Source organism: Dryobates pubescens, chromosome 10 (genome assembly GCF_014839835.1).
Source record: "Dryobates pubescens isolate bDryPub1 chromosome 10, bDryPub1.pri, whole genome shotgun sequence".
Classification (NCBI taxonomy): domain Eukaryota; kingdom Metazoa; phylum Chordata; class Aves; order Piciformes; family Picidae; genus Dryobates; species Dryobates pubescens.
Window position 1 is genome coordinate 33,485,918 of NC_071621.1, and position 61,426 is coordinate 33,547,343.

A 61,426-nucleotide genomic window follows, 5' to 3' on the forward strand; every position below is an offset into this window, starting at 1 on the left:
AGAGAAAGAAACCACAGCTAAACTCAGTTGGAGAAGCAAGCTATATTTACAAGCATATATATAATGCAGGTTATATATAACACATTTTTTACAGTATTTACAAAATATATACAGAAATATACAGCAAAGAAAAATAACACAACAAAATTCCCTCCCCAAGGAGGGTTTCACTCCCTGTAACCCCCTCTCTCCCCCCCTACCTCCCTTTTTCCCCAAAAAGGGGTTAGAGAGAGAAAGAAAGGCAGTTATTAAGGAAAAGAGATGTTATTAGGCTTCAAAAGCACATGCAGGCATTAGTTTTGCTTATCTCAAGGTCAGCTCTGCTTAGTTTGCTGAGAAGCAGACAGGCTGAGAAGCAGAACAGGCTGGAATGGCAGAACAGGCTGAAACCCCGAAAAATTCCAACTGCCCTAAAACTTAAAGTTGCATTCTGCCCATCTACCAATGAAATTCGTTTAGAATATCATGTTTTCATTTTGATACAAAAACATTCAGCCAGAGTGTTCCCAACACTGTCTCTTAAAGGCACAGCCTCAAATGGTCACAATAGGTGAGGAGTTTCCTTTTCAGTGTCTTGTTTGTTTCCTAGACAGCACCGGCCTGGAAGTAATGCACGTCAGCTCTTGTTTGCCTCATTTCTGCCATGATATCACAGTCAGCTGCTCTGCACTGGTAAGGTTTTATCAAGCAGTTTTATTCACTCTGACTTGGGAAAAACTCCACAGATGTCATTGGGAAGTACAACATGGTGAAGGTTCATAGTATCATAGTATCAGGCAGGGTTGGAAGGGACCACAAGGTTCGTCTAGTTCCAGCCCTCCTGCCATGGGCAGGGACACCTCACACTAGATCAGCCTGGCCAGAGCCTCATCCAGCCTGGCCTTAAACACCTTCAGGGATGGGGCCTCAACCACCTCCCTGGACAACCCATTCCAGGGCTTCACCACTCTCATGGGGAAGAACTTCCTCCTCACATCCAGCCTGAATCTCCCCACCTCCAGCTTCATTCCATTCCCCCTAGTCCTATCCCTACCTGAGATCCTGAGAAGTCCCTCCCCAGCCTTCTTGTAGGCCTCCTTCAGATACTGGAAGGCCACAACAAGGTCACCTCAGAGCCTTCTCTTTTCCAGACTGAACAGCCCCAACTCTCTCAGTCTATCCTCACAGGAGAGGTGCTCCAGCCCTCTGATCATCCTCGTGGCCCTTCTCTGGATGCCTTCCAGCACCTCCATATCCCTCTTGCAATAGGGGCTCCAGAACTGGATGCAGTACTCCAGGTGGGGTCTCACCAGAGCTGAGTAGAGGGGGAGAATCACCTCCCTTGACCTGCTGGCCACACTTCCCTTGATGCAGCCCAAACATTGGTTACCATCCTTTCCCTGTTGATGAGAACAGGATTACCAGGTATCTGCAGACTGTCCAAGAGAAACATACCTAGTTTTGTCTGCTTTGGAGGTAAAGGATCCCAGGAGATAGCTCCTTGAAGAGCACACAGACTTCTCAGTACTGTACACACAAATCAGGCAGCAACTGTGGTTTAACTGCTCTGTGGAAACTACAGTGAACTCCAGTGTTGCTGATAGTCAGGCATTTTAAATGCTGGACACTAGTAATGAAGCTGTTGCAAAATAAAACAGCATTTTGCTTATTTGGAGGTCAAAAGTTTGCTGTTTCTAGCAGCAGTAACTGTTTTCTCCTAGAGCTTCCCAGATGGCTTCCTCTCCTACTCTAACTTACTCAGTTTTGTCTCACTTGAGAAGTATTTCAGCCTAGAAAAGTCTTTGAAGGTATTTGTCAACCATCTTGCAAACACAGTATGAAAGGTACAGCAAGATGTGGTTGTGCTTTCAGTCACAGCTATTAAGCCAGACATGCTTTTAACCAGAGAAACCCTGTGGAGTTTTCTATTCTAGGAAAATGTGACCAGCTTCAAAGAGTAGCAGAATGCTATCTGGTACCAAACTGACACTAGGAATGACTTTGAAATGTCTTCTTCATAAATAGTCCATGGTTTCAGGTGAAAGTTTTTTCCCCAAGTAACAACTTAAATCCTGTAGGAAAAAGTGATAAAAGTTCTATATAAATTGCATACTGTATTTTAGTGTCAAGTTTAAATGCCTGCAATTTGATTACCTGCTCTTTCATGGTCAGGATAATGAGATTTCTGCTTGGAAGTTTGAAACTCTGAAATATGAGGAGAGAAAAAAGATTCAGCTGAAAGTTGATGCATGCCTTGCTGGATGAACAGCTTCTGGACAGACAAGCCCACGTTACTGCACATGCAGCAAATGTGATGTTAAAATATTCTGCCTGGGTACAGCTTGCTTGTGACTGTGAGCAGGGTTGGATTAATACTATGTAAAGTTGACATTTCCAGGTCAGGGCACAGGCATGAACAAATGTGCTGTGCACACTGTGGTTGGAGGATCATGGCCCAGAACACTCTTCAGCCTTCCACTGCAGCACACATCTTTGTTCATCACCAGTATAGAAGAGAGGCCAAATCAGAGCAGAGAATTTTCCTACCAAAACCACATGATCCTCAAGTACTGTGACATGTGTGTGTGTACCAACAAACCTGACTTTGTCTTTGTAGTTATTTGTTATCATCCTTGACTTTTGGAGCACTGGACAGCATCTTAAACAGCAACAGTAGCAGGTGCTGTGAAGTGTACCCAGTTCTGATGCTCTCCTTTTATCCCATGAGCATTCCCCAGGCCAGAGGTCAAGGGTTTGTGGTAAAGCTTTTTTCTTCAACCATCTTTGAACCTCAAGTATGGAGGTGACATTTCAATCCAGGAGACAAGACTAGCTCTAGATTAAAGTGCAGTAGTCATGCTTCACAAGCTCCTTATTGCGCCTGGCAGTATTGTTGGTGTCCACGTGGGAAAGGCAGCACTGAGCAGAAGTCCCTCAGTAAACTTCCCCAGATAGCAGGCTGAGACAGCAAATGAGAGCTTCCATCTCCCACAGCAGAAGGTCTCCAAATTGCTCCTTTCATGGTTCAGGCTCAGCCAGCTCATGTGCTTTCCTGGAGAGTTTTCAGCCCCTCATCTGCTATGAGAGCACTGAAGCTATTCTGTAGCTGCAAATGTCACTGCTGTCTCTGGTACCTCCTTCACTCATCCCTGAAGTTTCAAAGCTATCTTTTGTTGCAGTGTTGTGCTAGAAGGATCATCATCTGTTTCCTAAGTGGTATGATAATATAAAACAAACAACAATTTGGTATTACCTCATTGTAATGATGGTCATTGGAGGGTGTTTTGTGACAGACTATTTCAGGTTCCGGGCTGCCTATGTGCTTCTTTGCGGCTATGATAGCTGTCACATGGAGAGAGAGGCTTATTTATGTTAAACATCTATAAAATCAGGCTAGACATCAAATCACACACTCTTGGCTTATGATTTCAGTTTAATGAGTGGACTCAGTGTAAGGCACTTTAAGGCATCTCTTCAATTACAATCTTCTGCTGGAACTTAGAATCACTTTGCAACAGAGAAATCTATGGAAATGTCAAGTTTCACAGCAGCACGTTTTTGTCAGCAAGAACATTTTGTTATCTTCAGGTTGGCTTATCTTCAGCACTGGCTGAAATACAGATCACATTTGGCTACTGCAACATCTGATCAAATAAAACAAAACAAAACAAAAAGACAAAACAGTACCAGGAAGTGACTAAAACAACCACAAAAGAAATAGCTCCCTATCCAAGCAGAACTTTCTTCAGAATCTTAGAGATACCAATCTAAACTCCTAAAGGCATTCTGATGTTTGATTTGACACAAGAGTCTCAGGTCTTCACATCACTACAGTTCAGCAATCTGTAAAGAAACAAGATGCACTGTTAAGGAGAGAGGAGATACCACATAGTGAGTTCACCAAACTACTAGTCACTTTTAGGGAAGGGCAGTAAGTGAAAGAAGAAAAACTAAATGCATTAACTTCATCAAATTCAGCAACATGTGTGGGTTTGGGGTCCTTTTTTGTCTCTTGTACTTATTTTTATCATTCATTTCTTTCACTTTGTATCCCTGCATTGCTGAACTGTGTTCTGCTCTCTCCAGTTCACCTCAGGAGTTCTCAGCCTTCTTTCTGGTCTGTCTCCCCTCTTTAATTCTCCTTGTCTCTGCTTTTCCTTTTCCTTTCCGTGGTGCCCTTCTTTCTGGCACTAAACACAATAGGCTCATTTTCTCTCTTAAAACTCTTTATTTCATCTATTTTATAACCTGTACCTTTTCCACCTCAGTATATTACCATTTCTTCCCCAGATCCTTACAAAGATGTGTGAAGGGAAATGGTTTGGTGAGTTACAGGGGTTGAAGTCAGAGTGCTTCCAGGTTTTCTGCTGTTCTCTATCTTTTCTGCCACTCCTTCTCTTATGACAGCTGCCTGTTCAGCTGCAAAACAGGCAGTACAGCTAGTGAGGAGAGCACCACTTGTCTCTAGCAGCAGTCCCTGGGAATGAAAGCATGACTAAATCCCCCAAAGAAAACCACCAGACACTGTACACTTAAACCCCTAAATCAATTTTACTGAACTGCTTTGTGTTAAAGCTGTTCTTCCCTCGTGGATCTTAACAGGAAACAGAGGAGATTGGATCATTAGAAGCTCCAGGTACATGCCTTTTAAAATTACACCAACATTTCCAAACCCTGAGGCATTATGTGGTTGTATTTTCTATGGTGTGGCTAAAAGTTTCTTGGTTGACTTACCAGAAGTGACCGCACTTAATTTCTGTCAAAATGTTCCTACAAGCAGAGCAAAGGCAGCCCAGCAGAAGGCTGCACTGGTTAAATGCTTCTTGTACTAGAACTAAAACATAATTCATGCTGCTGTTGTAACTAAGATGCCACTGCCTCCAGAGCACACAAGACCAAGGTAGGAAGAAAAAGGTGCTGGTCAGGCAGCAAGCTGTGTTTTTATATCATTAGCCCTTGAGAACATGGGAAGTGGCTTCATTTATATAGAATCACAGAATCAATAAGGTTGGAAGATACCTCAGAGATCAAGTCCAACCTGTTACCCAAGACCTCATGACTAACTAAACCATGGCTTCAAGTGCCATGTCCAATCCCTTTCTGAACACCTCCAGGAAGGTGACTCCACCACCTCCCTGGGCAGCACATTCCAATGGCCAATCAGTCTTCCTGTGAAGAACTTTCTCCTCACCTGAAGCCTAAACTTCACCTGGCACAGCTTGAGAAACAAAACAAACTATTACATAATGTATTTTGACTTTTTTTTTTTCACTGTGATATTATTAGATAAAATGTAATGGCAAAATATGCCAAGTTCAGATATTCTGCAAGCTTATGACACTAACAATATTCCTCTTACAAAGCTAACAAACTCAGGGTTGTAAGCTTTCACCTTGCACTACAAAGCTGATATCTTGCACTAAAAGAGAGGTGGGCACATGGAGAAGCTCATGCTAAAATCCACCAGATCATAAGGAATGGGTCTGATCCACAAAAGCCACACTACTCTGACTGTTAAGAAAGAGATACCTGCCCCAGAGCACCAGCTGACCATTGCAGGCAAATGCTAAAGTGCCTGAAATGATACCTACATCAGGCTCTTTTCATGAGGTGGATTGGAAGGAGGGCTTTCCAAACACTTGGAACTGGTTAAGGCTGGATGTTAAGAAAGGCAAGTATGGTTCATTACATACACAAAACCAACACTCACCACTCATCAGTAGGAAACAAGTGATTAGTCTATGCATTTGCAAAAGCTTTCAGAACACAAGACAAGATGACTCAACATGGCAGTCCTTAACAGGTTCCTTAGGCAAAGATTTCAGGTCTGTTGGCTACTTACTAAAGGAAGAAGTGGGTTAGCACTGCAAAAAGATGCCCAGTGGTGATTACTGTAAGACCATACAGGTAATCTGGTGAAAAGATGACACTGAACAAAATGTATCTGCAGTCCTGTGAGGTGTATGAATTATAGAATATAAACACATAAAATGATAGTGGAAGTTTGTTGTTATCAACTCTTACTTTTCATTCTTGCATGCCTTGAGTAGAACTGAGGTTGTAAAAGCAAACCATTTCGGTTTGGCGGCGCAGGTTTCAGGCTTCCAATGGAGAGATTTTTTCTCACACTCCAAATTCCTTCCAGAGCCACTGTTAATAATTAGTCAAAACAGTATTGTTACAACTCAGCACTTCAGCTTGTTCTAGAATTAATGTAACTTTTAAGGGGGTCCATACGTGAATTAGAAGTAGTTAAGCAGAACACTATAATCTTCCTCCACAGTTAAGTGAAAAGGGACTGGCATCTTCAGAGAGCAATTCAGATTGCTGAAGGTATACAGCGCTCTCTACTGTCAGCTGAACAGCTTCGAGGCTCCTAACTCAAGCGGCGTGCAGCTATCTATGATGTGTAACAGCAGTAATACCACTGATGCATCCAACACGATTTATTGGTCATGCTGGGATGCCCACATAAAGGATAGAAGAACAGAAAAAACGAAACACACAAAAAGAAAACCTACACACACAAAACCAAACCAAACACAACCAACCCCCCCCACCCAACCCCAATGACAACAACGAAACCAAACCAAACCAACTCCACATGAACAAAAATCCCACCCACAGTCACACCACCAAAACGAAAAAGCTAATCTGTTTTGTGGGAAGGTTACAATTTACTAACCATCTCATTTAAGCAGGATGATAAACTTGCTAATCACCGAAACTGCATCATTAGTAACCACCCAACCTGGCAACTGTTGTTTGTCAGAGCCCAGGCCACTTAGGGAGCATCCCTAATTCTCCAGGTACATACAACAGATGAAAAAGAAACGAGGTACTTGCTGAATACACCAATATCTATTTGAAACTCATGCATAGCATTGTTATGCCATGACATAACCTATTATGCTACACCTGCTATTTATACATTGAGCTTGTTATACATCCACATGACACACTCCTTTAGCGGATATTTGTGTCACATTTCTGTATTATCTTTAGTGCTTTAAGTACTTCTCAGGAACAGTGAGAAGTATTATCTTCAGTACTTTAAGTACTTCTCAGGAACAGTGAGAACACACATGGTAGCATCCATATATACAACCAAACTGCAATATTCTAGAGAATTTTGATCCATTGACAGATGGATGCAGTGAAATATGGGTTGTGTTCAGCTCTTAGTAACGTTGGACACAGGAGTAGCTTGAGCCAAACTCAAATACTCAATTCTTCTCTGGAAGAAAGTCCTGGGTACTCAAAAAGGCACTGCTATATATATCTCTAAGAAAAGCAAGGAGCTTAATCTTGCAAATCCAAATTATTAATCAGGCTTTCTCCCCCCCCATCTTTTCTTTTTAAATACACCAACCACTAGGAAAAAGATAATGAGGGAAGCTGTGGAATAACCAGCTTTACTTAGTGGGCTCTACAGACAAGTAGCTAAAGAAATGTAACAGCTTGGCTGATAAGACAAAGAAGATATTGTGGTCAGTCTGACACCTTAAGCATTAAAACTTCTGAACCTGAATTCTCTACAATTAGATGAATAGATCCTATGGCAGCAGGAGACCACCACCACGATGCAAGTTTTGTTTTATATGGGTCACATGGCTTTGGGCTCATTTCTGCACCAAGACTAGCAAATGAGCTTGGACCAGGGCTAAGAGTTGAAGGGCAAAATAGTTAAAGTGGGCATTAAAAATGGTGAAGTGCAAAATAGTCAAAGTGTGCATTTAAAATGGTGAATCCAGGTGATCTTCCTTAAACTGCCCTAGCATTAAATTCTATTTCTGTTAAAAACCACAAATTACTTGTACTCTGATCTTACTTCATTTTTACCTCCAGTTCTCAGCACTTCTAATGGTTTAGCTCATTTGCCTGCTGCCTAGAGACTGATTTTCTAATTGCTTTTGCTGTTTTCCTGTCTTTTACTTACATTTATCATTCTTAACTCTTTTTTTTTCCCAACATCACCTTCGGTTTGGAAGATCAGAAAGAAACAAAACATTCTAATGACTACAACACTTCTCTCAAAGAAAAAAGGTAACACCCACACCCCCCCCCCCCTTACTCCTTAGCATTTGTTTTTGTTCTATGAGACTGGTAAATTATACAGAACTATCCAAGTTATTTATGGTCATACAATTTCAAACTAAAAAGGAAAAAAAAAAAGGTAATAAGAGCTATATAAAATTATTCTATTCCCCTAAGCTATTACATGAATCATTTAGGTTGGAAAAGACCTTTAAAATCATTGAGTCCAGATGAAGGTCTTTTCCAACCTGGTCTATTCTATTCTATTCTATCCTATGCTATTCTATTATATTCTATTCTATCCTATCCCATTCTATTCTATTCTATTCTATTCTATTCTATTCTATTCTATTCTATTCTATTCTATTCTATTCTATTCTATTCCTATCCCATTCTATTATATTCTATTATTCTATTCTATTCTATTCTATTCTATTCTATTCTATTCTATTCTATTCTATTCTATTCTATTCTATCCCATTCTATTCTATTCTATTCTATCCTATGCTATTCTATTCTATTCTATCCTATCCCATGCTATTCTATTCTATTCTATTCTATCCCATTCTATTCTATTCTATTCTATTCTATTCTATTCTAATTCTATTCTATTCTATTCTATTCTATTTCTATCCCATTCCATTATATTCTATTATTCTATTCTATTCTATTCTATTCTATTCTATTCTATTCTATTCTATTCTATTCTATTCTATTCTATCCTATCCCATTCTATTCTATTCTATTCTATTCTATTCTATTCTATTCTATTCTATTCTATTCTATTCTATTCTATTCTATCCCATTCCCATTCCCATTCCATTTCTATTCTATTCTATTCTATTCTAACATTGACAGCGCTATCATTCTGGGCTGTTCTTTCAAACAATAATTTTGCCACGGTTCCTCAAAACAGTTTCTATCTCATTTGCCCTGACAGACACTTGGTATTTGCTGCTGAGGATTACCTGCTGCTGGATGTTTAAGGTGGCACGCTTCTGTCCGAAAATTGAACTCTTCTTCAAGTATTTCTTTAACTCTCCTAGATGGCTCAACATACACAGATTTCTTCCCTGACAGCAAAACATGTTACAAAAGAATCAGTTATTTTCAGCTCCCTGGATGTTGGTAAGTTTTGCCAAATGTAATGTGGAGTCATAGAATCGTGGAATGGTTTGGGTTGGAAGGGACCTTAAACATCCTCTAGTTCCAATCCCCCTGCCATGGGTCAGGGACACCTTCCACTAGGTCAGGTTGCTCAAAGCTCCATCCGTCCTGGCCTTGAACACTGCCAGGCATGGGACATGCACAGCTTTTCTAGGCAACCTGTTCCAGTGCCTCACCTCTTCATAGTGAAGAATTTCTTCCTTACAGCTAATCTAAATTTGCACTCATTCAGTTTAAAATCATTACCCCTTGTTCTGTCTGTACATGCCCTTGTAAAAATTCCTCTCTCCAGCTTTCCTGTAGGCTCCTTCTACATCATTTTATGTTCATGGAATCATAGAATCAACAATGTTGGAAAAGACCTCAAGGATCAAGTCCAGCCTGTTACCCAAGACCTCATGACTAACTAAACCATGTCACCAAGTGCCACGTCCAATCCCTTTTTGAACACCTCCAGGGATGGTGACTCCACCACCTCCCTGGGCAGCACATTCCCATGGCCAATCACTCTTTCTGGGAAGAATTTCTTCCTAACACCCAGCCTAAACGTGCCCTGGTGCAGCTTGAGACTGTGTCTTCTTGTTCTGGTGCTGGTTGCCTGGGAGAAGAGACCAACCCCCACCTGGCTCCAACTTCCTTTCAGGTAGCTGTAGAGAGCAATAAGGTCTCCCCTGAGCCTCCTCTTATCCAGGCTAAACAACCCCAGCTCCCTCAGCCTCTCCTAATAGGGCTTGTTCTTGAGACCTTTCCCCAGCCTTGCAGCCCTTCTCTGGACACGTTCAAGAGTCTCAATGCTGCTCTACTTGTGTCTTTAGAACACTAAGGCAAATCATTTACAAATACATGATGGTGTTCAGCTAGGCCCAGCTCCCCATTGGATGATTCCTGACAGTAGGACCACTCAGCATAGATCTGAAAGGAGGGTGCTGGTGCGGTGGGTCTCCCATGCAGGAGCCAAGGCCACCCCAGGGCACTGGAGGAGACACGGTCACTGTGTCTTTCGATGTCGAACAGCTCAAGGCAGGGCCACAAATGGAGAAGGTCTCCAGGATGTCTTTGCTAAAGGCGATCTCCAAGGTGCTGAAGAGGGATTAGGGCATCCTGAGGTGGCAGAAGAGTCCCTGCCTGACAAGGCCCTACCCACCCCGCCGCGGTGGGGTGCACGGGAACGGGTGAAGCAACGTGCCACCGAGTCTAGTGGCCGCGGAGGATCGGTGGGGAGGTGCAAGGGGCAAGGCTCAGCTACCCGGAGGGCACACGTCGGGTGAGAGGCCGGGTTGGGGAGAGGGAACGAAAGCCACAGCTGGCGGGGAGAGGGGATGGACGTGAGGCGAGCCCCGCCGCCGGACCGGCGTACCGCTGTGCTCACACGGCTGCCCGCTGCCCGCCTCCTCGGCCGCCACCGCCGGTTGCTCCCCGCTCGCTGCCCTCACAGCCGCCGCCGTCACGCCCGGGCAGGTAAGAGCAGAGCGAGCCCGTCCCCACAGCAGCGGAGGCGGGCGGGGGCGGTCCGGCTCTGCCATGCCGCCGACAGGAGGAAGCCCGACGCCGGCGGCCGCGCCGCGCCGGGCTGCGCGGAGGCCCGGCGCCCCGGGCACCCCGGGCACCCCAGCACCGCCCTCCGCCATGTTGGAGCTGCGCCTCGGCGCGGGAGCGAGGTGCTGCGGAGGGCACCCGACTGCCCCCGCGCCCTGTCCCCAGGGCACAGCCAGGGTCCGCCCCTGCCAGCCGCAGCTGCGGGCTCTTACCCCGTCCACTGGCCAGGGGCACGTAACAGAGGGGGCACAGCCACGGCGCCATCCCCAGGGGACTGCGGGGGACCCATTCGGAGCACGGGGTAGGTGCCAGTTCTAGGTATCATTAACGGGTCCTTGTTTGCGTCAGGCACCCTTACTGTGCTCAGCAGCGCACCACAAGCGTTTTGTGTCCCTGTGGGGTGTCAGCACTGGCTGGCATTAGGAAAGGATGCCTTGTCATCCTCACCTGAGACAGTAACAGGTTCATGGAAAGAAAAAGTCCAGTTTGACTGGATGGGTGATGTACATCTACTAATACACAAAAATACTAACTTGGTTTTAATAACACTTTTCATAAAATGAGGCATCTTGAGATGCTGTTCATAGGAGGGATGGAGGTAGACTTGACTTTGTTTTGCCACTGTTCAAGTTTTGAGAAAGAAGAGCAACTGGCAGTCACAGTAGTCAATGGCTAACGCTGTTGGCAGGTACAGGGTCCTGCTCACCTGGCTTCTAGAAAGGTGGTGACAGAGACATCCTCCACAGCTGCTTGAACCAAGCACCATTTGGGCCCCTCAATTTAAGAAGGACATTGAGACACTCGAACATGTCCAGAGAAGGGCAATGAGGCTGGGGAGAGGTCTTGAGCACAGCCCTGTGAGGAGAGGCTGAGGGAGCTGGGGTTGCTTAGCCTGGAGAAGAGGAGGCTCAGGGGAGACCTTCTTGCTCTCTACAACTACCTGAAGGGAGGTGATAGCCAGGTGGGGGTTGGCCAGTACCAGGACAAGAGGACACAGTCTCAGGCTGCACCAGGGAGGTTCAGGCTAGATGTTAGGAAGAAGTTCTATACAGAAAGAGTGATTGCCCATTGGAATGGGCTGCCTGGGGAGGTGGTGGGGTCGCCATCATTGGAGGTTTTCAGGAGAAGACTTGATGGGGTGTTTGGTGCCATGGGTTAGATGTTTGGGCGGTGTTGGATTGGTTGATGGGTTGGATGTGATGATCTTGAAGGTCTTTTCCAACCTGGTTTATTCTATGTATGTATTCTGTGTATGTCTCTTCTGCCAGGCAACCAGCACCAGAACATGAGGACACAGTCTCAACCTGCACCAGGGGAAGTTTAGGCCCAAGGTGAGGAGAAAGTTCTTCCCAGAAAGAGTAATTGGCCACTGGATGCGCTGCCCAGGGAGGTGGTGGAGTCACCGTCCCTGGAGGTATTCAAAAAAGGATTGGACATGGCTCTTGAAGCCATGGTTTAGTTAGTCATGAGGTGTTGGGTGATAGGTTGGACGTGATGATCTCTGAGGTCTTTTCCAACCTTATTGATTCTGTGGTTCTATGAAATGTGGGCCAACATACCCCAACACTGCTGCTGCTGTTACAAATGTGCTTCAGCTCTATCTGGAACGAGTTTGGGATTACTAAATAAGGCATCTTCATGGGACAACAAAGGGTTTTGTTAACAGCTCTCACACCAAATAACAGTACTTCAGGTCTTACATTCAATTTTCAGTTCAATTTGATTAATGCAGAAGAGCAGGTTTCTCCACTCCTGAGTTATTGATGACACAGGTGACACTCAGAATCATGCAGTATGCCATGACTGTGGGAAAATGCTTAGTGTACTACCTCCCATGCAAAACAAATCATCTGCTGGGATTACAGTATTGCTGAAAAATTTTACCAGTATCCTTCTATTGATCTATTGGCCTGCATCAGGAACAGTGTGGCCAGCAGGAGCAGGGAGGTCATTCTGCCCCTGTACACTGCACTGGTTAGGCCGCACCTTGAGTACTGTGTCCAGTTCTGGGCTCCTTAGTTTAGGAAGGAGGTTGACTTGCTAGAACATGTCCAGAGAAGAGCAACAAAGTTGGTGAGGGGCTTGGAACATAAGCCCTAGGGGGAGAGGCTGAGGGAGCTGGGGTTGCTTAGCCTTGTGAAGAGGAGACTCAGGGGTGACCTTATTGCTGTCTACAACTACCTGAAGGGAGGTTGTAGCCAGGAGGGGGTTGGTCTCTTCTCCCAGGCAGCCAGTACCAGAACAAGAGAACACAGTCTGAGGCTGCACCAGGGGAGGTTTAGGCTGGAGGTTAGGAGGAAGCTTTACACAGAGAGTGAGTGCCCATTGGAATGTGCTGCCCGGGGAGGTGGTGGAGTCACCATCACTGGAGGTGTTCAGGAAGAGACTCGACAGGGTGCTTGGTGCCATGGTTTAGTTGATTAGGTGGTGTTGGATGATAGGTTGGACACGATGATCTTGAAGGTCTCTTCCAACCTGGTTTATTCTATTCTATCCAAAAAGATTTGTCTGCTCAGAGTAATTGCTTTGAGATGTAGTGATTTTTGTCTGAATCTTACACCTGAACCAAGGTGAAAGCAAGCAAAGGGGAAAAAAAAAATGCAGGAAGTACACATAAATCTGACCTCTCACAAATAATGCAGAGATGTGGATTTGCCAAAAGAAGTTGAAAGAATGATAGACTGATACAGCTGATGTGAGCAGTAACACAGATAAACTCACAACTCTACAATCATAATTTACTTGCTAGCCCCAAGGTTGAACTGACAAGCAGAATTATGATGTCATCTGAAAATGGATTGCACTGATTAACATTTTTCTGCTAAGTTAAACCAAACAGTGCTAAGACCTGGTAAGAACACTTCAGATGAAAGGTCTCTTCACTGCAAACCAGTGAGATTCTAGCTGCTGTGACTGCTGAAAGCTTGTGCTCGAGGCTTTGAAATGCTAACAAACCAACCAACCTGCCCCCCGCTGCTTTGAGTCAGGTTTGATGACAGCAGCCAATCCAACTCAGATGTGAATGCCTGGAATTACTACAAAGCTGTCCCAAATTAGAAAGGTGTCAAATATAAACAGATGATCTGGAAGTTAAGGGGGTTTGGAGGAAAAATACCAGTGATGTTCTTAGACTACGTTGGCATCCTCATACTCAAGTTGGAATGAGGAATTCCCTTGGGGGATTCAGAAGTGGGAAAGAAACAACTCTTGAGTGTGTTCTGTGGTAAATTACCTGTAATTCAAGGAGACACAGCAGTCTGGTGGCTGTTTATACTTACACAGTTGAACTTCACTAACTAATGCAGTATCCATGACATTTAAAAACTTGATTTGAAAGGGAAAAATAAACAGGAGCTTCACAGAAAATAATGTCTTGGAGAAGCACTAAGGGGGGAAAAAAAGCCAGCAAAACAATTTTATGGTCCTATGAATAATGCTTTAGAGTCATGAACAGGCAAGTGCATTGGTAATTGAAATATGACACAAACCCAGTTAGGGTCAAGTATTTTATTTTATAGTTTAAGTCTTACACTGAGATCACTAAGCATTTTTTTTTGTATCACCCAAATAAGTTACATTCATTCTGAGCTTTCATGCAGTTTCAAAAAGTTAGATTGGTGGGGGGGAGGGATAAAATTCAAGTGAGCTGTAAAACTCTGCATAACCAAGCCAGAATTCTTTTGCATCAAGTAAATGTTTCCATCTTCCCCTCCTGCTTTGACGGTCCAAACCAATTTCCAAAGCCCCCTCCACCAAATCTGCAGCAATTAACTGGAGACTCACTGAAATTACTGAGACTTTGTGAACACCTTGAGTAAAAGTAGCGAGGCTTCAAATTATGAGCCAGGGCTTCAAATTACAAGTTGCCAGAAGTGACATTTTGCCTGAGGAGAACACTAAATGTCTTAGATGAAAACCTCCTTGCAAAGGGCCAGACCACCACCGATGAGCATGCAGAACAGAAACAAGAGGCAGCAAGCCTCACGTTCACGACCTTCAGCACAGCTTTTAAGGGGAGACGGCATTGATGCAGTCCTCTACGATTTCAAAAAGGTAGTGATAGATATCAGTCCTCCTGGCAATGTCCAGGGCTGTTTCATCCAAGTTGTTTCTCAGGTCGGGTTTCACATAGCGATTCATCAGCAAGAGCTCAAGGGTCTCTCGACTGTTCTTGTTCCCCGCAGCGATATGCAGTGGCGTCAGCAAGCCGTTCGTCTGCGCGTTGATGTCGGCGCCCTGCTGCAGTAAGAAGGCGGCCACCTTTGTGTTGTTCCACTTACAGGCGCTGTGCAGAGGCGTCCAGCCGTCCACCGTCTGCGCGTGAATGTCCGCCCCTTGGGCCACCAACTCGTGGGCAATGTCCAAGTGCCCGCTGTAGGCAGCTCGATGGAGAGGAGTGTACTGATCTTCATCGCGAGCGTTAACCGGGGCCAGCTTTTCGGAAAGGAGCCTCTTCACGGTACTCAGCTGTTTAAAAGGAAGCAGGTAATTGAACAGCAGACTCTGCAAGCAAGATGTGTGGAATGGAATGGCATAGAATAGGATAGAATAGAATATAGCCCTATGAGGAGAGGCTGAGGGAGCTGGGGTTGCTTAGCCTGGAGAAGAGGAGGCTCAGAGGAGCCCTTGTTGCTGTCTGCAACTCCCTGAAGGGAGGGTGTAGCCAGGTGGGGGTTGGTCTCTTCTCCCAGGCAACCAGCACCAGAACAAGAGGACACAGTCTCAGGCTGCACCAGGGGAGGTTTAGACTGGAGGTGAGGAAGAAATTCTTCCCAGAAAGAGAGATTGGCCATTGGAATGTGCTGCCCAGGGAGGTGGTGGAGTCACCATCACTGGAAGTGTTCAGGAGGCAAATGGACGTGGCACTTGAAGCCATGGCTTAGTTAGCCATGAGGTGTTGGGTATTAGGTAATAGGTTGGACTTGATGATCTCTGAGGTCTTTTCCAACCTTATTGATTCTATGATTCACTGTGAAAGATATATCCCCAGGACTGTAGATGGAGCTTGTGTATTTAAGAAAGGCAACTACTGAAAACAAAGGTACATGAGAAAGTAATAAGGTATGTCATAGGAATGTTGTCATCTATTCCTCACTTCCAAGAATACAAAGGGTGCTCTTTTTTTCCCCCCCCATAAAAATACAGGAAAATAGTGACTGTTTACCTATATTTTTAGGGGGGGGAAAAGCCCACAGTTAAAAGGCTTACTTGCCATGAAAAGCTGGGCACGCTTTCAAGCTTTTAGACATTTAGAAGACTGTTAACTTTAACTTTGAACTACACTCAAAGCTTTTGTTTTGAAAGCTAATGGATCTAGAGACACTCTGGTGTGTGTGCAAGCCACTGGATGTGGCTTGCAAAACCAGATCACAGTAGTTCAGAAAGATCAAGGAAACTGCAGATAAATTTTGTTTATGGCTTAAACCGTAGATATCTGCCAAGAATAACATTCTTGTCAGTAATACATAGGAGGGAATAAATGCCTTACCCGATTGTTTTCAGCTGCCCAGAGTAGCAACTTCTCTGGATGTTTCTCCATTTTTTTTTCTTGCATTTCATACCATTCCTCACTTCTTTCTTGTTCATCATCATCATCGTCAGACTGTCCTGACCAACAGCTCTGAGTTCCCACAGGAATCAAATGCCTGTGCGTCTCCAGCAGTTCAAGTTGGTTAAAGTTCTCCATAAAGTCTTCGAACTGCTCGCTGTCGTCATCATCTTCATCGATTTGTTTGTCTTTATTCATTTTCAGTTAGCATCTAGGTGCAGCAAATGTACAACGGTATTTGTAATACCCTGTTAACCACTAATTGCCAATAAAAACCCACGATTCAGACATCAGCAACACCATGACGACCAAAACTCAAGAGCAAAAGCGGCTTTCCTCCACAAAATCGGTCTCTGTCAGGATCCCGTGCTAATATCCCTGCAAAAAAGACACCGTACCATCCCAGTCTGGAAACGGCCGTCCCTGCACACACACACAGCGGAGGCCGAGGGGTGTTCTGCGGAGCTCGCTAGAACACCACGCGTCTTATAAACAAAACATGAGAGAAGCCTTCGGTTCAAAGCAGCGTTTCTGCTCCTCCCCGCGGAGCAGCCCCGCCCAGCGCTCCGCGCTGCCCTCCTCTTTCCCATACGTCCCGAGCAAGGCTAGGCCGGGCCTGGGAGCGCCGGCCATTCTCCTCTCCTGGGATCTCACATAGCCCCGGGAGTCCCTCAGTGCCCATTCTGCTGCCGCGGGCGCCCACTGGAAGCCCGCCCCCGGACCCCGCTTCCCCGTCTCTCTCTGCCTGCAGGCTGCCGGGCTTACTGCCAGCGGCCGACTCCAGCACACAACATTATTCCGGCATCCCGTACACGCTCGCACCCTCTGGACCCCGCTTAGCTTCGGTCGCAACCTGCCTCACCAGCGAACGCACCTGCAGCCGCCGGAGCGCTCGGGGGGCGGGGCCGGGCTCGGGGGGCGGGGCCACCCGCCTAAGGACGCACGCCCACGGCGGCCGGAGGAGCTTTTCCGGCGCGCCCGCGCGCGCCAGCGGATGTGACGCTGGGCTGCCGGGACCGGCTCTGAGCTGACCAACCGTGGCGGCGCCGCGGGAGAAGCGGTGAGTGAGCGCGCGCTTTGAGTGGGGCGGCTCTCGCGAGAGCGGCGCATGGACCGCGGTGGCGGGCCCCGCCCATCCCGGCGGCATGGCAACGGCCCGGGGCGGCGTGTGAGAGCGCCGGGCCACGGGGCGAGGGACCGACACCTTCCCGGTGATGGCTTCTGCTTGCCGTAGGCCACTGGAGCACCATTGCGGCCTCCCCCGTCACCCCCCGTTCTGAGCAGGACAGCGCTCCGGTGAGCTTCGTGCGCTGGCTGCTGCCTTGCACTCCTGAGGGGGAGCGGGCTAGTTGCCGCTGCCGTTACCTTGCGCCGACGCTGAACTCGATGGCGGTGCGACTTGTCCCGGGCACACAGTGCCGCCATGCCCATCTGCCGTGCCTCCTGCCCTGGCACGTGTTGCGGCCGCTTCCGTGAAGTTGCCCCTTCCTTGCACGGCTCCGGGATCCTTGCTCGGGAGGGCTGGCGGTGTCCCGCAAGGTGTCCACGCGTCTTCTGTAATAGCAAATGGTTGAACTGAGCACGGACCTTACCGTGTCTTGAGGTTGTTTGCAAGCAATTAATTTCTAGCAGAAGAAGGGTTAACCGGCTGTGCTGCTCACCGTGCCCTTCGTTCTAATTTCGGTTTTGATTTTGTCTCCTAGACTTTGTGTAGCATCTGTGAGAACAGAAACTGATTATCTGCCGTGTCCAGAGCCTTGTTGTGAGGAGTCGCGGCACGAAGATGAGTGCTATCAATTCACAGTAAGCTCCTGCTGTCTGTAGCTCTCTGCAGTTCTGTCCTACGAGATAGCAGGACTTCTGTATGTTTGGAATGAGTCAAGAGGAGCTTGGAGCATAGAATCACAGAATAGTGATTTCCAGATGAAACCTTCCACTGGGTCTCGCTGCTCAGAGCCCCATCCAGATTGGTGTTGGAATGCTTCTAGGGATGAGGCATTCACACCTTCTCTGGGCAACCTGTCCCAGTGTCTCACCAGCCTCATAGGGAAGAACTTCTTCCTTACATCTGCTCTAAATCTGCCCTCTTTCAGTTTAAAGCTGGTTTAAAGATAATTTGTGTTTTCCCCTCAAGCTGTACTTCCTTTTGTATATATGTAGATATATCAGTGCAAAGAGAGAAATTAAATGGTTGCTCACCAGGTCTTTTCAAAGGCAGAAAACGTGCAAAGGATTGTTTAGTTTTTCATCAGAGAGCTGGTAGCAGTCCTTTTGTTAGAGTAGGCTCATTGGGGTAAGAAAATCTCATGTATATTTAGTGGCTGTGTTGAAATTCTGAAGTGTGTTGCTCTCTAACACAAATTTCCTTGTATTTTTCAGGGATGATGAAGACACTTTCAAAATACTTATTGCTACTGATATTCATCTTGGCTATATGGAGAAGGATCCAGTGCGTGGAAATGATACATTTGTGACTTTTAATGAAATTTTGGAGCAGGCTCAAAAAAATGAGGTAAGTGCTGTGTTTTAGAAAGAGAAGGAGTGAGACTGTGGAAAAGAGGGAAAATCAGGAATAGTGTGGCCAGCAGGAGCAGGGAAGTCGTTCTGCCCCTGTACTCAGCACTGCTTAGACCACACCTTGAGGACTGTGTCCAGTTCTGGGTCCCTCAATTTAAGAAGGACATTGAGACACTTGAACGTGTCCAGAGAAGGACAACAAGGCTGGGGAGAGGCCTTGAGCACAAGCCCTGTGAGGAGAGGCTGAGGGAGCTGGGGTTGCTTAGCCTGGAGAAGAGGAGGCTCAGGGGAAACCTTATTGCTGTCTACAACTACCTGAAGGGAGGTTGTAGCCAGGTGGGGGTTCGTCTCTTCTCCCAGGCAGCCACCACCAAAACAAGAGGACATAGTCTCAAGCTGTGCCAGGGGAGGTTTAGGCTGGAGGTGAGGAGGAAGTTTTTCACGGAAAGAGTTGTTAGCCTTTGGAATGTGCTGCCTGGGGAGGTGGTTGAGTCACCATCCCTGGAGGTGTTCAAGAGGGGATTGGACGTGGCATTTGGTGCCATAGTTTAGTGGTCATGAGGTCTTGGATGACAGGTTGGACTTGATGATCTCTGAGGTCTTTTCCAACCTTACTGATTCTATGATTCCAAGCAATACAGTGCAAGACACAAGATTTCTCTGTGATCCTAATATGTACTAACCTGTCAGCAGCTCTAAAGCTTAATCCTGGACCAATCTTCAGTAATATCAGATTAAATGACTATAAACCATTTAATGCAACCAATTGCATTTCTGTTTCAGTAAAATACCTATTCTTTTGTGAGAACACTCTTAGTGTATTATTACCATGGTTGTATTAGTGGTATTTAGAGGCTTTGTCACTGCAAGAAGGCCAAATAATTGGGGAGAGTGAAGGTAATGATACAAACTCCTCAGACAGCTAAGAAAGCAGGAAAAATAAAAGGTTTTTCAAGTGCTGTTCCTGTTTTTACAGATTGATGGTTTCTGAGTCAAATTATTTGTAATTTTCATGGAGATGATTTTTTTTTTCTTCCTAATGCTTTTGCAAAAGCCAAATATGTGCAGAACTTGCACTTAGTAGTGTGGCAACAGCTGCTGATCTCTTCCCACTAGATACCAGAGCAATGAAAAGATGATGTATCTCCTCATGCCTGGCAAAGAAAATGTTCAGCAGCCACCCTGGGGACCCTTTATTAAAACACTTGGCTGGTAGTGTTTTTTCAGTGCTATCAGTTGTTTTCTCCTGCAACTCTTCATCAGTGGATCTTTTGGGGTTAGGATTTGTTTCAATGAATAATTTAGTTAAACTTTCTTTTACGAGGCAATTAAATACCGCGCCTGCAACTGCCAGCTTGTTTTATGTAGAAGTGCAGATGTGAGAAGTTATGTGGAAGAAATCAATTAATCAGTTTGCTTAGAAGTCTTTCATGGAGATAGAAACAGATCTTTTTGTTACATGCAGGTGGACTTTATTTTGTTAGGTGGAGACCTTTTCCATGATAACAAACCTTCCAGGAAAACGATGCACTGTTGTGTGGAGTCGCTGAGAAGATACTGCATGGGGGATCGTCCTGTTCAGTTTGAGATTCTGAGTGACCAGGCAGTTAATTTTCAGCACAGCAAGTAAGTATGTTCCTAGAAACTGTGGTGTAAGGTTTGGTTTGGGTATTGGGTGAATGTGGGCCCCTCAGTTCAAGAAGGACATCGAGACACTTGAACGTGTCCAGAGAAGGGCAACAAGGCTGGGGAGAGGCCTTGAGCACAGCCCTGTGAGGAGAGGCTGAGGGAGCTGGGATTGTTCAGCCTGGAGAACAGAAGGATCAGGGGTGACCTCATTGCCCTCTACAACTACCTGAAAGGTGGTTGTAGACAGGAAGGGGTTGGTCTCTTCTCCCAGGCAACCAGCACCAGAACAAGAGGACACAGTCTCAAGCTGTGCCAGGGGAGGTTTAGACTCGAAGTGAGGAGAAAGTTCTTCACTGAGAGAGTCGTTCGTCATTGGGATGTGCTGCCCAGGGAGGTGGTGGAGTCGCCGTCCCTGGAGGTGTTCAAGGGGAGATTGGACGTGGCACTTGGTGCCATGGTCTAGTCATGAGGTCTGTTGGGACAGGTTGGACTTGATGATCCTTGGGGTCTCTTCCAACCTTGGTGATACTGTGATTCTCTGACTTGTATCCTTTGTGACTGGAACCTTGAAGTTTGGGACTTGTTTGTATCACTAAGGTTGGAAGAGACCTCAAAGATCATAGAGTCCAGCCTGTCACCACAGACCTCATGACTAGGCCATGGCACCAAGTGCCACATCCAATCCCCTCTTGAACACCTCCAGGGACGGTGACTCCACCACCTCCCTGGGCAGCACATCCCAATGACAAATGACTCTCGTCTTTGTGTGGGACGGTTTATAGGATGACCTCCCCTGTCATCGTTTATAAGTCTGTAAAGGAATTCACCCAATTCTTTGAGACACTTCTGAGTGTCTTCTGACATTTATGTAATGTATCTTTGCTGTCCTGCAAGTGAACCCATTTGCATCAGTTGCTGTGTTAAAATCATCTGAGTTCTTTGTGTGTAAACAAAGGCTACACAGCCCAGTCTGCTTCTGTTGCAGGTACCACACCACATGTTGTACAATGCTACACCATTCCCAGTGGGAATAGAATACAATAGAATTAACCAGGTTAGGAAAGACATTTGAGATCATTGAGACAAACCTCTAATCCAACACTATCTAATCAACTAAACCATGGCCCCAAGCACCCCATCCAGTCTCTTCCTGAACACCTCCAGTGATGGTGACTCCACCACCTCCCTGGGCAGCACATTCATATGGCCAATCTCTCTTTCTATGAAGAACTTCTTCTTAACATCTAGCCTAAACCAGCTTGAGACTGTGTCCTCTTGTTCTGGTGCTGGTTGCCTGGGAGAAGAGACCAATCCCCTCCTGGCTACAACTTCCTTTCAGGTAGTTGTACACAGCAAGAAGGTCTGCCCTGAGCCTCCTCTTCTCCAGGCTAAGCAAGTGCCATTCCAGACCAGGAGTAAGAATCTTGTTGCACTGTGCAGCTTAAGCTTATTCATGGCCACTTAGCACTCTTAATGGTTGGACTCCATGATCTCAAAGGTTTTTTTTCTAACCAAAACAATTCTGTGAGTCTATGCTACCATCATGATGTATTTGTGATGATGTGAAGAGTTTCAAATATTGTCTTTAATAACTTTGCAGATAGATTTTTTCTTTTAAAACTTTTTTATTTCCTCTTCTTTTCCAGGTTTCCATTGGTGAATTATCAGGATCCAAATCTAAACATTTCTATTCCAGTTTTTAGTATTCATGGCAATCATGATGATCCCACAGGGGTAATTATTGTAATAATTGTACTGTTCTGTTACAGAAATACTACTGTTCAAATAGAGATTTATATAGAAGCAGAGCTCGTGAGGAGCAGGCTGATTTTAGTTAGAATAGAGTAGAATAAAGCAGGTTGGAAGAGACCTTCAAGATCATCACGTCCAACCTATCATCCAACACCACCTAATCAACTAAACCATGGCACCAAGCACCCCATCAAGGCTCCTCCTGAACACCTCCAGTGATGGTGACTCCACCACCTCCCTGGGCAGCACATTCCAATGGCCAATCACTTCTTCCTAATTTCCAGCCTAAACCTCCCCTGGTGCAGCCTGAGACTATGTCCTCTTGTTCTGGTGCTGGTTGCCTGGGAGAAAAGACCAACCTCTGCCTGTCTACAGCCTCCCTTAAGGTAGTTGTAGAGAGCAGTAAGGTCACCCCTGAGTCTCCTCCAGGCTAAGCAACCCCAGCTCCCTCAGTCTCTCCTCACAGGGCTGTGTTCCAAGCCCCTCACCAAAATCGTTGCCCTTCTCTGGACACGCTCCAGCAAGTCAACCTCCTTCCTAAACTGAGGAGCCCAAAACTGGACACAGGACTCAAGGTGTGGCCTAACCAGTGCAGTGTACAGGGGCAGAATGACCTCCCTGTTCCTGCTGGCCATACTGTTCCTGATGCAGGCCAGGATGCCATTGGCCCTCCTGGCCACCTGGGAACACTGCAGACTCATCTTCAGCCTGCCGTCAGCTAGCACCCCCAGGTCCCTCTCTGCCTGGCTGCTCTCCAGCCACTCTGACCCCAGCCTGTAGCTCTGCATGGGGTTGTTGTGGCCAATGTGCAGAACCCAGCACTTGGATGTGTTCAATCTCATGCCGTTGCTCCACTCTTCACCTAAATATTTTTGTTTATCTGAAGGAATTCTTTCAATCAGTGGCAACAAGTTAGCTGTCCCATTAAAAAAAGAATGGAAAGAAGTTAGAGAGATCCATGTAAACTATGGCTAAATTCTAAGTGTATATAGATTTCACTGAGAACACAATCCTTTGTCATTCCAAGAAATGGTAGCCTTTCAGGAAGTCTCTAGAATAAGTTCCTTCTGCAGAGACTGAAAACATTTTTCCTAAGGGGGCTTTTGAGACTCTGATTTGTTCACATGCAATTTGTGTGCATCCAATGCCAGTTTAAAAATAAACAGCTAGGAGTAAGGAGAGAAAGGACATTTAGAAAGCAGCAAGGCACTTGTGTTGAATGAATAGTCTTGCATTTTAGATCAAACAGCAGTGTGTCCTGCCAAACCCATGGTATGCCATGGAGATGAGTGTTAGAACAACAGAAGCTTACCTCTGAACCTACTATGAAGGAGTTAGCTTGAGGAGTTTTCTGTACTGGTGTAGAGACTCTGGCCAGTTGGTGGGGGTGTGTGATTTGGTTTTGTTTTTCTACATGATTTAATGTTTAATTTTGCACTATTCAAATTGAGCGAGACCTGTAAGGAAAAGGGATTTCATTGTGTACCCATGAGTACAAAAAAAACCACCCCAACTAGCTGATGTGACTGGGTTTGTCAGCTGCAGAAGGAAGTTGCTCGAGGAAAGAGGTTCTCTCTTTTGAGACTGTTTTGCTTTGGCTTTGAAAACAAAATGTTGTTCCACTCTGAAGTTTTTGTTTCTCACTGTCTCACTACAGGCAGATACACTGTGTGCCCTGGATATTTTAAGCTGTGCAGGATTGTTGAATCACTTTGGACGTTCATCTTCTGTGGAGAAGATAGATATTAGTCCCATTTTGTTGTGTAAGGGTAGAACAAAAATTGCCCTGTATGGCTTGGGTAAGTATTTGCCTGCCAGACTGTTCCTCCAGTACTCAAACTCAGTAGTTCTAAATGAAGTTGGAACACATATGTAGTGCTGCAACAGATAGGAAGGTCTAAGTAATGTTAAAGAATATGAATTCAGTGTCAGGTTTCTCATCCTCCTGCATTCTCACTGGCTGGCAGAGGTTTTTTCTCTGCTTTTTTTAAGAAAAAACCCAAATCCTCCAATAACTTCCGCAGAATCACCAAGGTTGGAAGAGACCTCAAAGATCATCAAGTCCAACCTGTCACCACAGACCTCATGACTAAACCATGGCACCGAGTGCCACATCCAATCCCCTCTTAAACATCTTCAGGGATGGTGCCTCCACCACCTCCCTGGGCAGCACATTCCAGTGGCTAATAACTCTCTCAGTGAAGAACTTCCTCCTCACCTCAAGCCTAAACTTCCCCTGGTGCAGCTTGAGACTGTGTCCTCATGTTCTGGTGCTGGTTGCCTGGGAGAAGAGACCAACCCCCTCCTGGCTACAACCACCTTTCAGGTAGTTGTAGATGGCAATAAGGTCTCCCCTGAGCCTCTTCTCCAGGCTAAACAACCCCAGCTCCCTCAGCCTCTCCTTGTAGGACTTGTGCTTGAGGCCACTGCCCAGCCTCGTTGCCCTTCTCTGGACACGTTCAAGAGTCTCAATGTCAAGATGTAAACATATTGAAATACATAAACATATTGAAATGCATCATGGACCCTGGGCATGGGAGGTTGGTAGGGGTTTTTTTTTGTTAAAACCACCAAGGAAATAAGCAGTGGCCAACAGTTCAGAAGCACTGCAGACTTTTTCTGGCTGTATGGGAAAGCACGGACTTGACAGAGTTTGTGGTTTACACAGAAGCACAGGATGTTAGTGTTTGGAAGGGACCTCAAAAGATGATGTAGTGCACCCCACCCCCTGCCAGAGCAGGTCTCACAGGTGTAGATCCAGGCAGGTTTTCAGTGTCTCCAGAGATGGAGACTCCACAACCTCTCTGGACAGCCTGTTCTAGTGCTCTGTCACCTTCACAGTGAAAATTGTTTTCCTTATGTTTCTGTGGAACATCCTGTGCTCCAGCTTGCACCTCTTGCCCTTTGTCCTGTCATTGAACATCACTGAGAAGAGCCTGGCTCTCTCCTCTGAACACTCACCCTTCACATACTTACAAACATTAATGAGGTTACCCCTCAGTCTTCTCCAAGCTAAAGAGCCCCATCTCCCTCAGCCTTTCCTCATAAGGGAAATGTTCCACACCCCTAATCATTTTTGAAGCTCTGTGCTGGACTCATTCAGCAGTTCCCTGTTCTTCCTCAACTGAGGGGCTCAGATCTGGACACAGTACTCCAGATGCAGCCTCACCAGAGCAGAGTGGGAGTGGAGCTTCTCTCCACTAACCACAGCCCTAATACACCCTGGGCTGCCACTGGGCTTCTTAGCCACCAGGGCACATTGCTGGCTCGTTGTCATGTTGTCCACCAGGAAGTATGCTTAAACACTCCATCTCTAATCAGTAGCATTTGTGTTTTAGACACCACCTTAAAAGAAAACACACATCTTACTTTGTCCACAAGAAACAAAACACCTGTTCTGATAGCTTTCATTCTGTCCATAGTCAGTTTGGCACTAGAAACTGGCAAGAGGTCTCCAACCCGATGCAATGAAACTGCTTTTAGCAACATTGGAACATGTCAAGAGAAGGGCAACAAAGTGGTGAGGGATTTGGAGCACAAACCCTATGAGGAGAGGCTGAGGGAGCTGGGGCTGCTTAGCCTGGAGAAGAGGAGGCTCAGGGGAGACTTTATTGCTGTCTGTACCTACCTGAAGGGAGGTTGTAGCCAGGTGGGGGTTGGTCTCTTCTCCCAGGCAACCAGCACCAGAACAAGAGGACACAGTCTCAAGCTCAAGGGGAGGTTTAAGCTGGATGTTAGGAGGAAGTTCTTCACAGACAAGAGTGATTGGCCATTGGAATGTGCTGCCCAGGGAGGTGATGGAGTCACCATCGCTGGAGGTGTTTAGGAAGAGACTGGATGGGATGCTGGTGCCATGGTTTAGTTGATTAGATGGTGTTGGGTGATAGGTTGGACTCCATGATCTCAAAGGTCTTTTCCAACCTGGTCTGGTCTATTCTATTCTATTCCAATTGTTTAAAGGTGGATTTCATGTTAAAATGTCTTATTTTCAGAAGTCTCTCTAGCAAAATAGCCAATTTATACTTTAATCTGTCCAAAATCACGCCTCAGACTTCTTAGGTCATGAAAATGAAGATCTGATCTCGCCACAAGGTTGTGTTCTTCCTGCTCTTTTTAGTAGAACTGCTGTTAAAAATGCTTTAAAATAAAGGGTTGGTGTACCACCCAAAAATGATTCCCTGTTTCCTTTTGTCCACTCCAGGCTCTATTCCTGATGAGAGGTTGTATCGTATGTTTCTCAATAAGAAAGTAACCATGCTGAGACCAAAGGAAGATGAAGATAGTTGGTTTAACTTGTTTGTGCTTCATCAAAATAGGTAACAGTATTGACTGAATTGGGGTGACTTACAAACCTGTTGTGTTGTTTCTTTAAACTGCCTTGGAAAGGATAGGTATGAAACCCAGCTGGGCACTTAGTGCTTCTTGTGCTTGTGAATAGCTAATCCATTAAGATTTTCCCATATAAAAGCGGTGTTTTACAGCTCTTCCTAGAAGAGAACCATAAAGGGGGAAAGCTGAAATAAATTAATTAAGAATGCTGGGCAACAAAGTGGTGAGGGATTTGGAGCACAAGCCCTGTGAGGAGAGGCTGAGGGAGCTGGGGTTGCTTAGCCTGGAGAAGAGGAGACTCAAGGGTGACATTATTGTAGAAAGCAACTACCTGAAGGGAGGTTGTAGCCAGGTGGGGGTTGGTCTCTTCTCCCAGGCAACCAGCACCAAAACAAGAGGACACAGTCTCAAGCTGTGCCAGGGAAAGTTTAGGCTTGAGGTGAGGACAAAGTTCTTCCCAGAAAGAGTAATTGGCCATTGGAATGTGCTGCCCAGGGAGGTGGTGGAGTCACCATCCCTGGAGGTGTTCAAGAGGGGATTGGAGGTGGCACGTGAAGCCATGGTTTAGTTAGTCCTGAGGTGTTGGGTGACAGGTTGGACTTGATGATCTCTGAGGTCTTTTCTAACCTTATTGATTCTATGATTCTAAGTCTTGTCTGCTTGTTAGAGCTGAAGGAGTATTAAAGTTCATATTGTATTTTCTGTCCTTGTTTAAACTATAATTTGATGAGTACTGTACCTTCCCTTGCACTGCTATACTTGGCACAGTTACTCTTGAAGAGAGGAAAGGCAGCATGTGTTATTTATTCCTACATGCTTCTCCCAGCAATGGTAGTGGGAACAAACAGAGTTCTCTTCCACATCCTTTCTCAGTTTTTCCTGAGTAAGAGTGTAATCCTTATGTTGAGTCCTGTGTCCAGTTCTGGGCCCCTCAGTTTAGGAAAGATGTTGAGTTGCTGGAAGGTGTCCAGAGAAGGGCAACAAAGCTGGGGAGGGGTTTGGAGCACAGCCCTGTGAGGAGAGGCTGAGGGAGCTGGGGTTGCTTAGCCTGGAGAGGAGGAGGCTCAGAGGAGACCTTATTGCTCTCTACAACTACCTGAAGGGAGATTGTAGGCAGGTGGGGGTTGGTCTCTTCTCCCAGGCAACCAGCACCAGAACAAGAGGACACAGTCTCAAGCTGTGGCAGGGAAGGTTCAGGCTGGATGTTAGGAAGTTGTTCTTCCCAGAAAGAGAGATTGGCCATTGGAATGTGCTGCCCAGGGATATGGTGGAGTCACCATCACTGGAGGTGTTTAAGAGGAGACTGGATGAGGCACTTGGTGCCATGGTTTAGTTGATTAGATGGTGTTGGGTGATAGGTTGGACTTGATGATCTCTGAGGTCTTTTCAACCTGGTTAATTCTATTCTAAATGTGCAAGTAATAGTGAGGCAGAAGTAAACAAATGTACCTGAAATGTAGTATAGGTGAGATCTGTTTTCTGTTATGTTCTGTATCATATTAAATCACACTGATGTCTCTGTACTCCTTTGATCCCCCTTTGCCCACCCATAACTGTTAGGACTCTAATTATTTTTCTCTCTTCTTGAACAGGAGCAAACATGGAGCTACCAACTACATTCCAGAGCAGTTCTTAGATGATTTTATCAATCTGGTTGTGTGGGGTCACGAGCATGAGTGCAAAATAGATCCGTTCCCAAATGAACAGCAACGTTTCTATGTTTCTCAGCCAGGAAGCTCAGTGGTGACAGCTCTGTCTCCTGGAGAAGCTGTGAAGAAGTGTGTGATCTTTTCTTTTTGTCATGATTGTATCTCTTGCCCCGTGTCTTTCTGTTCTTTTGAGAAAGGAAAATCGCTTCCAAGCGTGAAAGGACTTGTGTTACAGTGTGGATTAGCTCCAGAGTATAACATAAGGCAGTAGATGGAATCAGTACCTAGGATAACTTTTGATTTACTTAGGATTCAACCTAACATTTGAAGGAAATGAAGGCATTGTGTACATGTGGAATAAGCACAATCTAAATATCACAGAACTGAAGTTTGGCAGGGCCAGCCCTGAAGCACAGATCCAAGGGCTTCCTACAGCATTTAAACTTTGAGTCCTGAAAAGTCAGCATGAATTTAAAACAATTCTTTATATAATAGTTCTTTAAAGCTTATCTCTTAGTAAGTCACCTTTCCCCTTCCAGACACATTGGTTTGCTGCGTGTTAGAGGGAAAAAAATGAAGATGCAGAAGATTCCTCTGGAGACAGTGCGAACTTTCCACATGGAGAACGTTGTTCTAGCTGATCATCCAGATCTGTTTAATCCTGACAATCCTAAAGTAACTCAGGCAATACAAGCATTCTGCATGGAAAAGGTAACTTGCAGTGTCAGCAGTATGTGGGTCAGAGTGTATGGATGGGGACTGGGGTCTGTGACTGATGTTGAGACTGGAAGATGAGAAATCTTGTGTCTTGCACTGTATTACTTAGAATCATAGAATCAGTAAGGCTGGAAAAGACCTCAAAGATCATCAAGTCCAACCTGTCACCACAGACCTCATAACCACTAAAGCATGGCTTCAAGTGTCACGTCCATTTCCCTCTTGAACACCTCCAGGGATGGTGACTCCACCATCTCCCTGGGCAGCACATTCAATGGCTAACAACTCTTTCTGTGAAGAGCTTCCTCCTCACCTGGAGATGGACTTGAGCAGTGTTTCCATAGGAAGCTGGTTACATGACATTCACTGCAGCCTTACCTTCCAGGTGTCTTGACTGGGATGACCTATCAAAGTAGGCTGGAACTGCTTTATGGGGGGTCTGTGTCATCTTTGTCCCAAAACTCCTGCCTTAGAGTGGGGCAGTGTTGGGTGTGCACTTTGGAGCCAGCATAAATACATATGCCTAAGCCCTGGGACCTGGGCTGTGCAGTGCAAAGTAGCAGGAGTAACAATGCAGGTTTATTAACCATTCTTCCTTCTTTGGTCTGTATAAGTCTCTTCCTGCTTTTCCCTGAACTAGAAATGTATCAAAGGCTAATGCTTATGAAGTAAAATAGTATGAGTGATCAGTGATGTGTAGTGCTGGACTATGCTGTATCTGAAAGATAAGCCTTTCGTTGTTACTTTGTCTCTCATTCATTGTTTTGGTACATACGTGTTTCACATTCTAGAATTAGCTACTTCTATAGGTCCTGCCTGCAGCTGGATATTGTACTTGTTTTATTTGAAGAGTTTAGGCATCTGCAAGAGAACAAAGTGGAATTGACTTTCAGATTCTGCTTCACAGGTCGAGCTGATGTTGGACAGCGCAGAACGAGAACGCTTGCTAAATCCACGCCAGCCAGAGAAGCCTCTCATACGATTACGAGTAAGAAGTTCCTCCATTTGCATTGCTTTGGTTTGAAAGGTCATAGAATCATGGAATCAATAAGGTTAGAAAAGACCTCAGAGATCATCAAGACCAACCTATCACCCAACATCTCATGACTAACTAAACCATGGTACCAAGTGCCACGTCCAATCCCTTTTTGAGCACTTCCGGGGATGGTGACTCCACCACCTCCCTGGGCAGCACATTCCAATGGCAAATCACTCCTTCTGGGAAGAACTTTCTCCTCACCTCCAGCCTAAACTTCCCCTGGTGCAACTTGAGACTGTGTCCTCTTGGTCTGGTGCTGGTTGCCCAGGAGAATAGACCAACCCCCACCTGGCTACAACCTCCCTTCAGGTAGTTGTAGAGAGCAAGAAGTTCTCCCCTGAGCCTCCTCTTCTCCAGGCTAAACAAGAAAAAGTTTCAAAGCAAAGTCATACTGCTGTACAAATATATAACATATGGAACTTCTTACTGTGTACAGGCAAACATAGATCACCTTCACAGCATGATTCTGTTTACCTGTGGTATGACCAGTGTTCTGTGGTAAAGGCTGGGCTCTCAGTCATAACTACACTTCACTACTGGTTTGAGAGCCTATTTACAGAGTTTTTCTCCAGTCATATTATCATTTGTGGAAGTTTTCCTGGCTACTATTAAGTGAAACAAATCAGGAACAAGTTATGAATCCAGGCTGTGAATTTCTGTTCTGTTAATATTTATCATTAGCTGTTATTGTCCATTAAGAATCTTCTGTACTATGGTAGAGCATTAATTTTAGGTGGACTTATTTTCTACTTTAATTTTTTTCCTTTGAAGGAGGACAACCTCCTCCTGACTTGTGTGGCTTCTCTGTTTTAGGTTGTTGCATATTTGACCTTTTCCCTTCCTCTCTTAGGTTGATTATGCAGGTGGCTTTGAACCCTTCAGTGTCCATCGTTTCAGCCAGAAGTACATGGACAGGGTGGCCAACCCAAAAGACATCATACACTTTTTCAGGCATCGGGAACAGAAAGAGAAAAATGGTAATTATAAAGGCAGGGGTCATTGACTGGCCAAGTTCTTCCTTGACTTGGTTACCTGGCACTTGCAAAGGCTTGGTGTCTACCATCTAATGTGCTATAGAAGGAGTAAAGATGCATCATTTCATAGAATCATAAAATCAGTAAGGTTGGAAAAGACCTCAGAGATCATCAAGTCCAACCTGTCACCCAACACCTCAGGGCTAACTAAACCATGGCACCAAGTGCCACCTCCAATCCCTTTTTGAACACCTCCAGTGATGGTGACTCCACCACCTCCCTGGGCAGCACATCCCAATGGCCAATTACTCTTTCTGGGAAGAACTTTCTCCTTACCTCCAGCCTGAACTTCCCCAGGCACAGCTTGAGACTGTGTCCTCTTGTTCTGGTTCTGGGTGCCTGGGAGAAGAGACCAACCCCCACCTGGCTACAACCTCCTTTCAGGTACTTGTAGAGAGCAATAAGGTCTCCCCTAAGTGAGTCTATATATGGCACAAGTATTTCTGTTCTATTTCTGGGATTGTCTAAAATTCTGATTTTCAGCACAGTATCTGTTGACAGTTAGTCATAAATAATTCCTTGTTCCTTGGCCTCAAACCTTATTGAGTTGCTTACAGTAATATATAGAACCCTATGCCAGACTGAGTTACCTCATGATTCCAGGGTAATTGCCATGCAAGCAGTGAACACCTCACTCCTGAGACTCCTCAGAATGAGATTGTTGGGTTTGGTACTCTGCAGAAAAGGAGATGGGTGTTGTGTATTTTTCCCTTTTGCCTTTTAAATGTTATTACTGTCTTAATTCATAGAATAGAATCATAGAATCAATAAGGTTGGAAAAGACCTCAGAGATCATCAAGTCCAACCTGTCACCCAACACCTCAGGACTACTAAACCATGGCTTGATGTTTATGTCTAAAAAAAATAGAGAGAGAGAAAGGTCCAAATGTACAACCACATTTTGTTTGCCCTAATTGATGATGTGCATGAGGTGCTCTGGGCTTCTCTATTCCAGGTATGTCTGCTCAGACATTGGTGCAAACCAAATACCAGCTGTTCCTGTTGTAGCATTTCCCACTGTGCTCAGAATTTTTAATAAGTGGTTAATAGATGTTGCCCAAATAGCCCCTAATGAAGATACAGCTTGCACAAGAACATGCTGTGCTAAAGGACTGTTAATATTTCACATTAGTGCCTTGTAAGGACTCCAGTTCCACTGACAGTTTTTACTGACACTGTCAGCTTTAGGAGTTCAAAACAGGATGTTTTAGGAACATTTAACATTGTAATTAGGCTGCATTGATCTTGGTGTGTTTTGCCTTTTCTAATCACATAGAATCACTGAATTGTTACAGGCTGGAAGGGAGCTTGAAAGATCATTTAGTTGTAGAATCAATAAGGTTGGAAAAGACCTCAGAAATCAAGTGCCACATCCAGTCCCCTCTTGAACACCTTCAGGGCTGAGGGCTCCACCTCCCTGGGCAGCACATTCCCATGGCTGCCCAGTTCTGGGAAGAACTTTCTCCTCACCTCCAGCCTAAACTTCCCTTGGCACAGCTTGTTGTAGAGAGTGATAAGGTCTCCCCTGAGCTTCCTCTTCTCCAGGCTAAATAACCTGAAGGGAGGTTGCAGCCTAGTGGGGATTGGTCTCTTCTCCCAGGCAACCAGCACCAGAACAAGAGGACACAGTCTCAAGCTGTGCCAGGGGAGGTTTAGGCTGGATGTTTAGGAAGAAATTCTTCACAGAAAGAGAGATTGGCCATTGGAATGTGCTGCCCAGGGAGGTGGTGGAGTCACCATCCCTGGAGGTGTTTAGGAAGAGACTGGATGGGGCACTTGGTGCTGTGGTGTAGTTGATTAGATAGTGTTTGATAATAGGTTGGTCTCAATGATCTTGAAGGTCTTTTCCAACCTGGTTTATGCTATGCTCTGCTCTTCTCTTCTACTCTATTCTACCCCCAGTTCCCTCAGCTTCTCCTCATAGGGCTTGTGCTCAAGACCCCTCCCCAGCCTCATTGCCCTTCTCTGGACACGTTCCAGTGTCTCAGTATCATGTCCGACCCCCTTGCCAGAGCAGGCTCACCTAGAGTGGGCCATACATGAATGCATCCAAGTGAGGTTTGGTATGCCTCCAGGAAAGGAGAATGCACAGCCTCTCTGGGCAGCCTGTTCCAGTGTTTTGTCACACTCACAGTGACAAAGCTTTTCCTTATGGAGCTCAAGCTTGCACCCATGGTATAGTCTCCTTAACATTTTCAGAACACAGTGCAGCTGCCACATCTGTCACCATGTTTTATCAATGCATTTTAATTTTCCTTCTTAATGTGCACCTTGTCTTCAGGAAGGGAATGTGAAAACAATACCAATCTTTGCACTGTTCCATTAGATGCCCTCTACTACATGGGAGGTGGCTTATAAAGCACTCAGAGTTTTCAGTACATGTGCATATTATTCCATGGTTCAATTCAGGTAATGTTAAGACTTCAGGAGTTCACAAGTTGTTAGTTTGTTTTGTCACAGCTGCTGATATATCAAAGCTAACAGAACAGTGTTTTGTGCTTGAATGTGGCAGATGTCTGAAAGCAGTCTGTAGTCACCCTCTTTGTGTGGTATGTGGTAACCTCAGTTGATTATCCCTTTCCTTCTTCTGTCATTCCTGCCTTGATGGCCAAGAATGGGGGGGCAGCCTCAACAAGCTATGAAAATCACCATGCTTGGGAGGAGAATTCCTCCTCTAGTAACAAATTACTTACAACACCCCCCCTCCCCCCTTATTCTTTGATGAGTCCTTTGATTTTTCTTCTGCTTGTGATCTTCCAAAGTTCAATTATAATAGCATCCAGGGCATGGTATTCAGTTTATAATTACAGGCATTTGGTAGTTGGAAGAACACTTTGTATCTGCTAGAGGTGGAGTTGTCTTGTACAATTCTTGCATCCATTATGCTTTACCTGTGTTTCCAGACAGGAGGCTCTATGGTTAGAGCAAGAAACCTTGCATATAAAAGGTGCCAAAATTCTTAAGAGGCCTATATTAGCTTACATCTTATTGCAAACTTCAAACAGGGAATAATTAATGTGACATGTACTGGGGAGGTGGGGGGGGTCACCATCACTGGAAGTGCTTTAAAAGAGCCTGGATGATAGTGGAGCCACCATCACTGGAAGTGTTTAAAAAGAGCCTGCATGGGGCACTTGGTGCCATGGTTCAGTTGATTAGATGGTGTTGGGTGATAGGTTGGACCTGATGATCTTTGAAGGTCTTTTCCAACCTGGATCATTCTGTATTCTGTCTTGGATGAACCAATGTGTAAAGAAACCACAATTATTTTCTCCTTTCATGTTTCTAGCTATTATATTTTAAATGCCTGAATGCTTAGATATGAATAGAGAAGGCACTTTAAACAAGAAACAATACTTTTGCATCCTTATGTTTTTAATAACTGAAATTCTTATTTATGTATATTTACATATTCTGGAAAAGAGAAAGCTCTTGTGAGGCCTAATAGAAGCCTTCCAGTACCTGAAGGGGGACTACAAGTCAGCTGGAGAGGGCCTGTTTATAAAGGCCTGCAGTGATAGGATGAGGGGCAATGTTTTTACATTATGAGCAGATTTAGATTGGATGTTAGGAACAAGTTCTTTACCATGAGGGTTATGAAACCCTGGAAAGGGTTGCTCAGGGTGGTAGTTGAAGCTTGACAGGGAGGAGAGGAGAGGAGAGGAGAGGAGAGGAGAGGAGAGGAGAGGATGGGGTGGGATGGAATAGGATAGGATAGGATGGAATGGAAGGGAAGGGAATAGAATAGAATAGAATAGAATAGAATAGAATAGAATAGAATAGAATAGAATAGAATAGAATAGAATAGAATAGAATAGAATAGAATAGAATAGAATAGAATAGACCCGGTTGGAAGAGACCATCAAGATTGAGTCCAACCCATCATCCAACACTATCTGATCAACTAAACCATGGCACCAAGCACCCCATCCAGTCTCCTTCTAAACACCTCCAATGATGGCGACTCCACCACCTCCCTGGGCAGCACATTCCAATGACCAATTACTCTTTCTGGGAAGAACTTCTTCCTCACCTCCAGCCTAAACCTCCCCTGGTGCAGCCTGAGACTGTGTCCTCTTGTTCTGGTGCTGGGTGCCTGGGAGAAGAGACCAACCTCCGCCTGTCTACAACCTCCCTTCAGGTAGTTGTAGACAGCAATAAGGTCTCCCCTGAGCCTTCTCTTCTCCAGGCTAAGCAACCCCAGCTCCCTCAGCCTCTCCATAACTGGACACAGGACTCAAGGTGCGGCCTAACCAGTGCAGTGTACAGGGGCAGAATGACTTCCCTGCTCCTGCTGGCCACACTGTTCCTGATGCAGGCCAGGATGCCATTGGCCTTCTTGACTGCCTGGGCACACTGCTGGCTCATGTTCAGCCCACTATCAACCAGTACCCCCAGGTCCCTTTCTGCCTGGCCGCTCTCCAGCCACTCTGACCCCAGCCTGTAGCAGGATGTTTAGGCTCGAGCAGGATGTCCCTGCTCACTGCAGGGGGCTTGGGCTAGATGACCTTCGGAGGTCCCTTGCAATCCAAACCATTCTGTGATTATTGAAAACCTTTTTGTCCTGTGAGTCAGTGGGGTGATGCTAAAGGAAAGCTGCAAAGGTGGGTGACAGTGCCACTCTGCTTTCCTCTTCCAGACAGCGATATTAACTTTGGAAGGCTGGTTGCCAGACCTGCTTCTGAGGGGATGACACTGAGGGTGGAAGACCTTGTAAAGCAGTATTTTCAGACAGCAGAGAAGGTACCTTTTGGATTGTATTTTTCTTTCTTTAATTGGAAGATTGTTTACTTGCTTAATGGAAGTGGTGTGCCCTTGCCAAGACTGTGGCATTCACCAAGAAGTGAATTCATGTCCTGTGTATGTGAGTTCCCACATGATGTATATGTCTTAGGTTAACAAGTAACTTGTGTACAGGTTGTATGTGAACACATGCTGCTTTGAGGACATTCTGGTAACTCTCCATGTAAAGCTTGCAATGTCTGCCCTGTACTGAGTGGTGTGTCATGTTCTTACAGGAGGAATGTGAGGCAGCATGCTCTGAGGGAGAAGCTACCTTAATCTTCCAGAGGGCCAGTGTGAGACAGTGCAGTTTACTCTTGCCAGCTGCCTTGGAGTAACTTGTTACTTTGCAGTATTTTTGTGTCCCTCAGACGTAGGGCAATGCCACATTATACTTCAAGTAGAGCAGGGTGAAGGAAGAGAGCCCCTCAAGAGGTGGCATTCTCCCCAACCTTTCATTAAACTTGATACCCAAAGCACCCTGGGTGTAGCATCTGCTCCTTGAGTGTCTGTAGTGTCTGAATGCAGAATATCTTACTAGACTATCATCTCACTTGATGCACATGTGAGAACTCTTAGCATTTGAAGAACTGTATTTCATTAGACTTCTGCTTAATAGCTCTTAATGCCTCGTAGTAATAATTCTCCCAGTTTTGTAACTGCCATTATTTCAGTGTTAAGAGTTTTGCAGTGAAATTAAGCTGCTCAGCACCTGTGATAATTCAGGGGCTGTTATTAATAGTGGTTTTATTTCTCTACAAGTTGATCTTCAGCTTAAAAAAAGGAAGGGACTAGGGGAGAATGCAGTTTCCCTCCTTTCAGCAGTGCATTTCAGACAAATTATTTTAGCTGTGACTAGCACTGTAGTTTCTTTATGAAACCTTTTTGTTTGACAAGTCTGGAAAATACTCTGGTAAGTAGATGTAACATGCTAGTAGCAAGAGGGTTGTAACTATATTATGACAAATAACATGTTTGCTTATTGCTTTGCTTTCCTCTGACACTTTCAGTGCACATGTCTGGTTTTGGAGCCAGCTTAATGTAGTATTGATCTGAAACAGCAGCAGCATTGCTCACTTTGATGGCAGATGCTTCTTAATGAAACGTTTCCCCCCCAATTACACAGAAAGTGCAGCTTTCATTGCTGACTGAAAGAGGAATGGGAGAAGCAGTGCAGGAGTTTGTGGACAAAGAAGAAAAAGATGCCATAGAAGAGCTGGTGAAATTTCAACTAGAAAAAACACAGAGGTTTCTGAAGGAGCGTCGCACTGAGGCAGAGGAAGAAAAGATAGATGAGGAGGTAAAATGCTTGTAATGTTAATTTCTTGGGAGAAGGTGAGAGGGATATGGAGGGGCTGGAAGGTGTCCAGAGAAGGGCCACGAGGATGAGCAGAGGGCTGGAGCACCTCTCCTATGAGGACAGACTGAAGGAGTTGGGGCTGTTCAGTCTGGAGAAGAGAAGGCTCCGAGGTGACCTTGTTGTGGCCTTCCAGTATCTGAAGGGGGCTACAAGAAGGCTGGGGAGGGACTTCTCAGGATCTCAGGTAGTGATAGGACTAGGGGGAATGGAATGAAGCTGGAGGTGGGGAGATTCAGGCTGGATGTGAGGAGGAAGTTCTTCCCCATGAGAGTGGTGAAGCCCTGGAATGGGTTGTCCAGGGAGGTGGTTGGGGCGCCGTCCCTGGAGGTGTTTAAGCCCAGGCTGGCTGAGGCTCTGGCCAGCCTGATCTAGTGTGAGGTGTCCCTGCCCATGGCAGGGGGATTGGAACTAGTTGATCCTTGTGGTCCCTTCCAACCCTGACTGATTCTATTATTCTAAATAATAGGGGGGAAAAGGAGTGCTCAAGCCTGATTTTAGAGTTTTGGCTATGTGAGGAGCTAGCTCACAGCTAGAGGGTTTCTGGAATTAGTAAATATGGTGATGAAGTTTCAAATGTGTAGTTTATAAAAGCTTGTATTAGGCTGGATCTTAGGAAGAAATTCTTCACAGAAAGAGAGATTGGCCATTGGAATGTGCTGCCCAGGGAGGTGGTGGAGTCACCATCACTGGCAGTGTTTAAAAAGAGACTGGATGAGGCACTTGGTGCCATGGTTTAGTTGATTAGATGGTGTTGGGTGATAGGTTGGACTCGATGATCTCAAAGGTCTTTTCCAACCTGGTTAATTCTGTAATATTGCAAATGAGGTCTAGATAAGCTTGTGCTGATTCTCACTTGATTCCCACATGCATGCACAGTCTCTCTAATACATGTAGAAATATGTACACACTATGAGAAAGATGATAAATGTAATCTTAGCTTTTTCTCCTATGGTCTTAGGTAAGAGAACAAGACCAGGGCCAATATAAAAGAAGCTTATCCTTCAGGTGCTCTTTTAGCTTCTTAATACCTGCAGCTCAGTCTCCCAGAGACAAACCTGATTTATGTGTATCTAATAATGCTTGTAGACTCCTGTGTCAATTCATTGGGATTCCACATGAGCCCATGTATTCAGTTCTAACAGTCCAGCATTGTATGACAGCTTGGTCTGCAGCTTAGCTGGGCGCTGTGTAAGTAATGCTCTGTGGGGAGAGAAACGTTGCACCTACCTGACTTCTTGCTGATGGCTTCAGTTCATGAGGGGTTGTTTGGGGGTTTTGTGGTTGATTTTTTTTTTACTTCTTTTGTTGTGGGTGGGGTTTTTTTGTCCCCCTGTCCTTTGGACTAGTATCTTCTTTCCCTCTCACCCAACAAGTTGAGCTTTCTCAGCTGTCCTGCAATGTTTTGTCTTTTCTCACTATCATTGTTGCATATCTCACTTCTTCACTTCTTCACTTCTTCACTTCTTCACTTCTTCACTTCTTCACTTCTTCACTTCTTCACTTCTTCACTTCTTCACTTCTTCACTTCTTCACTTCTTCACTTCTTCACTTCTTCACTTCTTCACTTCTTCACTTCTTCACTTCTTCACTTCTTCACTTCTTCACTTCTTCACTTCTTCACTTCTTCACTTCTTCACTTCTTCACTTCTTCACTTCTTCACTTCTTCACTTCTTCACTTCTTCACTTCACTTTCAGGAACAGTATGGCCAGCAGGAACAGGGAGGTCATTCTGCCCCTGTAGTCAGCACTGGTTAGGCCACACCTCGAGTCCTGTGTCCAGTTCTGGGCCCCTCGGTTTAGGAAGGAGGTTGACTTACTGGAGCGTGTCCAGAGAAGGGCAACAAAGTTGGTGAGGGGTTTGGAACACAGCCCTGTGAGGAGAGACTGAGGGAGCTGGGGTTGCTTAGCCTGGAGAAGAGGAGACTCAGGGGTGACCTTCTTGCTCTCTACAACTTCCTGAAGGGAGGTTGTAGCCAGGTGGGGATTGGTCTCTTCTACCAGGCAACCAGCACCAGAACAAGAGGACACAGTCTCAGGCTGCACCAGGGGAGGTTTAGGCTGGAGGTTAGGAGGAAGTTCTACACAGAGAGAGTGATTGCCCATTGGAATGGGCTGCCTGAGGAGGTGGTGGAGTCACCATCACTGGAGGTGTTCAGGAGCAGAGTGGATGGGGTGCTTGGTGCCATGGTTTAGTTGATTAGGTGGTGTTGGATGATGGGTTGGACTCGATGATCTTAAAGGTCTCTTCCAACCTGGTCTGTTCTGTTCTGTTCTATTCTATTCTATTCTATTCTATTCTATTCTATTCTATTCTATTCTATTCTATTCTATTCATCTCTACCCCTTCTTTTCCAATTTTTCACTGTCTCTTATTATCAAACTATGCATCCTCTCCTTCTCTTGCATATAGTATCTCCAACTTTTCATCATGTCCCAATGCTTTTTTCTCCCCAGTGATGTAGCTCCAGTTATGAACTCAACATGAAATCTTTTATCTGTAGAGCAAAGGCTGTAAGCAAACAGTTAACTCTTGCACTTGTCTTCACCTCATGAGCTTGACTGAATTCAACAATCAAGATTTCTCATTGTGTCTTGATTCTTACCTGAAGTGAACTGTTGTGGTGACAGGTTCTCTTACTTTATTTTACTCAGGTACGAAAGTTCAGAGAGAGTAGGAAAAAGAACACTGAAGAAGAGGATGAGGAAGTTCGTGAGGTAACCTCTTTGACATGAGAACATAGGCTGAAAAATGGAATGGGGACTTCTGCATAGGAATGAAGTCACTTGGCAATACTTCAGAGATGTCCTTGCCAAAAGGTGCCTGTATGTCCAGGGAAGATTAGTCTTAATCCTTGGTATCCTGTGTGCCCAAGCTACTGCTCAGTTTGGCTCTGGAGCTGTCTTGTGCATATTTCTGAGCCTGAATGTTTGGTCATTCTTGCTTTGAACTGAGATTAGACCAGAAAGGTGACCTTCAGAGATTTGCCAGCTTAAACTATTTGTCACCCCGTCACCAGAGGTGGAGTCACCATCCCTGGAGGTGTTCAAAAAGGGATTGGACATGGCACTTGGTGCCATGGTTTAGCAGTCATGAGCTCTTGGGTGACAGGTTGGACTTGATGATCCTTGAGGTCTTTTCCAACCTTACTGATTCTATGACATGTAGATGGGCTGTATTGAGTGTTATTACTGGAACAAATTGGCATTAGTGGTAAACCATTAGGTACCATTCTACTTAGATCACCCAGAGACTCATATCTAGATTGTGTATGCCTTTCCAAAGAGAATTTCCAGCTGCTCACAGCAGTGGTACTGCTTTGTCTCTGCAAGCTATGTGGGATTGGAATGAAATTTTGGGACAAATGACACCCAGGATGAGATTCTATTCTCCTAATCTGAGATCTTCATGTGAACCAGTTGCCTTGAACACACTGTCATCATGAAGATGAAGTCAATGGTACCCAGAGGGTGCTTCCTCTGAGCAGATAGGACATAACTTGACATAGGATGACCTGAAGTATTCCCCAAACTCTATTGGCAGTGTATCATATTAGCTGGCTCAATTTTGTTACCAGAGCTTAGCACATCTAAATTAACCAGACTAAATACTGCCCCTGCTTTTTGACAGACTTCCTTGCCTTTGATGACACTATGGATTTGGGTGTTCAAAGACTCAGGTCATAACCAGGATGTAGAATATAGAATACATAGAATGTAGCACTGGTGCACTTCAATCGTTTAAGCTTCTTTTCCTCACAGCACTTCCCCTTCCCTTTCAGGCAATAACCAGGGCTAGGGCACACAGATCCGAGGATGCCGTTCTTGGGGCAGCCTCCAGTGATGAAGACATGGACACAAGTATGAAAGGCACTGGTGATTCAGATGATAGCCTTCCTGCAACACTGACCAAGGGAAGGGGTCGGGCGAGAGGTAGGGCAAGAGGGGCAAGAGGACAAAGTTCAAGAGGTTCATCTCGGCGGGGAAGAGGTAAGGAAAACTTCACCTTCTTTTTACTGGCATTGTATACAGCTGACTGTCTTCCAGGCCTTAGGCTGAGACTTTCACTGGGTGATTAAAAGAAAAATACTATGCTTCCTAGCTATGGAAACATAATAGACTCTTAATAGGTGCATTTTGGTATTTGCTGGCATGTGTCCAGAGAAGGGCAACAAAGCTGGGGAGGGACTTGGAGCACAGCCCTATGAGGAGAGGCTGAGGGAGCTGGGGTTGCTTAGCCTGGAGGGGAGGAGGCTCAGGGGAGACCTTGTTGCTCTCTACAACTACCTGAGGGGAGGTTGTAGCCAGGTGGGGGTTGGTCTCTTCTCCCAGGCAACCACTAACAGAACAAGAGGACACAGTCTCAAGCTGCACCAGGGGAGGTTTAGGCTGGATGTTAGGAAGAAATTCTTCCCAGAAAGAGTGATTGGCCATTGGAATGTGCTGCCCAGGGAGGTGGTGGAGTCACCATCACTGGAAGTGTTTAAGAAGAGACTGGATGGGGTGCTTGGTGCCATGGTTTAGTTGATTAGATGGTGTTGGGTGATAGGTTGGACTCGATGATCTCAAAGGTCTTTTCCAACCTGGTCTGGTCTGGTCTGGTCTGGTCTGGTCTATTCTATTCTATTCTATTCTATTCTATTCTATTCTATTCTATTCTATTCCTATTCCTATTCCTATTCCTATTCCTATTCCTATTCCTATTCCTATTCCTATTCCCATTCCATTCCATTCCATTCCATTCCAATTCCATTCCATTCTATTCTATTCTAATCTATTATATTCTAATTTTCTATTCTATTGTATTTGGAAGCTCTGTGCAAAGAATAGGGAGAAGGTACAGATTGTCTCTATCCTAACACAAGAGCAGATGGGGAGGTGCCTGAGCAGAACAAATCAACTAGTTTCCTGGCTGTGTGTGGCTGTGCACTTCCTGGTGCTAGTGGTACTTCTATTGTATGTAAAGATCTATACACAAGTCAAAAAAGAAAAGATGGAGTCTTGCAGTAAGACTTGGAGTAGTTTCAGTAATACTCCCCAAAGGTCTAGGAACAGAATGAGTTGAAAGAAGGGCAGATTTGATCACTGCCTTTAAATGAGTTCTGTGAGCATGTGCTCCAGTGCTGTTGTGATCCTGTCAGAGCAGGGGTATATGCATTAGAGACTGTGTCTGTGGAGCTTTGAACACCTGACCCAGAGCAGTTCTTCTGCATGTAGGGAGGGCTTTAATATAAAGAAGAAAGTAAAGGCTTAAAGAGGATTGTAGCTTAAAGTGGTGGGATTGTGAGCTCTAGGTGAGTGGACTTCATCTCCACATTTTTATGATTCTATGACTTGGCACTCAGCAATGATAAGGGGGGTTGGGAATAACCAAAACAAACAAGAAAACACTGGACTTGCATATTGTTTATTATCCCTACAGGAAGCACTGGCCAAGAGTCAGCTACTAGCAGCAGAACCTACAAGCCTGTGTCTGTGCCTTCCAAGAATATGTCTATCATGGATGGTAAGCCTTTGATCTGTCCATTAATCTGTTCTCTCAAATTGTGATGAAAGGGCTTTTTTAATGCTGAAGTGTCTTAAATGCCTTTATTTCTATTAGTGCACTTCAGCTGTGAGAGGTTTTCTTTATTCTAATTGATCATCATCAGAAACAGTGGTAAAAGAAAGAAAAAGGGGGGGGGGGAAGGAAAGAAAAACCAGTGATTTCCTGCTGTCATGAGTTAAAATGAAATGTGTCAGGAACTTCTAACTAGAACTGGAAATACTTAACTGTATTCAGTTCCTTAAGGAATAAGCATAGGAGGAAATGTGACTTAAAAGCAGCTATTTTATGCAGAATATTCCTCATTGAATAGAATAGAATAGGATAGGATAGAATAGAATAGAATAGAATAAACCAGGTTGGAAGAGACCTTCAAGATCATTGAGTCCAACCTATCACCCAACATTATCTAATCAACTAAACCATGGCACCAAGTGCCCCATCCAGTCTCTTCCTAAACACCTCCAGGGATGGTGACTCCACCACCTCCCTGGGCAGCACATTCCAATGGCCAATCTCTCTTTCTGTGAAGAACTTCTTCCTAACATCCAGCCTAAACCTCCCCTGGTGCAGCTTGAGACTGTGTCCTCTTGTTCTGGTGCTGGTTGCCTGGCAGAAGAGACCAACTCCCACCTGTCTACGACCTCCCTTCAGGTAGTTGTAGAGAGCAAGAAGGTCTCCCCTGAGCCTCCTCTTCTGCAGGCTAAGCAACCCCAGCTCCCTCAGCCTCTCCTCATAGGGCTGTGCTCCAAACCCCTCCCCAGCTTTATTGCCCTTCTCTGGACACCTTCCAGCAACTCAACATCTTTCCTAAACTGAGGGGCCCAGAACTGGACACAGGACTCAAGGTGTGGCCTGACCAGTGCTGAGTCCGGGGGCAGAATGACCTCCCTGCTCCTGCTGGCCACACTGTTCCTGATGCAGGCCAGGAATAAACAGTTTAAACTTCAGTGCTTTTTGCAAACCAGTAAGCTTTGATGCTAAGCTGTTCAGCCTTAAGCTGTATCAAGTTTTGTGAATGGCAGTTTTCACTAGGGAAGAGAAACTGACCTGTGATTTAAGGTGTGGATGAGAGCAGCCCTCCCTTGCTGTACCTGAATCCCCCACAAAACACTCAAAGGTAGAGCCAAGTTTGAAATGACTCAGAAAATCACCTGAATTTTAAATGGATCAGCAGATCACCTAAAATACTGCAGAGAGGCAATTTTTGGCAGGTGTGTTGCTGTCTAAACTGTTTGACATAAGGAATATCAATGCCAGTGATTATTTTTCTCTTCCTTTTAACTAAAGTTGCTGAAGTTTTTTTTGGTCATACTGGGAAGCAACTGCTCAGAGTTACATCCCTGGTAGTCAGACTCTAGCAAAGGCTTAATTTATGGTATGGTGTGGAGTGGAGTGGAGTGGAGTGGAGTGGAGTGGAGTGGAGTGGAGTGGAGTGGAGTGGAGTGCAATGGAATGGAATGGAATGGAATGGAATGGAATGGACCAGGTTGGAAAAGACCTTTGAGATCATTGAGTCCTACCTATCACCCAACACCTCATGACTAACTAAACCATGGCTTCAAGTGCTGTGTTCAATCCTTTCTTGAACACCTCCAGGGATGGTGACAGTTTGGGTTTGGGGGTTTTGCTTGTTTGTTTTACAGGGTATTTTGCAGAGGAATTAATGTTAAGCAAGTCTTAATGTAAACAGATAAGTACATACATGCTGAAGCCATGGTTTAGTTACTCAGGAGGTATTGGGTGACAGGTTGGACTCAATGATCTTTGAGGTCTCTTCCAACCTTGGTGATGCTGTGATACATGCATACATAACATTATTTGCATGTTGTTGTGAGAGCACTTCAAAAATATGGCATTTGTTTCATTTCAGCCTTTAGGTCTTTCAAACCAGAGGCCTCCTTGAATTCATCTAAAGCTTACTCCGAGGTAAGAAGCATCTTGCGTGAGCAAAGTTGCACTGCCTTTTGCTGTCTTCTGATTTGAGAAATAAATGCATGATGAAAACATTAGCCTAAACCAGCAAATGTTCCCAAGCTACCAGTTCCAAGCAGTAAGTTTCTGCATGTTGATTTGGAGACTTTTTCGACCCATTTTTTGATATGCTGTTTCATAGAATCAGTAAGGTTGGAAAAGACCTCAGAGATCATCAAGTCCAACCTGTCACCCAATACCTCAGGACTAACTGAACCATGGCTTCAAGTGCCACAGCCAATCCTTTTTTCAACACCTCCAGGGATGGTGACTCCACCACCTCCCTGGGCAGCACATTCCTATGACCAATTACTCTTTCTGGGAAGAACTTTCTCCTCACCTCCAGCCTAAACTTCCCCTGGTGCAGCTTGAGACTGTGTCCTCTTGTTCTGGTGCTGGTTGCCTGGGAGAAGAGACCAACCTCCACCTGGCTACAACCTCCCTTCAGGTAGTTGTAGAGAGCAAGAAGGTCTCCCCTGAGCCTCCTCTTCTGCAGGCTAAACAACCCCAGCTCCCTCAGCCTCTCCCCACAGGGCTGTGCTCCAAACCCCTCCCCAGCTTTGTTGCCCTTCTCTGGACACCTTCCAGCAATTCCTGAACTGAAGGGCTCCTCAGAGGGCTTGAGCTCCAGACCTCTCCCCAGCCTCATTGCCCTTCTCTGGACACATTCAAGAGTCTCAATGTCCTTCTTAAACTGAGGTCCCCAGAACTGGACACAGGACTCAAGGTGTGGCCTAACCAGTTTGGCTGAGAAAACTGAAGACCATTTAATTTGTGGCTATAGCATAAGATATGAAGCCTATATAGATGAGTGTTTTGGGGGTTCTGCACGATCAAAGGTTGGAAGAGCAAAGCTTGTGCAGTGTTTGCATGTTGTACAGTCTATTGTAATTTGTACTTAAGTAGGTATATAGTTGGGGAAAAAAAATCCCAAAGGTTCTGTGTTATAGTGTTATGCATTGGATCTGTGTAGGAATAAGTTCTGTGGAAAAAGCTTTCTGAATTTGTTTTGGTTTGTTTGGGTTTTTTTCCCCCAGGAAATTATAGATGATGACTCTGATATAGAAGAGATTTCTATTGCCCCTTCTTCCAGAGTAAATAAAAGGTCAGTATGTTTGGCAGCCTGATGAGAAGATCCACAGTCAGCATAGTATCATAGTATCAGTCAGGGTTGGAAGGGACCACAAGGATCATCTAGTTCCAACCCCCCTGCCATGGGCAGGGACACCCCACACTAGATCAGGCTGGCCAGAGCCTCAGCCAGCCTGGGCTTAAACACCTCCAGGGACGGCACCCCAACCACCTCCCTGGACAACCCATTCCAGGGCTTCACCACTCTCATGGGGAAGAACTTCCTCCTCACCTCCAGCCTGAATCTCCCCACCTCCAGCTTCATTCCATTCCCCCTAGTCCTATCACTACCTGAGATCCTGAGAAGTCCTTCCCCAGCCTTCTTGGAGCCCCCTTCAGATACTGGAAGGCCACAATTAGGTCACTTCAGAGCCTTCTCTTCTCCAGACTGGACAGCCCCAACTCCTTCAGTCTGTCCTCATAGGAGAGGTGCTCCAGCCCTCTGCTCACCCTCGTGGCCCATGGCCCTCCTGGTCAGAGCTTTAGAATTAATGTCAGTTGGAGAAATTTGGATTTGTACCATCTGTTACTGGAATCTTAATCTCTGTATGGTAGTCCAAATCTATATTGAAGGAAAAGTTATTGGAATGTCTGTTAACTGAGAATGTGCTGATGCCTTGGGTCTGTGTTTTGCTCTTTCTGTGTTTCAAGGTTGTCCACTACAGCTTCATTTAGTAAAAGACCTTCACAAATCCAAACATCTAGAGGAGTTGATTTTGAGTCAGATGAGGTATGGTATTTAATGGTCTTCCTTATTTCATACAAGTTTCTCTAGCTGACTGGTTTACAGCTGTTGGAATAAAGCATTTCAGAGTGAAATTGAATATTTTTAATTGGTTTCTTTCTTCATTAACAAGATGAGATTATTGCACTAGCTTTAAGAACTTTCTCCTCACCTCCAGCCTAAACTTCTCCTGGCTCAGGTTGAGACTGTGTCCTCTTGTTCTGGTGCTGCTTGCCTGGGAGAAGAGACCAAACAAGTTGCTGCATGTTGATTTGGAGGCTTTTTCAACCCATTTTTTGATATAGTGTTTCATAGAATCAATAAGGTTGGAAAAGACCTCAGAGATCATCAAGTCCAACCTGTCACCCAACACCTCAGGACTAACTGAACCATGGCTTCAAGTGCCACCTCCAATCCCCTCTTGAACACCTGGGCAGCACATTCCAATGGCCAATCACTCTTTCTGTGAAGAACTTCTTCCTAACATCCAGCCTAAACCTCCCCTGGTGCAGCTTGAGACTGTGTCCTCTTGTTCTGGTGCTGGTTGCCTGGCAGAAGAGACCAACCCTCGCCTGGCTACAACCTCATTTCAGGTAGTTGTAGACAGCAAGAAGGTCTCCCCTGGGCCTCCTCTTCTCCAGGCTAAGCAACCCCAGCTCCCTCAGCCTCTCCTCACAGGGCTGTGCTCCAGACCTCTCCCCAGCCTCATTGCCCTTCTCTGGACACATTCAAGTGTCTCGATGGCCTTCTTAAACTGAGGGGCCCAGAACTGGACACAGGACTCAAGGTGTGGCCTAACCAGTGCAGAGTACAGGGCAGAATGACCTCTCTGCTCCTGCTGGCCTGATGCAGGCCAGGATGCCATTGGCATCTTCGAGGTGTGTGCTGTTCACAATGCTAACGTTCTCCTAGGTCACACCTGGCATGCAGTCTCTTCCTCACTTCAGAGTAGCTGTTCTGTCAACTCAGTTTCTAGTCTTCATCCATTTAGATCTGACCTGCTGAATCAAGGGAGAATAGAATAGAATAGAATAGACCAGACCAGGTTGGAAGAGACCTTCAAGATCATCGTGTCCAACCCCTCAACCAATCCAACCCACCTAAATAGCTAACCCATGGCACCAAGCACCCCATCAAGTCTCCTCCTGAACACCTCCAATGATGGTGACTCCTCCACCTCCCTGGGCAGCACATTCCAATGGGCAATCACTCTCTCTGTATAGAACTTCTTCCTCACATCCAACCTAAACCTCCCCTGGTGCAGCCTGAGACTGTGTCCTCTTGTTCTGGTGCTGGCTGCCTGGGAGAAGAGACCAACCCCCACCTGGCTACAACCTCCCTTCAGGTAGTTGTAGAGAGTGATAAGGTCACCCCTGAGTCTCCTCCTCTCCAGGCTAAACAACCCCAGCTCCCTCAGCCTCTCCTCACAGGGCTGTGTTCCAAACCCCTCACCAACTTTGTTGCCCTTCTCTGGACTCGTTCCAGCTAGTCAACATCCTTCCTAAACTGAGGGGCCTAGAACTGGACACAGGACTCAAGGTGTTTCATATCAAACCCAAAACATGTCACCACACGTGACATAACGTGACCAGACTTCCTAGTTTGATGTGAAGGTGATTTGTCTTTCAGTAGCTGAGAATGCATTCTGGTAATGCCTCTCTGCTTTACACATTGCAGGAGGAATTCGATCCGTTCAAAAGCACAAGGACATCAAGAAGAGCTAAGTGATTCCTGGCTCGCTGTACAGGAGAGAGACTCTGGAAGTTAGTGAAGAAAATGGGAAGCAGTTTGCAAGGCATTCTCTCTGTGACATCTCTCTGTTTGCCTCCTGTTTTCACTCCTATGAAACATTTTTGGTTTGGGCTTGGTTTTCTTTTTCAGTGACCCCAGATTGGCTATCACTCAGGTATTGCACTGCTCTATGCATTAGACTGCACTCTCTTACATTCTGAAGTACAGCCCAAAGCTGCAGGTTCTTCCTAATGCTTCTGAAAGTTCTCTTTTCTTTCTGGGCTGATAATGTAAATAACAGTCATATGTTTTATAGACTACTCTATCTCTTGGTCTTGAGCTTTGCAGAGGAGTAAATTTGTAGTAGTATGGCTGGATGGATATGGACATGGACTTGGTCACCATAATCAGACTTGTACTTATGTACAATTTTCTACAAATGCAGTTGAAGATTCCAAAGAGGAATGGTTTCACCCCAAAATACAGTTTCCAGTGCTGAAGCCAGAAAACTCTACTAGGAGAATTAAATCTGTTCTTGCAGTGTTATTAAACATTACAGCATAGAAGAATAAACTCTGCTCTCTGATTCAGGAAGTGCCAAAGATGTCAGTTTGAATTGTCTTGTCAGTTTTCACCCTGGAGCTAAGGTAGTTGTAAGGCCTAAAACCCTGGAGCTTCACAAGGACTGCTGTTTGAAGAAGAAAGCATTGGAGCCAGAAATAGGCAGGACATTACCTCTTACCATTTTTCTTAGTTAACAGATGTGATGGGTTGACTCTGGCTGGCCACTAGGTCCCCCCCAAGCTGCTCTGTCCTTCCCCTCCTTGGCCAGACAGGGAAGAGAAGGTACAATGAAAGGTTTGTGAGCTAAGGACAGAGAGAGGTCACTTGCCAGTTACCATCATGGGCAAAACAGACTCAATTTGGGGAGAAAGTAAACCTCATTATTACCAATCAAATCAGAGCAGGATAATGAGAAATAAAACCTAATCTTAACACTACCTTCACCACACCTGTCCTCTCTTCCTGGACTCAACTTCATTCCTGATTTCTCTACCTCCTCCCCACCAAGCAGCAAAGGGTGACAGGGACTGGTGGTTGCTTCAGCTCTGCTGCTCCCTCCTCCTCAACAGGGGAATTCCTCATGCCCTGCTGCAGCATGCCATGCTTTTGCATTTTCACTGTCTCCTTCAAGGAGATGGGCTTGGACAGTTGTGTTCTCTCTGGCTCTCACCAAACACGTCTGTTGTGTTTGCCTGCATCTATGCTGTAGCCTGAGTGAGCCTTGAGCGTCCTGAAAACTTCTATTAAAATGATCCACACCTGCAAATTTCTTAGAGCTTAATAGCAACTTACAAAGCAGTGCAGCCACTAAAGGTATCAGCAAATAATTTGGTAGTCTGGCTCTTTCTCAGCTATGCTTTTGCTTATGCAATTAGGAAGCTGCTGTGGATGCCCTTTAAGATAAAGGTTCAGATGCTGCATTTGTCAACAAACTGTTCCCGTTAGGTAAATAGTGAATGTCAGTTGTATGGACTGCACTGGATCTGAGGGACTGACACCTTTAAAGCACTTAGCTGCTTTATGTTGCTGTCCCCCTGTGCTGGGTCTGAGGGACTGACACTTTTAAAGCACTTAGCTGCTTTATGTTGCTGTCCCCCTGTGCTGGGTCTGGCTGGGGTGGAGGTAACTTTCCCAGTAGCAGCCTGTGCAGTGCAGTGCATTTGTAGCTAGGAGGGTGCAGATATCAGCTCCAGTGTCACGGCTGTCTCTCCAGTGCCATCACAAAGGCCAGTAGGCTAGGGGGATGCAAGAAGTTGGGGCTATACAGTCAGGAATCCCAGCTGACCTAGAGGGATGTTCCATACCGTATGTATGATGTGCTCAGCAATAAAAGCTGAAGGGGAGAGGAGAAGGCAATTTGGTATTTAAGGCATTTGTCTTACAGAGGAAGCACTACGTGTACCGAGCTGGCTGGCTGTTGCCTGCTGATGGGACATCAATAAATCTTTTCATGCCTTACTTTCACAGACAAGCTTTGCCTTTTTCTATTGAACTGACTTGATCCATTAGTTTTCAGTCTCAGTTTTCTCCCCCCTGTTCTGCTGAGGATGGGGCACGAATGGCTGGTAACTCCCAGCCGCAGGGGTGATGCACATTCTGCTCTGTATTTAAATAAGGCATTATTTCCTTTTTTTTTGGTACTTCTAAATTGCCTATTTTAGTGTGTCTGGGTGTATTTTTTTTATGTATTCCTCTTAGAACCTTTTTTTTTTCTCACCAGGCCTGTTTTCTATTTTTTTCTACTTATGTGGAGTGCTACTGCACAAAGGTTTTTGGCGACTGCTTTTGGTTACCTGAATTGGTAGCCTGGAGAAGAGGAGGCTCAGGGGAGACCTTCTTGCGCTCTACAACTACCTGAAGGGAGGTTGTAGCCAGGTGGGGGTTGGTCTCTTCTCCCAGGCAACCAGCACCAGAACAAGAGGACACAGTCTCAAGCTGCACCAGGGGAAGCATAGGCTGGAGGTGAGGAGAAAGTTCTTCACAGAGAGAGTAACTGGCCATTGGAATGTGCTGCCCAGGGAGGTGGTGGAGTTACCATCCCTGGAGGTGTTCAAAAAGGGATTGGAGGTGGCACTTGAAGCCATGGTTTAGTTAGTCCTGAGGTGTTGGGTGACAGGTTGGACTTGATGATCTCTGAGGTCTTTTCCAACCTTATTGATTCCATGAATTCTCAAGCTGCATAGCTGTTTTTTAAGCACTTACTAAATATTTTTCACACACTGAGTTGCATCCTTTCACAGATCACTTTGACAAAAGCCAGGCACAAGCCCTGGCATTTCTGTGCAGCTGCTTCCTTTGCTGTCACTGGGTGCAGCAGATGGTGGCTCAAGGGTGAAGTCAGCAGGTACCATGCTGACATCTACTACAGCCTGTTCTCAAAAACAACCACCTGCAGGTGAGCTGTTTAGACAGTTTATAGTGGGCTATGTTTAAATACAAACTAAACCAGAAGGAAGATGTGAGGCAGAGAAGGTCACATGTTAAGACACAAGAGAGACACGACCCAAGGAGCTTCTGTGACCCTTTGTGAGTATTTCAAGTGGGCCTAACACTTGGTCTTCAAAGCAAGGCTGGCTCTGGCTACATGAGCAGGAATACCTGCTAGAAATTGATTAGATCAAGGAGAGTAAACAGACAAAAATTACTCATTTTTGCTGGAATATGGTTTATAGAATGGGAGCAGGATCTGATAAGAGGTGGAGGAGCTGGAGTTTGTCTGAAAATTGACCTTCATTCACCTTCAGTTAAAGTCTGAAGCTAACAAACTAATAAAATCTTCCAAAATTGTGGATCCAATGGAAACAATTTTGCCTCAGTAAATCCAGTTCCAGGTCTTACTTTTAGAGACCAAATAGTGCACAAATTTCAAACATGAAAAGTTGTTTCTACTAAAGGAAGGACATCTTACCCTAAAAATCATCATGAGATGATTTTCTTAGGTTGCTGTATCATGTCAAAATAGAATTGCACTAAGAGATGAAAATGGACACCCTTGGTTCCTTGACTTTTGTTCCTTTCTCATTCTCTTCTTTTAAATGAAACATCAGAATGAATATCCTTACACATGGGCCAGCAGCACTGGAGAGGAAAGAGGCTAGGAGCTGCTGGAGCAACCCAGCAAGGAGGAGGACATATGCCACCAATTACTCTCTTCTCATCCCAAACCCACATCAGAACACTGCCCTGTTCCCCTTTCTGCAAATTTCCCTGGGCCTTTATGGTGGTGGAAGTGTTTAAGAAGAGTCTGGATGAGGCACTTAGTGCCGTGGTTTAGTTGATTAGATGCTGTTGGGTGATAGGCTGGGCTCGATCTCAAAGGTCTTTTCCAGCCTGGTTAATTCTGTGTGCTGCATTGTGAGACTGTTCTTCTCGCAGCATCAGGTCAGGGCTGTCATCGCTGTCAAACACTTCAGAGCTGGACCCAGATTTCTCTCTGAATGGTTACAGGTAATTGCCACCTTAGCAGCTCCAGCAGGTTTGCTGGAAAGCTTCCTCTGAGCTAGGCAAACTGCCCCAAAAAATAAATTGGACAATTTTGTGGAAGGAACAGATGCTGAGAGCAGTCTCCAGAGGAGCATTGTGGGCTGGCTGTGTCACTTGTCCTCCTGCAGACAGGTCCTGAGCAGCGCTGGGAGTCAAAGCAGTCTGCTTTACTGAGTCACAACACTTCTGAAAGGGTTAGAATAGAATAGAATAAACCAGGTTGGAAGAGACCTCCAAGATCATCGTGTCCAACCTATCATCCAACACCACCTAATCAACTAAACCATGCAACCAAGCATCCTGTCAAGCCTCGCCCTGAACACCCCCAGCGACGGCGACCCCACCACCTCCTCGGGCAGCCCATTCCAGTGGGCAATCACTCCGTGTAAAACTTCCTCCCAACCTCCAGCCTAAACCTCCCCTGGGGCAGCCTGAGACTGTGTCCCCTTGTTCTGGTACTGGTTGCCTGGGAGAAGAGACCAACCTCTGCCTGTCTACAACCCCCCTTCAGGTAGTTGTAGAGAGCAATAAGGTTACTCTCACCAGTGAGTGACCATCTTCCAATAAAGGCTTTTCAGATAATGCTGCTTTTACTGAGATTTAAATAAAGCTTTCAATGTATAAAACCTGCTGTGGCTGGGCTTATCTGACCCCAGGGAAACCTGTCCCCAGCAGAGGAGCAGCACCTCACATGTACGCTCTGAAGAGGCACACCTTCCTGTGCTGTGTAGGATTTGTGTCTCTTGGTGTCCTGACACTGATTTCAGACTCCTTACTCTGTTTTGGAGGGGAAGGCACAGGGAACACGCATGCTGCCATCTCAGTGCTTGGCTCCAGCGTACACCTTCCTTTTTGCTTTGCATACTTGACTGAGTGGTCTGGGGCACCCTGTCCTCTTGTCTTGCTTTGTAACCATCTCTGTATTTCTATAAACTCTAGAAAGCAGAGTTTTACATCAAACTTTTCATTCCCTTGGCCAAGAGGAAATCCCTGCCAAAGGAAAGCTGAAGTATTTCTAGCTCTCTGAGGGGAAAAAGGTCTTTGGAAAGACACTAAGTACAGTCAGTGAGGTTTTATTCACCACTCATCTGTTACCCCCCTATTCTATGCTAGTTTCCAAGTGTCACACTGTGAAACAGGCTGAAACTTGCCTGCCAGACCCTCAGAACTGAGCTTAAACGAGCTGCGTCCTGGGAGAGCGCAGAGCTGCCACACGCTGCTTGTTGATAAACAGCGCTGAATTTGCATGAGCTGGGCTGCTGCTGGAGAGAAAGGATGCTGACGACTGAAGAGATCGATTTGCCTTTCTCACTGATGTGCTTATCTTGGAGCAGCTCCTGGGGAAGCGTGACTGGGTAGAAAAGCAGCACGTCAGAGCAGGAATAATGTCATACAGCCCAATGACTGGAGAAGATCCCGGCTCGGAGCTTGCCGAGGGGTATAAAGCTGGCTGAAGGAGCCAGAGCCGCTGTGAGCTGAGCGGGAGAGGCACGTCCGAGTTTGCAGCCCCTGGGCATGCCTGGGCTGAGCCAGGGGAGGACGGCTCACAAATGAGCTACTTCCGACTTTGAGGAGCGGAGCAACCTTTCAGAGATGTTGTCCTGTTTTGTCTGGCTCTCCCTCCCCAACTTGGTTAACACTTTTGTCACCTCAGGGAAGTTGAACCTTAACGGGAGCCTGGAGAGGACTTTTGTAATCCCAAACATCTCGGGTTTGTTTTCCTGGGACAACGACAGCCTGGCTGACTGGCAGAGCTTTGTGGGCAGGAGCCGATACGGAGCAGAGTCGCAGAGCATCACGGTGAAAGCCCTCCTCATCACAGCTTACTCCTTCATCATGGTCTTCTCCCTCTTCGGCAACGTCCTGGTCTGTCACGTTGTCATCAAGAGCAAGCGCATGCACTCCGCCACCAGCTTGTTCATTGTGAACCTGGCTGTGGCTGACATCATGATCACGCTCCTCAACACACCTTTTACACTGGTAAGAGCGGGGCAGAGGTGCCACAAAGGCATCGCACTTACTTTGGCAGCCTTGCCTTCGGGACGCCGCTGTAGGCAGTGCATGGGTGTGCTGTAGGCAGTGTATGGGTGTGCTGTAGGCAGTGCATGGGTGTGCTGTAGGCAGTGCATGGATGTGCTGTAGGCAGTGCATGGGTGTGCTGTAGGCAGTGCATGGGTGTGCTGTAGGCAGTGTATGGGTGTGCTGTAGGCAGTGCATGGGTGTGCTGTAGGCAGTGTATGGGTGTGCTGCAGATACCTGTCCAGTCCCAGTTAAAGAGATTGGTGTTACCCTTTGGAAACTCCATGTCTTTTTCTTCTCTAATGCTTGTTACTTAGTTGAAGATCTGAAGGGAGGGTGTAGCCAGGTGGGGGTTGGTCTCTTCTCCCAGGCAGCCAGCACCAGAACAAGAGGACACAGTCTCAGAACAAGAGGACACAGTCTCAAGCTGTGTCAGGGGAGGTTTAGGCTGGATGTTAAGAAGAAGTTCTTCACAGAAAGAGAGATTGGCCATTGGAATGTGCTGCCCAGGGAGGTGGTGGAGTCACCATCACTGGAGGTGTTTAGGAAGAGACTGGATGGGGTGCTTGGTGCCATGGTTTAGTTGATTAGATGGTGTTGGGTGATAGGTTGGACTGGATGATCTCAAAGGTCTTTTCCAACCTGGTTACTTCTATTCTATTCTGTTCTATTCTATTCTATTCTATTCTATTCTATTCTATTCTACTCTACTCTACTCTACTCTACTCTACTCTATTCATTCTACTCTATTCCACTTGAACAATGAGAGCATCATGGTGATTATTTGGTACTTTGTAGTATCTGGTCTTTTGTTTAATCTTCTGTTCTCTGAAGTATTTCCAAGGTAATACAATGAACCTCTTGGAAAACCAGATTCATGCTCACTTTACAAGATCATTTTACAGGATGTGTTGAAAGGCTCTCCTTTGCTTTGAAGTAAGATAAGACACATAGGTCAGCCCTGTCCTGTGAGGAGGGCTTAAAAGGGAAAGACTAATGTGTTGACTCAGTAGTTAGACTGTGCAAGAGCAGCCTGTGAATGAAACAGTGACACTGCACTGCTGCATTGTCCTAGAGGATATTGGTGTGCCACTGAGCAGCACTTAGCTATCCCTTCAGGGTTCAGAAGCCAGGAAATTATAGTTATACAAATAACCTGATCCATCAAAAATGTGTTTTACATAGCAGAAGGAATTGTGTGCCGGAGGTGTCTCAGATATCCACAAACATGTGGAGGTGTGTAGGGGAGCACAAAACTAATGATATTCTGGTTTTAGGCTCGTTTTGTCAACAGTACCTGGATATTTGGGAAGGAAATGTGCCATGTCAGTAGGTTTGCACAGTACTGCTCCCTCCACGTCTCTGCCTTGACCCTCACAGCCATTGCCGTGGACAGGCACCAGGTGAGAGCTCTCTGAACCGGACAGATGGGGACCTTGAGGGGGCACAGGAGAATGCAACATGAGAAAGCATGATCCCATCTCCTTTCCTTTTCAGCTTCCAGGTTAGTGCCAGATGTATGGGGAGCTGACAGGGTGGGGGAGGAGTTCTTGCTGTCAGATCATAGAATCATAGGCTTAGGTTGGAAGGGACCTTAGAGATCATCTACTCCAACCTCCCTGCCACGGGCAGGGACGCCTCTCAACTAGACTCGGCTGCTCAAAAGCCTCATCCAACCCGGACTTGAACACCCCCAGGGAGGAGGCAAGATGAAAAGGTGGGAGGTGGGAGATGTCCATTGCCTTGTGCCTGTTTCCAGGCAGGGAACTGGCTCTTTTCTGCAGTAATTAATCCAGTAGCTCTCAAACAAAGAGGAGGTCCAAGATCTTGATAGGAATTCACACAGGCAGCTCCCACTTGCAGTGGTTTGTCTAGCACCATGGATGCAGGCACATGGATGCAGCTCTGTCTCCCTTTGCTTCTCATCATCTTGAATCCTGGAGAGTTGACTGTAGCACGCTGGGTGTCTGTCCCAAGCTGGGCTCTGGTTTGCTGTTGTGATAATAGCTCCAAACTGGGGACAGTTGGGTGTTATTGGTGTGGAAGTCCCCCAACCACACAAACCTGTTGACAGAGGACACTTGCTGCTAGAAAGCTTCTCACTTGTAGAAAATGCACTGGCCATCAGAAGCATCCCCAGAGATGGTCTGGTCAAGGTTCAGGGAGATCTGGTTAAACCACAAACCCATGGGTCTTTGGGTCACTGATACTGCAGACTCTCAGACTATTTTTCTGTGATTTTTCCCTTTCCCCTTTCCTCTTCCTTTTCCCTTTCCTCTTCCCCTTCCCCTTTCCCCTTCCCCTTTCCCTTTCCCCTTCCCTTTTCCCCTTCCCCTTTCCTTTTTCTTTGCCATGAATTAAACTGAACCTGGAAATGAAGGCATGTGCAAGATCCCTGCCCCCCAGCTTTTCTTCCCTAGACACAAATATTGAAAGCTAGGACTGGGATCTTACTTTTCCTACTTTCATGGAGTTAAATTTCAGGCTTTCATGTCCAGCTTGAAGTCAATGGGAGCTCAGTGAGGACTGTACTGCTCGCATGCTGAATTTCCACGTTAAGTAGCAGATTGAAGGCTGAAAGAGGATGATCTAATTATGTCCTGACATGCCATGGGCCTGAGTAGGGCTTTATTTTGCACAGGTCATAATGCACCCTCTGAGACCTCGCATATCCACTGCAAAAGGTGTGGTCTGTATCTCTGTAATCTGGATCATGGCAACCTGTTTCTCTCTACCACATGCTATCTACCAAAAACTCTTCACCTTCGAATACAGGTAAGGATGTGCTTTGCTTTCCTGCACCCTGGAAGCCAAACTCAGTGGTCATATTTTGGCATCTTCTGCTGTTGAGGACAGACAAACACGTGTATCCCGTCGGGTCCCATGCACTTGAACACTTTCTCAGGGTCTTAAGGTGATCACGAGCCTGATCTTCACTTACGATGGGCAGGCACTTCCTCCTGGCAGGGACCAGGCTTGTTCAACATCTTTGTGGGTGCCATGGACAGTGGCATTGAGTGCACCCTCAGCAAGCTTGCTGATGGCACCAAGCTGTGTGGTGCAGCAGACACGCTGGAGGCAAGGGATGCCATCCAGAGGGACCTGGACAGGCTGGAGAGGTGGGCACAAGCCAACCTCATGAGGTTCAACCAAGTGCAGGGTCCTGCAGCTGGGTCGAGGCAATCCCAGGCACAAACCCGGGCTGGGCAGTGACTGGCTGGAAAGCAGCCCTGAGGAGAGTGACTTGGGTGTGCTGGTGGAGGAGAAGCTCACCAGGAGCTCTCAGTGTGCACTTGCAGCCCAGACAGCAAATCAGATCCTGGGCTGCATCAAGAGAAGTGTGGCCAGCAGGGCAAGGGAGGTGATTCTCCCCCTCTGCTCAGCTCTGGTGAGACCCCACCTGGAGTACTGCATCCAGTTCTGGAGCCCCTATTGCAAGAGGGATATGGAGGTGCTGGAAGGTGTCCAGAGAAGGGCCATGAGGATGAGCAGAGGGCTGAAGCACCTCTCCTATGAGGACAGGCTGAAGGAGTTGGGGCTGTTCAGTCTGGAGAAGAGAAGGCTCTGAGGTGACCTAATTGTGGCCTTCCAGTATCTGAAGGGGGCTCCAAGAAGGCTGGGGAGGGACTGCTCAGGATCTCAGGTAGTGATAGGACTAGGGGGAATGGAATGAAGCTGGAGGTGGGGAGATTCAGGCTGGAGGTGAGGAGGAAGTTCTTTCCCACGAGAGTGGTGAAGCCCTGGAATGGGCTGTCCAGGGAGGTGGTTGGGGTGCCATCCCTGGAGGTGTTTAAGCCCAGGCTGGCTGAGGCTGTGGCCAGGCTGATCTAGTGTGGGGTGTCCCTGCCCATGGCAGGGGGGTTGGAACTAGATGATCCTTGTGGTCCCTTCCAACCCTGACTGACACTATGATGCTATGAATATGGATCTACATCATGATTTTCATCAAATGTCTTTTGCAGGGGCTGATAGCTTGTCCTTGTTTCTCTTCTTCATTATTTTTATCCTTGTTCTGTCATGTTAACCACGTGAAGTAGGCTAAGAACTTAGAGGATCTGGCCTGGAGTTTCTGCCTCTCTACATTGGCATTTTACCTGATGTGCTAATCTGACTTTTTTTGGGTAGGTCAGAAATGGGGAAAAAAACCCTAAAACCTGACAGGTTTTAATCTACTTTTTAGCCCTGGGAAAGTGGAAAAGAAAAGACAAGCAACCAAAAAACCCAAACACAGCAGCCTCAGCTGTTTGTTCCAGAAAACACTGTCATGAGCCTTGATATTTGGAAAGTGCTTTAATGAGGGAAAGGTCCTTACTATGTGCAGAGGCTGTTTATGTTTGCCAAAGAACTAAAGTCTCCTTCTGTGCAGCTGACAATCTGGTAATGGATGAAATTAATAACATTATCATAAGGCCATGAATGCCCACAAGAAATTATCACCATATTGCTCAGAAGCTGCTCCGTGGCTCAAATCCTTGGGCAGCAGAGCCCTGCTTAACTGTGGCACAGCTACATAAATGAAAGGTCTGGCTCCAGGCTTTGTGGCAGGACCCCTCTCCCACCTGCCTCCTTGCTTCTGATGTACTTCACCCTCAGTGCTCTCAACCCCTGTCTGGTCCAGTTCTGGGCCCCTCAGTTTAAGAAGGACATCGAAACACTTGAACGTGTCCAGAGAAGGGCAACAAGGCTGGGGAGAGGCCTTGAGCACAGCCCTGTGAGGAGGGGATGAGGGAGCTGGGGTTGCTTAGCCTGGAGAAGAGGAGGCTCAGGGGAGACCTTATTGCTCTCTTCAACTGCCTGAAGGGAGGTTGTAGACAGGCAGGCGCTGGTCTCTTCTGCCAGGCAACCAGCACCAGAACAAGAGGACACAGTCTCAAGCTGTGCCAGGGGAAGTTTAGACTCGAGGTGAGGAGAAAGTTCTTCATCGAGTGAGTAGTTCATCATTGGAATGTGCTGCCCAGGGAGGTGGTGGAGTCACCATCCCTGGAGGTGTTCAAGAGGGGATTGGAGGTGGCACTTGGTGCCATGGTCTAGTCATGAGGTCTGTGGAGACAGGTTGGACTCGATGATCCTTGAGGTCTCTTCCAACCTTGGTGACTGTGATTCTGTGATGCTGTGCTGCTGTGATACTGTGGTCTCTCCACTTGCAGTGAGGAGGTGACCCGGTGCCTGTGTCTGCCAGATTTTCCTGAGCCTGCTGACCTCTTTTGGAAGTACCTCGACCTAACAACCTTCATTTTGCTCTATGTCCTGCCCCTTCTGATCATCTCTGCTGCCTACACGACAGTGGCCAAGAAACTCTGGCTGCGCAACGTCATTGGGGACGTCACCACCGAGCAATACTTTGCCCTGCGCAGGAAGAATAAGAAGACCATAAAGATGCTGATGCTCGTTGTCTTCCTCTTTGCAGTCTGCTGGTTCCCCTTGAATTGCTATGTTGTCCTCCTCTCCAGCCAGACCATCCACACCAACAATGCCCTCTACTTTGCCTTTCACTGGTTTGCAATGAGCAGCACCTGCTACAATCCTTTCATCTACTGCTGGCTCAATGACAGCTTCCGGTCAGAGCTGAAGGCTCTGCTCAACATGTGCAGAAAGCCTGCCATGCCCACAGAACAGAGGCTTCCCTCCACAGTCCCATCCCACCGACTGGCATGGCCAGAAAATGGCAACTTCAGGAGGTTGCAGACCTCCCATGTCCTTCCATCAGCCTCCAAAATCCAGTCAGGAAAGACAGACATCTCTGCAGTTGAGCCAATAGTAGCTGTGAGCTAAGCGGTGGCCCTGCGAAGTCCGGAAGGGCTGCAGATAGATTTGGCTAGACCCGAAATGGGGGAACCACCTGGAGGCCTGGCCTGCTTAGGAACTGTGCAGACACTCATGACAAAACCAAAGAGGTTCTGCAGGGGGTGGTATGGCCAAGCTGCATGCTTGATGCAGGCAGATGATAATGGCCTGCAGCCCTACAGGGCAGAAGGCAAAAACTTCCCAGAAAGGAACTCTGTCTTCATCATATTGACTTTGGATCACCTCACAACTCAATGACACAGAATTTTTCTTCCCTAAGATAAAGTCATGAATATTCAGAAAGCTTTTCTTCACACAGAGGACTAAACCCTGAAAGCTACTTGAGCAGACCATCACCCACAGCTGGAGAACAAGTAATTAGACACTGTGAGTTTGGAGTAGGACTTCTTGATCAGAGCTCCTTTCATTATTGTCAAGCAGCAGCTGAAGGATCCCACAATTTACCTTTTTGTCTTTGAATGTTGCTCACTTATTCTGTTGAAGCACCTGGGTACTTCTCAGATCAAACCTGTGGGACATTCCATCCCAGCTAGGATGCTAACTCTCTGGCCTGAATCCATCAATGAACTAACTGCCTTGAGAGAACAGATTGTATCCCTGATAGCAAGGAAGGAAAGTGGAACACTTCTCTGCAAGATGTCCTCTGGTGGTTGAACCAGTCTGATGTATTTAAAGATGCATTTGAAGAGAGAGAAGAAAATCCATGTGACTCCAGCTGTCTGGAGTAGTTCTGAGGTTCTTGGCAGAAGAAAATCTGATTTTGAATAGTGAAAAACAAAAAGGAGTGAGCCTTCTGCAAACTTTGCCTTGGATCACACAGGAGAGCAACAATTCTTTCTGCGCTGTGGAAGCGAGCTTGACTGTCACAGCAGGCTCCACCAGTTCAACAGTCAAGTGAGAAAAATCCTTTCATAAATGACTATAAAAGGGAAGCTCAAAACCTGAGACAACACGTCCTGCAATCAATTGTGTGTCTGAAATCATTTTAAGCCTTGTGCATGTCTTTCACACTGGGGTGTTTAAAAAGACTGAAGTGCCTACTGCTCCTGGCAGCTGGCCTACCCTTTCAGGAGGCTTATCAGTCTCTCCCTTTGACTCCAGTGCTATTTCACTACCCTTTGTGAAGGCCCCAGGAGTCAGAATAATTTGTTCCATTGATATGCAGAATCAAATTTTCTTTCTGCCTGCTTTGAACCCTTAACCCAAGTCCCATTGCCTCCCTAACATTCCCTTCAGACAGCAGCCCTGAGGTGGTCAGGCAGTTCGAGTAGGTGATCGGTGTAGGTCTCTTCTCTTCTCTTCTCTTCTCTTCTCTTCTCTTCTCTTCTCTTCTCTTCTCTTCTCTTCTCTTCTCTTCTCTTCTCTTCTCTTCTCTTC

At 46.1% G+C, this 61,426-nt stretch overlaps 3 protein-coding genes across 5 annotated transcripts; 2 read left to right on the top strand and 1 right to left on the bottom strand.

Annotated features, from left to right (window-relative positions):
* Positions 1 to 14,220: 14,220 nt before the first annotated feature.
* ANKRD49 (ankyrin repeat domain 49) lies at positions 14,221 to 17,148 on the bottom strand. Of its 3 annotated transcripts, XM_054164660.1 has the most exons (3): positions 17,130 to 17,148; positions 16,208 to 16,478; positions 14,221 to 15,222 (listed from the first exon to the last, which is right to left on the bottom strand). In XM_054164660.1, the coding sequence occupies exons 2-3, from the start codon at positions 16,463 to 16,465 to the stop codon at positions 14,728 to 14,730; spliced, it is 753 nt and encodes a 250-aa protein (XP_054020635.1). In that variant the 5' UTR covers positions 16,466 to 16,478; positions 17,130 to 17,148; the 3' UTR covers positions 14,221 to 14,727. The 3 variants fall into 3 exon arrangements, with proteins under 3 accessions (XP_054020635.1, XP_009904426.1, XP_054020634.1); XM_009906124.2 differs by lacking the exon at positions 17,130 to 17,148 and having other exon boundaries at positions 14,221 to 15,186; positions 16,208 to 16,518; XM_054164659.1 differs by lacking the exon at positions 17,130 to 17,148 and having other exon boundaries at positions 16,208 to 16,518.
* An 899-nt stretch (positions 17,149 to 18,047) lies between these two features.
* Positions 18,048 to 48,963, top strand: MRE11 (MRE11 homolog, double strand break repair nuclease). Its single transcript, XM_054164789.1, has 19 exons — positions 18,048 to 18,070; positions 18,647 to 18,779; positions 20,250 to 20,410; positions 22,060 to 22,147; positions 23,823 to 23,964; positions 26,367 to 26,481; positions 28,087 to 28,272; positions 28,683 to 28,854; positions 29,768 to 29,848; positions 30,750 to 30,876; positions 35,573 to 35,676; positions 36,842 to 37,015; positions 39,729 to 39,791; positions 40,856 to 41,063; positions 42,496 to 42,579; positions 44,492 to 44,547; positions 45,630 to 45,697; positions 46,375 to 46,453; positions 48,125 to 48,963. Exons 1-19 carry the CDS (start codon positions 18,051 to 18,053, stop codon positions 48,173 to 48,175), a joined length of 2,112 nt encoding a protein of 703 aa, XP_054020764.1. The 5' UTR covers positions 18,048 to 18,050; the 3' UTR covers positions 48,176 to 48,963.
* A 4,855-nt stretch (positions 48,964 to 53,818) lies between these two features.
* GPR83 (G protein-coupled receptor 83) lies at positions 53,819 to 60,016 on the top strand. The gene is made up of 4 exons (XM_009906125.2): positions 53,819 to 54,205; positions 55,522 to 55,647; positions 56,886 to 57,019; positions 59,392 to 60,016. The coding sequence occupies exons 1-4, from the start codon at positions 53,819 to 53,821 to the stop codon at positions 60,014 to 60,016; spliced, it is 1,272 nt and encodes a 423-aa protein (XP_009904427.2).
* The last annotated feature ends 1,410 nt before the right edge of the window (positions 60,017 to 61,426 follow it).

Bases quoted from the DNA above. Each gene is read 5' to 3' on its own strand.
- GPR83 (XM_009906125.2), top strand. From the start codon at position 53,819: ATGTTGTCCTGTTTTGTCTGGCTCTCCCTCCCCAACTTGGTTAACACT. The intron at 55,648-56,885 runs GTGAGAGCTCTC...TATTTTGCACAG, and splicing joins TTGCCGTGGACAGGCACCAG to GTCATAATGCACCCTCTGAG. The intron at 57,020-59,391 runs GTAAGGATGTGC...CTCCACTTGCAG, and splicing joins CTCTTCACCTTCGAATACAG to TGAGGAGGTGACCCGGTGCC.
- ANKRD49 (XM_054164660.1), bottom strand. From the start codon at position 16,465: ATGAATAAAGACAAACAAATCGATGAAGATGATGACGACAGCGAGCAG. The intron at 15,223-16,207 runs GTAAGGCATTTA...TCTTGCTTGCAG, and splicing joins GGGCAGCTGAAAACAATCGG to AGTCTGCTGTTCAATTACCT.
- MRE11 (XM_054164789.1), top strand. From the start codon at position 18,051: ATGAGTGCTATCAATTCACA. The intron at 26,482-28,086 runs GTAACAGTATTG...CTTCTTGAACAG, and splicing joins TTTGTGCTTCATCAAAATAG to GAGCAAACATGGAGCTACCA. The intron at 41,064-42,495 runs GTAAGGAAAACT...TTATCCCTACAG, and splicing joins TTCATCTCGGCGGGGAAGAG to GAAGCACTGGCCAAGAGTCA.